Source organism: Pseudorca crassidens, chromosome 10 (genome assembly GCF_039906515.1).
Source record: "Pseudorca crassidens isolate mPseCra1 chromosome 10, mPseCra1.hap1, whole genome shotgun sequence".
Lineage (NCBI taxonomy): Eukaryota > Metazoa > Chordata > Mammalia > Artiodactyla > Delphinidae > Pseudorca > Pseudorca crassidens.
The window spans coordinates 18,637,089-18,709,177 of NC_090305.1; the positions used below are offsets into that span (position 1 = coordinate 18,637,089).

General features: G+C 38.2%; 1 long non-coding RNA gene across 1 annotated transcript; it reads right to left on the bottom strand.

The window, feature by feature from the left end:
* Nucleotides 1–9,895: 9,895 nt before the first annotated feature.
* On the bottom strand, nucleotides 9,896–57,787 carry LOC137232978 (uncharacterized). Its single transcript, XR_010947260.1, has 3 exons — nucleotides 57,688–57,787; nucleotides 55,482–55,521; nucleotides 9,896–10,093 (listed from the first exon to the last, which is right to left on the bottom strand). It is a non-coding gene; the product is annotated as an uncharacterized lncRNA (long non-coding RNA).
* Nucleotides 57,788–72,089: the final 14,302 nt, after the last annotated feature.

A 72,089-nucleotide genomic window follows, 5' to 3' on the forward strand; every position in this document is an offset into this window, starting at 1 on the left:
GGAAATTGTTTTCATTCTCATCTATTTATTTATGTGAACAAAGTTTCTTAGCTCTTAGATCTATAAAAATGAAAAAGAAAAAAACCCACATAGGAATAGAATTGATGCTAAGCCCTGGCTTAATGAGAACACCTGCTCTTGTTTGCCAATGTCTTCTCATATCTGTCTGAGAATTTGTTTCTCGATTTCCTTTGTTTCCTCAAAGTTATTTCCTCAGTCTTTTTCTCTACTTATAGTTAAAAGTGAGGCACTAGAAGAAGACCGGAAGCTTTGTGTATGTTCATGGATCGCGGAGATTTTATTGGTGTAATGAGTTGTATCATGTTTACTCCAGCATAGGTATGTTGTAGCCTTAAATTAACCTCCAGTACTTCACAATATGACCTCACTTGGAAATAGGATCTTTACAGAGGTAATCAAGTTAAAATGAGGTCATTAGGGTAGGACCAGATCCAATATGATTGATTTCCTTATAAAACAGGAAAATATGGACACAGAGACATACACAGAAGCTGTGCAAAGACACAGGGCCATCCATAAGCCATGGAGAAAGGCCTGGAATAGAGTCTTCTCTCACAGACCTCAGAAGAAGCCAACCCTGCCAACACCTTGAGTTCAGACTCCTAGACTACAGAAATGTGAAACAATAAATCTCTTCTGTTTAAACCACCCAGTTTGTGGTACTTTGTGGTCCTCCTGCCTACTGCCAAAGCATGGGAAGAAGTTTGGGGCTTCTGTTTCTCATGCAAATTTCAATAGCTCTCTATATATTTATTCCCAAATTTATCCCAGTTACTAGGTACCTGGTACTGTTAAGTCCTGAGCCTTTTGGGGGCAGGATTCTGTGGTATAAATAAAGTGATTTCTTGGCTTTCCCCACTGCCAGCTTAGAATTCAGCTTTTTTAGAGCTGCTAATTCCATTATCACAAGTGTGACGCTTCCTGGCTTTCAAAATGTTAATGCTATTTTTCCCTCTCCCATTTTCCTCATCCTAGTAGGTTTATGCCTTCTTTCAAAACACACTTTTCATTAGAAGTATCAAGTCCCATTATTTCATAGGACCTCAGCTACACATTAGATAAGATATTTGATATATTTTGGTGGATGTTTTGAGTCAGGAGACATTTTGAGGATGACTACTCAGGCGTATGGCTGGAAAAGGCATATTGTAACCATAATACTTGCTTATGTTGATTAGAAGATATTAAATCATCTCTGTTCCAGAATCTGTTCTTTTTTAAGGGGCTAAGGTTGACCTAATGATAATTACATTAAGCAGGGTTTGCAATCAGATGTGCTTATCTTACTCCAATACAGGTTGAATTACTAGATAGTAACGTATCTAGACATCCACATGGAGTTACACTGATTTTGTAGAATAGTTTATACTTATATCTTTAGCAATAGATGGAAACTGAGTGTTGAAATGTGACTTCTATTGCAGGTTCTGCCGTTTACTAGATGTGTGCTGTTATTACATGCACTTTATCTAAAGTTCGTTTCTTCTTCCATAAGCTATATGTATATTAGTTACCAAAATAATTCTATAATTCTGTACTTTTAATTGAAACAACAGCCACCCTTCTTCATGCCTAGTGTCTAAAATAGAAATAGGTGTATCTACATCAGTTAGAAAGTAGCTTCCTATATAATTCTGGTTACTTTATTTCATTTTAGAAAAAATAGAACACTAACTCAAGATCCCTTCTCTAACAAAGAAATCTTTTCAAGTTTCTTTTTCTTTTGCAAAGAACTCTTTTATTGTGGAAGCATACAGATAAAAACTGGTGACTTTTACAATTTTAAAGTGTATAATTCAGTGATTTGAAGCACATTCACAATGTTGTGCAACAATCATAGAATGGGCCCATACGCTGGGAACCTAAATCAGACAGAACTGCCAATCAGTTCTTTGGCCAGACAGGGTTACCAGCTGCAATCTGCAGAGAGACAGAGCTGCTGGCTAGGGTCTCTGCTTTGGTGCAGCTGCAAGCAGAAAGGCAGTCTGGCAAGATCTGAGCCCTGGTTGCAAGAAGCCCTGCCCTGCTTCTCCACCTCTGTCTGATCGCCAGTGTTGAGTGTGGCAGATTCCCTCAGTGTGAACACCATGAATCTTGACAGAGTGGGTCTTCCAAGAAGCATCCTGCAATGATGGGAAAGCTTATGTCCATCTTGGACCATCTTTCCCACTGGAGAAATCACAGATCTAGGGGTGGGGCTCTTAGTGTGGGGTTGTGCCAGCCTGGGGGAGGGGACATGCAAGCAAAGTGAAACAGCTTCTCTCACCCTCAAGTCCCTCTCAGTCTCTGTGGTCCAGGGAGGTGCGTCAGGCTCACCCCCAGGGTCCCGGGATTTTCTCAGTAGTGTCTTATCTATGGATAGCTGCTAATGGTCTTGTGAGGGATACTGAAGTCAGGAACAATCCATGTCATCTCCACCTTAATTCTCACCACCCTTGCATAGCTATATACTTTTTCTGCCACAATGACTCCCCTCCCTCCACTGTGTCTATGCTTTTACTTGGCTCCACTGACGTTATGTTTAAAAAGATCATGTCACCTTTCTGCTAAAAATCCTGAATGGCCTCACATATTACCCTGAGAAAAAACCATGACCCTTGTTACAGCTTGTAGGACCATATGTGATCTGACCCACACGGTTTCTCTGACCTCACTTCCTATCACTTTGCTCCTTGATCACTGTACTCCAGGCACACTTGCCTTCTTGATTTTTCCTAAACACTCCGGCCCAGGCTCTGTCTTCGTAGTGCATGACCTCCAGATATCCACATGATTTACTGCTGTAGTTCCTTCATATATCAACCTAGATATCACCACACAGAGGACTTTACTGACCAAGTTATGTAAGATAGCACTCTCTTCATTCTCTGTTCCCTGCTTTCATCTTCTCCATAGTACTTATTATCTTACACAATGTTCCTTTGTTATCCACCTCCCTCTATGAGATGGGACTAATCCATGAGCGTAATGCTCTAAATATATTCTTGGAAATAATTAATATAAGAATAGAAAATTTGAAAAGGAATGACAGGTTTAGTTTCAATCATTTGAACTGGGCATGAGCACTGCATACATTTTTTCTTTTCTGGAGCTCAGGAGAAGACCAGCTGGATACAGATTTAGAAGATATTAACATAGGTGACAGTGAAACCATAAATGTGGATATAGAGTACATAGTGTGTCATGGATAGAACCATTAGATCAAAGTTAAGCAACTGTAGACCTTGGCATTGACCCTAAGCAGTACGACTCCTCTGATGGACATGCCCAATTAACTTGGCAATTGAGAACACAGAGGCTACAGGACCCGTAGTCAAGAGCGCTTGGGGTCATCTAGACTGAACCTCACAAAATGTGTATCTTGTTAATGTCTGCTAGCAGTGACAGGACACAGAGAAATTGAGAATTCTCACGAACGCCACACCAATTGTCTCTTATCTTGGTCCACCTTCCAAATAGGGGAAAAAAAAAGAATTGGATCTTATATGTAGGAGATTTTGATCTGTACAATTGGGACAGAATGCTGAGTTCTGTTTCCTGTTGCCCCAGAATTAGTGAACAGGGTCTAAGGATGAATACAAAGAGATGATGATTGCTTCTACATTCTAAAAGCAGTCAACATTAAAAGGTTCAGATAGTTCCCTACGACTTAAACACAGTCCGTCAAAATTATTCTGCCTTTGCAGTCATTTCCCCATTAATCTCTTCTAACAAAAGTTCTAAAATAGGAGGAAATTCAAGGATATATAAGGAGTGGTGAGATATTGGCTTAGAGGGACAGTCCTGCAGCTTTTCTCTCTTTTCCTGCGTGGCTGTAGGATGGAGACGTATTTTTATCCTCTCCTTACAGCCAAGTAAGAAGGCTTAAAAGAAAGACTAGCATCTCATTCCTGATTGTTCATTCACTTAGGAGGAGACTTCTGATCTGTCTTCTGTCCTTTTGAATGGAGGAAGAGGTAAGGAGTGAGGATGAATGGCTGAGCAGAGAAAGGAGGCCACAGTGAAATAACCTGCAATTTTACAAGTTTTGAGTAGTCAGGTAGAGATTCTTTGTGGCTTAAATAGACATAGATGAAAGAAGACAGTCTTGAGCAGCCCAGCCAAGTCTAGACATGTTCAGTCCTATATTTTATAAAACCTGGGCAAAGAGTGTTTCCTAGAAGTATGCAGCTATAGAACACCTGGCTAGAAAAGGTAGGCAAGGAGGTATTGCTGAACGTCAAAAATGAAGAGTTTTCTTAAACGCCCATCACAGACCCAGTCCATGAGGTGCACCACGAGATGGCTCAAAGGTCCCAGGAAATGGTCAGGCTCTGGATACGCAGAGTCTGCATACCTGTGTCAGGAGCAACCAAGAAAGACAATCGAAAAAAGAAAAAGAAAGACAATCGCAGCACTTGCTAGTAAAAAGATATCTATGCTTTTATTTAATTTTCTACCTTTCCTTCGCAACATAAGAAGAAGGGACACGAAACAGAAAGAAGAGAAGTGATAGAACAGGCCACACATCTATCCACTCCTAGTCGTCTGCTAAAATTTTACCAGCAGGAGTGGAAGGGGAAGAGTGAGTGTTAACTAGATATGAGATTAAGTCAAGTAGATTGAAAGAACTTTTTTAACTGTGAAAGAGTGGCTGAGATGTCTTAGGGTCAATAGGATAGATTTTTTTCAAGCACAGTTGAAAACAGTGATGGAGAAAAAAATTAAAACATTTAATTTTTGTATCTGGTTGTATAGATTTTTCAAATATTGCATTATTGTGGGTTTTAAAAACATTTTGGGGGCTCTTTATTCCTTCCTGAAAATCAGAGTTTCCATCTGGCATACTTTTTCTTAAATCTGAAAAACTTCCTTTAGAAGGTCATGTAGTGCAAATCTTTTGGCAACAAATTCTTGTGGTTTTCTTTTATATGAAAGTGTCTTTATATTTGCCTTCATTCTTTAGAGATGTTTTCACCCTAAAGGTGGCATTCCGCTAGCTTCAGGACTCCATTTTCTTGAGGATAAATCAGAGATCATTTGAATCATTGCTTCCTTTTATGTAATGTTTTGTTTTTCTCTGGAATCTTTTAAGACTTTTTCTCTACCTTTAGTTTTTAGCAGTTGACTGAGATTGCCTGGGTATTGTTTGCTTTGTGTTTATCCTACTTGGGCTTTGCTGAACTCCTTGAATGTTTAAATTTATGTCTTTCATCATACCAGTACCAACAATACCAATACACTTTCCTGTCAAGCACTGCCCAATATTGAGTTTTAAATATTTACTCTTTAGATTACTATTTAAAAATATCTGTGAGAGAACTGGACTAAAAAAAGCTGTCTGGCCACTTCCTAAAGAAGGAAACTTTATTGATTTTTACATGCTGTCAATATTGTGATATAATACCAAAGAACAAATATTTCAAACTTAATACTGGACAATGCTGGGTAAGGAAGTGTATTGTTATTGTACCTAATAAAGATTATTTCAAAGCTCTCCTTACAAAATAATAATAATGATAATTATAATGATCATAATAGTAGTTAATTCCCACTGGATACTTTGATTTGCCAAGTAGTGCTCTAAATGCTTTATATGTATCAATTTGTTGAATACACAAAAATATCACAAACAGGCATATACTATTATTGACTCAACTTTGGAAATGAGAAAACTAAAGTATAGAGAGCCCAGGCCCAAGACCACCAGGCAGTAGAAGAGCAGAAATTTACCCTCAGGTAGTCTATATTTACGGGGTCTGTATTTAACCAAGAGCTTACTTTGCCCTGATATTTTCCTAGCAAGTGATTAAACATCTAATCTCAGTAAGAGGAAGTTTAGCTCATATTGTTTCCAGCATAATTTGACAGTTTTAAAGATTCTCCCCCTCGAGTTCCCACTGAGAACACTAATCTGAGACAAAGAGAAGTGGGGAAATAGAGGCTGTGTGCATGTGTATATTTTCCGAATGGTGGGATAAATGGCTTGTCAAGAGTTAAAAAGAAAATCAGAACGTTCTTACTTTAAAGATCACCCCCATCATCAGATCTTACTTTATATGAACATCAGTTCACTGGTCTATGCCCTTAAACCAAAAGAATCGCTTAGACCTCAACAGATATTGTTGTATAAGAGCTGTTATAGACAGTGTGCTCCTGGATGGGGAGCCAGTGATAGTGATTTTAAATGGTGATGTGATTTTGGTGACTAATCTTGAAGTGTGTGTGGTGGTGACAAAGAAACAGGTTAGTAGAACTCTAACTAAATAGAAACACCACCTTGTGCACTATGTTTTACAAATAAGAAATTCAGTCCAGAAGGCAACTTAAATCTGAGGACTCTGATTTGATTTAGATTCAACCCTTTTCCAACCTGAGACTTATGGCAAAATAGTTTTTAGAGAAAATGCCTTTATCATTAAGAATGTGGAGAATACAAGTCATGTATAAGCCCTCATTTCTCCAAAGATGAATAGCCACTGATGAACGGTGAATATACACCTTAAATAATAACAAAAAAGTAGCCCACTTTGCTCTACTCTGAAATACTTTGAGATTTATATTTGTAGCAACTTGGGGAAGGGCTTATTTTAGAATCACAGAGCGAGAAAGGAACTTGACCATCACTATATTTAATTTAGAGATGAGGAAATCTTGGTCAAAGTCACCTTAAGCATGAATTAATCTATTCAACAAACGCTGGCTAAGCTTCAGTTATGTGCCAGATGCATATAATCATATACGTTAGACTGTGAATACATGAAAAAAGTAAACAATGAAATCACAGAATAACACAGAGATAGGCTGAGAATTCAGATCTCTGGGTGCCTAGTCCAGTGCTTCATCCAGAATAAAAGTGGCTAAGATAAACAAATGGGTATCCAGAGCTTTCCATAGAAAGCTCTCTGGTAGGACTTGATTTTCTTTTACTATCTCAGTTAAACGTCAGCATTACCTTTTGAAAGCAGCACAGAAAAAGGCAACCATTTGACTTTTAGGGAATACATCTAGGGTTTCAAATATCCTTGGTTCAGAAAAAGCAGTTACTTCCTACCACGTAATCATGTCTTATCACTTCCATTAATTCTGGGGGCTTGTATTATTAGGTTTCAGAAAACTGTTTAACATGCTAATCGTTGTATTTAAAATGTTGGATAAATGGCAAACATTCTATATATTCTATGCAATAAGAAATAACATTTTTCCACAGAGAAAATGAGAGGTATTATCTGAATTAAATGATCAAACCACAAAAGGCAATAGAGGTTAACTTTGCACAGTGTGTTTCCAATACCATTTGAAAGCTAACACAAGTTCAAAGGACCAACTTCAACCTGAAAATGTTCCCAAATACTCCATTCCCCAAATATATACACAAAGTTATTGAAATCAAAATAATTATTAATGCTGAAACTTTTTAAATGTAAGGATATTGATTCCTTAATAAATTAATAAGTACATAATAAAACATATTTAATAATGTTTGTTCAATAGAACCTAAGATTATTTAATTATTCTGTTATAGTTGAACAAGTAATAAAACTAACACTTTTCTCAAAGTTGGCAGAATGATGAGACCAACACGGAGTAAAGTTTTACTATAGAAAGAATCTACAGAAAGTCACACTGTACTCTCTACTCTCTAAAGTTATGAATATGAGTTTTACTTCATTCCATCAGTAACTTAACCCATATTTATTTACCTCTATCTCTAAAATATAGTGGAAGGTGCTGTGGAGGGTAAATGGATGACTCAAATACAAATATTTCCTTCAAGATACTTAGAGATTAATAGTAAAGATAGAAAATATATGTAAATTAAAATACCAGTATACTCGGGGAGGGGGGAGGCACTGCTATGTAAACAGCAACAAATCAATGGTAACAACTATGTTAGAATTCTGCCAGGACCTATCAGTTACTGAGTACAGAATGGGCTTCCTAATTGCTACTGAAGGGAAGAGGAAGTTTTTAGGGGAGAGGAAACTGTTACCTTTTTTTTTTTTTTTTTTTTAAAGAAACCTTTGTAGGGGAATAAAATTGAGAGCGAATGCAATAAAACTTACTTGACAGCAATACATTCAGGTAAGTAAGAGGGTGTCTGACAGCCCTGCCGAGGACTGGTAACTCTTGAGAATAACCATGGGTCAACTCTAATACAGGTCTGAGGGAAGACACCAGCGGTCTTTATTAAAACCCAGCATGTGATAATGGAAAAGGACTCTCTTCAATGAGGGTCTCACTCAATGCTCAAGAACTATTTGGAGCTCTTGGTTAAGAATTATCTAGAAGGATTTCTTTTCTAGTACCCAAATATTCTTGACTGGACTGAGTATTCTGTCTTTTCAATGATTCTTCTACTTGGTAAAGGTATGTATGTGACTGAGGTAAGAACAGGGAGTAGACTCTTGATTGAACAAGGATTCCACAGTACCTCAAAGCAAGTCCAATATGGGTTGCTCTCGATTAGCAGCTTACTTGAGTTTGAGAAAGACCATCATCTTCACTGCCCTAAAGAGAAAACAGAAAGAAAAACAAACAAACAAGAACACACATGCCTCTTGGCATTCTAGGAACTGACCAAATGAATGACTGAAACCAGAAGTTTCAACAGACTGCTCTATTCTATCCGCCGTTCTTGGTCTAGACTCTCCCCTCAGGACCAAACTCTCTGGAAAGCCCTTCAGAGCAGATCAGAAACAGAATCAGGAATTCATTCATTACTTTAACTCTCTTTTTACCCCTTCATTTATTCTACAAGCATTTACTTGGCAGCAATTCCCAGAGAAAGTGGCCCTTCAGCTGACTTGTAAAGAATGTGTGAAAGGCAGCTGGATTTTGTAGTGAAGAATTTCATACAGGGTATGGTCATGTGAAATGCATGATAAGTTTAAGAGACCACAGGTAATCTGATATGTTCTGAACCACAGCCATGTTGTATGTATCGGGAGTTATGTATCAGGTTGCAGCAACAACCTGCATACGTACATACATAACATAACAGCTTGGGGCTTTACTGTTAGGGGCTTTACTGCTGTGTTACAGCGTGGGCTTTCTCTTGAAACTTAGAGACTCATTGAAAGATGTTAACAAGAGAGAGGCAGGAACAATCTTCCTTTTTTGAAAGAATTCCTCTAGAAAAGCCTGAACAATAACTAGTCCTCAATAAATAATTCTTGAATAAATTAATGAATGATGAGGGTCATAACTAATTCAATGACAAAGAGATAAAAAGACAATTATAAAGATAACAAAACAACACATTCTTTGAAACTTGAAAAAAGACTGAAGTGTGGCTTGAAAAAATGAATGAGAGAAATCAAATACAGTAAGTCCCCTACATATGAACGAGTTCCATTCCAAGAGCACGTTTGTAAGTCCAATTTGTTCGTATGTCCGACAAAGTTAGCCTAGGTACCCAACTAACACAATCGGCTACATGGTACTGTACTGTAGTAGGTTTATAATACTTTTCACACAAGTAATACATTAAAAACAAACAAAAAATAAAGAAAACATTTTTAATCTTACAGTACAGTACCTTGAAAAGTACAGTAGCACAGTCCAACAGCTGGCATACAGGGGCTGGCACTGAGTGAACAGGCAAGAAGAGTTACTGACTGGAGGGGGGAGAGGAGGTGGGAGATGATAGAGCTGAAGGATCGTCAGCAATAGGAGACAGAGGGGAAGGTGCAATTTCACTCATGCCTGATGTTGATGGAACAGGTTCTGGTTCCTTGCTGGATTCAATTCTATCTACCCTCTTGAAAAAACGATCCAGTGATGTCTGGGTAGTAGCTCTTTTTTTCTCATCATAGATGACACGTAACACTGGATTGCATTCTGAACAGCTGCTGCAACCTTCTTGTGCAGTTCTACATTCGGGTCCTGTGCCTCAAAAACTAACAGTGCCTCCTCAAAGAAAATCCCCTTGCCATTTCCTGCATCATGAATCTCTTTGGTTCTTCAGTTACTTCTTCTTCCTCTTTTCTCTCTTCGTCCTTTCCCTGGGCCTCCAGTTTCATCAGGTCTTCATTAGTAAACTCCTCGTGTTGCACAGCAAAAAGTTCAATGAAGTCGTCCTCTTGCAGATCTAGCTTGAAATAAAGATACTGTACTACTGTACTCTATACAGTACTGTAAAGTACACAAAAGCACAACCACTTGTAGAGGATGCACGCACGTAACAATGTATGCCAGACACGTGAACTAACTTATGTGATATGGACTTATGGACATATGAACACACGTTCATATGTGTTCATATGGACTTATATAGACATATGAACTTATGGACATATGAACACACGTTCGCATCTTTGAAAGTTCGCAACTTGAAGGTTCGTATTTAGGGGACTTACTGTAAGTCTATGTGAAAAAAAAAAAGAAACAAACCGTGGACTTACTGTTTAGGGCTTTTTAACCATACTCACCCATATGGACACATATGTGTGTAGTTTGGACACACAAATGCTGATGCTATGCATTTTTTGAAGCTACAGGGGGATCTTGGGTACTATAGGACCTATTTAATTTAGCCTAGATAGCCTTTCTACAACACCTTAGATGGATTTGACATTTAAATCATGTCCCCAAAATTTCTAGCAAAATTGGCATATTGTCCAAGCAAAAACAGCTGCTTTGACTCAAACAGTTCATATAAAAAGCAGCAACACAAACTTAGTAATAGCAGTTAAAAAAAAAAAAAGCCACAAACAACCCACAAATGGTAAGCAAGGCTCTATTTTTAACATTTGTTTTAATATCAATGGCAACACATTTTTAAACAAATAATATTCTTTTTTTTCCTAAATTATTTTCAAATGCAAATCTCTATAAACACTCTGAGGCAAGCCTTTGGGATCTTTCAACTTATAAACTCCAGCCGCCTTAAAAAAAAGTGATTTAATCTTACACTATTTGCCTGAACCTCTTCTGATTTCAAGATGTAATTATATTGGTCCAGAGTCATATTACAAAAGAAAAACTCTAAGAGGATTTTGGGAAAGGGAGATGAAATGTTTAAAATTATTTTTTTTAGTTCATTTGGAGGATGACTATATAGACTGAAACTGTCATAACATTAAACTCTGAACAAGTAATCTCACAGAAAAAAAAATCCTACCGTAAATAATTTTTAGTTTTGGAGGAGATGGGAATGGAATATCTTCAGTTATTTATTAAACTGTTTTTTAAACATTTTACCTAGATATCAAATGTTGCATTCCTATATTTTATACGGCCAGGTTTTATCTAGTGTAGTAGAGAATGCTAAGCATGTATATAGAGAAATTTCAACCAACATTTGGTTAGATAGAAATTTATTACTTACTGATAGATTATCAGACTCCTCAATCACCTTCCTTGTAATATTTTGCATTGTTTAAAACTTTTTATTGTGAAATAATTTCAGAATTACAGAAAAATTGCAGACATAGTACAAGAAGATCTTTTATACCCTTCAACCTGTTTCACCTTATGCTAAAATCTTATATAACCATATCACAATTATTAAGAAAAGGAAATTAATGTTAATACAAATCTTATTCAAATTTCACTAATTTTCCACTGATGTTCCTTTACTGTTCCAGTATCCCATACTGTGTTTAGCTGTAAACATCATCAATAATATCAGTATACATCATGTATCCCTTGATATGCTGTACTGCAAAGGACACCGTATCATTTTTGTGCTTTTTTTTTCTTTTGAGAAAAATGCATAAGCTCAATCCAGTCAGAAGAATACATCATTCTTACCCAAATTGAGGGACATTTGAAAAAAATAACTCTTCAGTGCTCTTCAGAAGCAACAACGTCATGAAATACAGACTTTTATGCCAGTTGCTTTATAATATTATCTCTCCTAACTTCCCTAAAAGTCTGAGAGTTATAACTATCTCTGTGTTGCAGTTTGAAAAACTGAGGTCAAAAGAGGTTAACTTCATTCCTGAAGTACAAAGCTAATAAGAGGTAAAGCCACAATTAGCAACCAGGTCTATAAGATTCCTAAACCACTGACTTTTAAATTATATCAAGCTATTCTTTGAGACAATATTTTATTGAAATTCTATTTAAATAATAATAAAACAATACCCCACACTTTATATTATAAAAATTTTATTTTTCAGTGATTCTAGTAAATTTGGGGAAGTTGTCTATTTGCCTGGTAGCTGTGAATAAAACAAATGTATTTCAACAGCCAGCCTTGAAGGAAACTGACCAGTTTTCATAGTTATAAATTTTCCAGCTTCCTCATCTGCAATGGTGATACAATCCTTTATTATCTAAATTCTTCTGTTGTACAAATTCTATTGATGTAACTACTTGAGATCAGCTACTAAATCTGCTTGGGGACAGGCTGACCAATTGCCAATACCACTGAAGCCCTGGTCATTCTTTTGTCTAAGAAGTGCTGTGTTCCTGAATTCAAATAAACTCTTCTACTGCATCATTATGAAGTTTTATTTACAGTGAATTGCCTTAAAAATTTACATTCTAAAAAATAACCTAAATTTTGAAAAAAAATCAATGAGAGGGTAGACGCACAGAAAGAGAAACTAGAAATAAGAGTATTTACAATCAATTCTTATTCCTGAAGCAAATTATTATTCATTTACCCTAATCCAGTGTTAGACCCATGATCATATTTATTTAATTAATAAACTTTATTTTTAGAGTAGTTTTAGGTTCATAGCAAAATTAAGTGGAATGTATACAGATTTCCCCCACACATGCAAACCTACCCAACTATGATGGTATATTTCTTACAATCAGTGAACCTACATCAATACATCATTATTACCTAAAGTCCATACCTTATAGTAGGGTTCATTCTTGGTGTCATACATCCTATATGTTTGAACCAATGCTTAATGAAATGTATCCACCACTGTAGTACAGGACAGAATAGTTTCACCATCCTAAAACTTCTGTGCTATGCCTGTTCGTTCTTCCCCCAACCACTAATAACCACGAATTTTTACTATCTTTGCTGTTTTGCCCTTCAGAATGTAATATAGTTGGAATTATACAGTACGTAGCTTTTTAAGATTGGCTTCTTTCACTTAGTAATATGCATTCCAGGTTTCTCCATGTCTTTTCATGACTTGATAGCTCATTTCTTTTTAGCACTGAAAAATATTCTATTGTCTGGAGGTACCACAGTTTATTTATCCACTCTCCTACTGTAGGACATCTTGGTTACTTCTAAGTTTTGGCAATTATGAATAAAGCTGCTATAAATGTCTGTGTGCAGGCTTTTGTGTGGACATAAGTTTTCAATTCATTTTGGGTAAATACCAGGGAGCAGTATTCCTGAGTCATACGGTAAGAGCATGTTTAATTTTGTAAGAAATTGCCATAGTGTCTTCCAAGGTGACTGTACCACCCATGATCATATTTTAAAATAACAAAAGCTCTCTATGATAATTATTTTCTCATTTTTAAGATAATCCAAAAACTCACGATAAATGTATGGGTTGTTTTCATTTAAAACATATAAACACCCAGCTCCACTCAAAATCAATTGGATCAGAATCTTTAAAGGATGACATCTAGGCACTGATGTATATTTTAGAAGTTCCTTGATTCTATTAGGCAGCCAGGATTGAGAATCCTCGATGTTTATTATCTGGGCAGCCACCTAATCATCCCACAGCACTACATGAATGCAGTGCTGTCATTGCATTTGTATTTATACTTATATTTGTGACAAATGATCTATTAACATGATGATATTTAACTTTCCATGCATTGGTAAGTATAACTGGCTATCATTAAGCTGCTCTATTCTATTATAAAAATGACAATTGCATAAAGGCAGCCATTTACTCACGTTGAATTATTTTTCCAGTTGTAAAAACAAAACTTCTTTTGCGCTAGTCATTCACAACTAAAAAATATTTTCATGGAAACTACACTGTAGTTTAACAAGTTACTTTTTAAAAAAATTAGACTTGTAATCACAAGAACAGCACAAAGTAAATATATTGCTCTTTAATTGTTCCTGGCAACTGAGAAAGAAACAGAGAAAGTTTTAATGTGAAAATGAAGAAATTTTGGCAAGTGAAGTCCAAATGACCTTTTGAACATGCTGTATCAACAATATTTCACAATATATGAAAGTGAAGGAGAACTAAATCATCGAACATCTCATGGTTATACAGGCATCTCCATCTAAAAAGATCTTGTTTGTTAGCAGTTAGTACTATCTAACTTGAATGTAACCTATCTATATACTAATTTGTAATAATCTGTTACTAGTGAGTGCAAGAGTACACAACAAAGATACTAGCAGGGATACTACAGCACGTTCCTTCCTGTGCCATCAGGAATTCTCTGATGACCACCGTTAGCTCAGACTCCCCAGTGGCCTCGAAAACACTTCCTTAAGCTCCCAGCAGTCTAGAATGCCCAACCAAACTTCCTTCTGTCCTTCCTTCACAAAGGGTCAGACTTCTATCACACTTCCTGGCTCTCTCCCCATTCCTTCTCACAGGTGTTTCTCTTAAAATTCTTTCATGTTCATCTTGGCTTCTGCTCCTGAGAGGACCCAGACTAACACATGAGCGAAAAAAAAACACAAAAACACAAAACACAGCTTGATGGTTGAAAATGAAGATTTTTTTTCCTTCAGCAGACATCATTTATCATATTAATTTGATGACAATTTTAATAGCAGGCTGTTGATTTTCTTTATTTATAAGTAAAAATGTTTTTAAACTCTCTTATGTCACTACTAAAAATAAGGAAGGGTTTTGTTTTTCCTTTAAAACTGGTGTGTATGCCATTCAAGTCTGCAAAGCTGCCCTAATGGAACATTAACTTGCTACAATTCTCTGTAGCTGAGGGGGCTAGAGGGAATAAACTTCCGTAAGTTTATCAAACTGACTTCAAGCAAATTGTTTTCCAGTTCAGCTACGTTACCTCTAGAGACAAAGCCATGGATCGTGCTGAATTCTCTCTCTGAGCATTATTCTGAGCTGTGCACGCTCATCACTACTAGGAAACAAAATCACTATCAACTGCTAATGTGCGGTTTTATTAAATGCATCAACTCCACCCAGTCTTTCTCATTCACCACAACCCAGTTTTTAAACACTGCTCAGATTCCTGCCTCAACCATTTGTGCCCATTTTGGCTGCCTTCTCCAACAATTTAGGAGAGCCTAGAGGCCAATAAACAAGTAAACTTGGACAGCCACAAACCACAGCGCCTCAGATCTAAACTACTGAGTTTGCTTACTTCGCATACCTCAAGCTGGGGCAAATCCATTTGCTAGTGTAGCTGGAGGCCTCCCAGTAACCTCCTGAGAATGCTGGGGAGGGACCACATAAGCATACGTAAAAATCATAGCCTCCCTTATTCAAGGATCCTGCAGTGGACATTAGGCAAAGTTTCTCTTATTGCTCCAGAGCTCTATTATCATTGCTACCATCCTTAAAATTTCTGCAATACCTTTGGGATCTAACCCACTTTTCATTTTCTAGGACAACTGGGGGTGGGGAGATGGATAAAAGGAAACACACAAGATTCTTGGCATTTCTCTCCCTGTTACTTACTTTTAAAGCAAGGCTTTCAACAAACAAGTGAATAGAAGCAGAAATGCAGACATGGTTTCAGTCTTCTCCATCACTGAATAACTCTGATCATTGTGGAATGTGCCATTAGGGGACCAGGCGCTTTCAATCTTTACATGCTACAGAATCACCTGGGGAGCAGAGGGTGACGATTTGCACAACTAGAGAGCAGTATCACAACCAGGAGATTGGCATTGGTTCAACCCACATCCCAGACCAATTTAAAGAGAATCTCTGGGGGGTAGTATCCAAGCATCTGTCACCCCAGGTGACTCAAATTTTCATCCACCTTTAAGGTCCATTACCCTAGGTCGAAGACATTTGTTCTCAAACTTTATCAAGCATCAAAATCATCTGGACACTTTTAATACAAAGATTGCTGGGACTTATCCCCCATTTCTGAGTAACAATCTAGGTAAAGAATTTCGCATTTCTAACATGCACGCAGGATATACTGATGCTGCTGAAACCCTACACTCTAGGAAATTGTTTCCCAGAAGGTCCACTTAAGCACACTTCTGCTTACATTTTATTGGCAATGACTGTCACCTGAACATCACTAGCAGCCACCAGAATATTAAATATTTTCATTGAGCACAGTACTTCCCCAAACAACATCAGAGTTATCTTAAAAAAGAAGGGAAGAATAGATATCTGGGAGGTGAGCACTTCCTAAAAAAATTAATGTCAGATGAACATAAAAATGATATTGTTTTGTGTATTTTGTGGCACACTGGAATAACTGAACATTTATGGAGCCTGGATGGCGGCCAGCATCTACTGGTACAGGCTCTTCAGCCATCCAGGCTCTGTCCATCCACAAGGGGATCTGAGTTCTGTCCATGCAGATAGATGATGAAGCTCTGGATTGACAACTGGAAATGTCTGCTACAAAAATGTACCAAGGTGAACCACTATACCCTAAATTTGTATGACCAGTCCATCCTTTAAAAGAAAAAAAGGTTCATATTCAGCAACTTTAGCAAATGTCAATTTATGTGAGAGCCGGTATGAAAAAGAGTTAACTCCTAATGGCTGAGCTGCCTCTTCTCTCAGCAAACTTCATTTCAGAGGGTCACTAGTAAATTGTCTACAAACATATTGGCTATGTTAGCACTTTAATCTGACCTGACTTCAATCATTCTTTCCTATATACCATTTCCTTCAGATTTTTTTTTCTGTGAAGAGATCTCACACAATTCCCAGCTCACACATGTGGCATTAGAGTTTTAGAATCACTGCCCGTAGATTAGCTGAGTGACTGACCAAGGGAACACATACCAGTATAAAACATTCTAATACCCCTAATTCTCCTCTTCCCTTCTGCACACCGTGCCCATTTGGAATGACTGCAATGTTTCCCATTTTTGTAATGGTTGAATCTGAAAGGGAAGTGGGCCCTGAAATACCTTAGCGCAGAGCAATTTTAAAAGATTTGAAAGCTTTCCCCTTCAAGCCACAAAATGTCTGAAAGCTTCTGATCACTTGACTCTATCCTATCCCACATAGATCTGACCAAGCTGCCATTCCATCAGCCCCCATATACACTGAAGAATATCTGTCTTTAATCATTAAGACGTTCCCTATTGCTTCAAATGACTCTACTGCTCCTGTAAAAGCTTAAATTATTTTCACTTGAGAAGGTCCAGGCCTGTGAGTTCCTTTGCCAAAAGAATGGGGTCTATCAGTAAAAATTACATAAAAGCAATGGTTTGCATTCAAAATATGTCTGATTGTATATAAATAAAATATAAAGACCTCCTATGTATATTGGTCTCCTTTGTTGGGAAAAAAAAGAGCCATAGTAGTTGCCATAATCTTTATGACATTATTGCTGTTACTCGCTCAGTGACAGTAGAAGGCTCATTGCTGGGATGACAGAATCACAAAGCCACACACTCAACACCCTTTGGTCTGTGGCTATTGCTGCAATTTCCAAGGTCTATCATAGGGTGAAGTGCTATGTCTTTGTTTCTCAGGCTGCTTAAATCTTTGCCCAAAATTGGCCACCCTGGCTCTAACTGCCATCTACTGAGAGGGCTCCTCCAACTTCTCTGGGCTTTTATAGGGTAACAGGAGCTTTTTAGTAAATGTACTCATAATCAAGGATTAGCAGATTCTGTATTAGCTAGGATTGTTAGATCTCCATGACCACACAAAGTTTAAAAGCATATACTCATGTCATCATTCTCTTCCTAATTTCATAAAAGTGAAGTTATAATGTTTTGTTGTTCATGAATCAGCCTAATTCCTTTCACACACACTGGCATATCAGTTCTTTTACGTAATAATTGATAAAGAAAACATCACACTACTTCAATTAGAATTAGTGCGAGTTCATCCAATAGCCACTCAGCAAGTATTTATTGCGTGTCCACTGCATGTAGACTCTGCCTCATGTAGCGGGTACAGCAGTGAATAAAAGAGTCACAGTTCCAGTACTCAACAAGCTCACATTTATCTAGTAAATTGATTTATAAAGTGCATATTTAATCATCTATGTTTCTCACTGAGGCTCTTGCTATTATGGAATGAATTTATTTCTGGCAGTTTTCTAACTGTGGTGGGGAAAAGCAAGCAAGTGAAAAGAATCCTAGCATTCTGAGGGTCAAAAGACTCTTGTTTTGAGTCTTCTTTACTTTAGCCTCATTACTCTCCTTTAATTTCTGATCCTTGGTCCTCAATTCAACAACAGGAAGTTAGTCAATTCATCCCCTATTTCTGTCTATCCCCTCACTAGATGGTGAGCTCCGTTCTTAAGCACAGAGAAATGATGTCTCATGCATTGTCCCTTCCCATCCCTGACACTCTTCTCTTCTCACACAGCACATACAGGAGTCCCCATCACTGTGAGTGTCTAAGACATGCTGGATGTATAGACAGATAGATGGATGAGTGGGTGGGTGCCCAGCTGTGCCCCGGGAGGGGGTCTAGTGGACCTGGTACTTTATTGAAGTGACTACCACAGCTTACTTAGTCCACATGGCTTCCTCATAAGTCCAAACTTATTTCTTCAGGTTTTGAAGGATTCTGTCAAAGCAGAGTACTCAGGCTCTGTGCCAGGTTACAGGGAAGGGAGGTCATATTTTGCCATGAAAAAGAAACTCTTTACAGAATCTGGAAGGCAACTCAGAGAACATCCAGTTCAATCCCATGATTTATAGATGAGGAAAGGAACCATGAAAGGTGAAATGTTCTACCTGAGATTATGTTGCTGGTTAGACACAAAGCAATGACTAGAACCCAGGCTTCTTCACTTGAAGCCCAAGGATCTTCCTAGTGCACAGTATGGACCACATCTGTAAACAAGACAAAGTGAGGCAACCTCACAATTGTCTTCAACAACTCGCTATAGACATGAATGCACAGATGGTTCACCATGACTCCTGGATGCCAGCCAAAGGTCTGGGCGGAAGGACAGGGCACCTTGAGTTTATATTTGCTTAAAAGGCTACAGTATGTTTACCCAGAATGTGTGGCACAGGGTGCATCTTTCTATCAGCCTTGGTTATGCAGCTGAGACTGAAATTCTGTGTGGCCATGTCCTCGGTAGTTGTGTTTAGTGCCCACCCATAGAAAATTTTTAAAAACAGAACAAAATAACAACCCTGAGAAAAACTTGAGGTTTGGGAGAATCAAGATGTTCCTGAAACCATGCCAGATATTCCTTAATTAAAAAATAAGCACAAGTTTTAACACAGTGGGGCACTTGAAATAAAGAGAGCAATGGTACAGATTATTGCTTATGTTAATGAATGGCATTCCTTTTATTATCTAAATTGATAGTGAGGTTGTATTTTTTGTTGTTGTTGTTCACTCAACATGTATCACCCACAGATGGAGTAGTTTGTATGATTTGAGAGACAAATAGGAAACTCTGCCGGCCTACAAACTAACTTACTGCAGCATAAGAAAATAACTCCCTTGTGCTTAACAGGCTGACCTTAAAAGTGCAAATAATTTGGAAGAGTTATGTCATAAAATTGCATAATTATACCATCAGAGTTTATAGCTTAGTGAACACACCTTTAGTGAGATGACACAAAACAAAATTGCCAATTCTCCCATTGGTAGAGTGGGCTTCTTCTTGTTCTGGGCCTGCCTGACATCCCCAGATCAGCGAGTTCCATATTGTGTATGCAATATGTTACAACACACTCTTTCTTTTCCCAGATAACTCTTAAAATGCTTCCAGTTATAAGTAAAAGGATGATATCTAACTCAAACTGGCTTCTTGCCTCTGTATTCATCTCAGAATATGGTCTTTGTAACTGAAAGGTGAAAAGGGCAACCAAGCGTCTTGCTCCCTATTCTATCCCTGAACAAAGTCATAAGTGGACTCTTATTGGACCAAATTCCAATACATGACCTTCCCTAAACCAATTACTGTGGGTCCGGAGGATGGACTGTTCTGATCGGCTAGAACCGATTGTGGCCAGCAACTAGAACTGAGGTGATATAACAGCATGGAGGCAGAGATGGATGTCTGCTGCCATGAGCACCACAGAGTGCACTATACTCTATGCTGTAAAGAGACAGGAGTTATCATGGTGGATAAGATAATCAGTTCAGAACATGGGGCAGTGCCTGAAGAGGATGGATACAGTTGGATCCAAAATGGGGGTTCTGGGGACTTGCCTGGTGGTCCGGTGGCTAAGACTTCATGCTCCCAATGAGAGGGCCCAGGTTCGATCCCTGGTCAGGGAACTAGATCCCACATGTGGCAACCAAGAGTTTGCATGCCGCAACTAAAGATCCCGCATGCTGCTGCTAAAGATCCCACACAAGCAACGAAGATCCCGTGTGTCACAACTAAGACCCAGCATAGCCAAATAAATAAATATATAAATAAATATTTTTTTAAATAAGTAAAATGGGAGTTCTGTAGTGCCACATTAATGTATCTCTCAGTGGCAGAAGAAGGGTAAATAGTTGCTTTTAGTTGAGAGAGTTTCAGAAAGAGGGTTGACAAGGGCATGCATTTTCTTAGGGCACAAATGCAGTAATTTACAGATATGTTCTGCAAATTTCTTGCTCGAAGTTATCAATAGTGGATGACAAGTAGCAAAACATTCACATTCTCCTTCCTGCTTTCTTTCCATATGACCACAGCTCAAACTGAACAGGAATAGGATTCTACAGGGTATTCACAATATTCTGGGTGGGCAAAAAACATACAGAAAAAGAATTAAGTTCTTTTCAACCTATTGACTTTAATGCCTATTTTACTCTTCAAATATAACCCTTTAAGATCATAGTCATAATTTTCTTTAAAATTAGATGATCACTTGTTTGTTTTGTATCCAAAATCTTTAGAGGTTGAGCTTAAAAATTATTGCTTCTTTTCTTTCTTTTTGTCTTGTAAGGTGATCGTGTATCCTCCCTTCCCAAGTCTCTCTACAGTGGATCTCAATATACCATAACGTGATAGCATTTTTATGAGGCTAATTCAGTGTAATAAATGCTGCAGATGGAAATTAGCAGCACAAAATAGTAACAAGTGCACTGCATTTGGAAAATGTAAAAGCTAGAATTCCACCATTAACCCTGAACTTTGGTCAAGTCATTCATTTCTCAGGGCTTCAGCAGTGGTTTCTTTCTAAGATGAGGTAAGAATAATATCTTACCTGTCTAAAAGAGAAGTAGTAGACAAGATGATCTCTTGATTCCCCCTTAGAATGAAAATATCTATTATTCTTCGGAAAAGTCAACAAATGACACTTGCGAATGATATGGTAATAATCCTATGATATTTCGAAATGTTAGTATTAACATAAGTGGGCTATTGGTGTATTCATTGACGGTAAACAAATACGACAGCCACGTAAGCTAGCAAAAGGGCAGCTTTCATTTTGAGATTTTGTGTTCTGTGTCTCAATCAATCATTCTTCAGTTTGGAGATCAGTTTTAGTTGTAACTTTTTTGTGATATGTCAGTATATAAGATAAAAAATGTAGTTGTTACCAGGACCAAAAACTTACACCAAACTGATAACTTCTCCACTACTCTATAAATGCACTGAATATTTAAAATTAATATATTAGAGGGCATTGCTATTAGCTTGATTACTCTTCCTAGAAAACTGCTTTTATATTTAACTGTTTCCTTCGTAGTCCTAAAACATGTTTTCAGTGTTAGGACCTATTGTAGTAACCACAGTTTCAAGCAGATTTTTAAAAAACTAATTGAATGGAAAGCCATTTATTGGAGAAGCGTTGAGGGCAAGGGAACTAAACAAGTGTGTTTCATAAAGTTGCAGGGATTCAGCTAGTGAGACTTGTGGATTGCATTACATGGCTACCACTAATTAAATCAGTGCCTGCACTAAAAGCTAATTTATAACACATGTATATGTAGATAAACATTCATTCATATATGAGTGCATTATTTCTATACACTGAATACTCATTATGTGCCAGGCACTGTGCTAGGAACTGGTTACAAAAGAATGCGTGAACAGAGCTTCACGGAGCTATGAGCAAATGTCAATGACAGTACAAAGAAGGATGTGAGTACGCTACCTAGAGAAGCCTGAAAGACTTCACAGACTTGGGTGGGCATCTTCCATACATCTATGCTAGCTAAGTGCGTGACATTTCCCAGGAAACAGTGCAGAGCTGGAGGATAAGAAAACAGAGTGCAGAATACAGGGGATAACCTACTTTTAAGTAGCTAGTGGAAGAAAAGTGTTAGGAAAAAATTAGTGAAAAAAATACATTCAGAGAGGTACAAAAAGAATCAGGAGGCAGCACTGCTCAGTGCCCAGGATGGACAGAATTTCAGGAAACTGGTCAACTTGTAGGAAAGTCCAGTAGGATAATGTCATAGAACAGTCCTCAGGGATTAGCACTCAGGTGGGCATTGGTGACGTCTGGGGACAGCTTCCACAGCACAGCTATTTCACTGAATGCCATTCTGGGAAGCTCTCAGGAAGAGCTCACATTGAGGTCATCAAAATATTTTCAAAAATTGTAGTACTCAATGTCCCACCACCAGCTGACCCTATCTGTCTCTCTGTGTCATAGGGTCTTGACTGTTTGCACTAGTCAGTGGAACAACATCTATGATACACAGTATCTTCCTTTTCACCTTTCAACTCAATTTTCTCCTTTTCTTATAAGATACTGAAGGACACTTCTGTTCCCTGACAAGGCCTCCCGAGACTGCTCTTCATCTTCAGAGGAAGGAAACAGATTGTACTGATATATGTGTCTATTTCTTCATAGGCTTGCGTGGTTGGTAGTTTGTACCCTCTCTTCTCTCATTTTCATCAACCTGTGAAAAGACAACTAAAACTACTGCTCACAATGAGAACAAAGATAGCTTTGCTCCCCGTTCCCTGCCAAGGAATGGGCTTTGGTGGAGGCTGAAAGAAAATCACTGGCTGCGTCAGCCACATCTTCAGCTGCTCTAACTAAGAGACTCCACATTAAATCAACAGCTTGAAGAAGGCAGAAGTTTATTTTTCTCACAATAACCAAAGGAAAAAGTTCTAGGTGGAGAGTAGGTCTGTTCTGCACAGTCAGTTAGGGACCCAGGTCTGTTCCTCTTTGCATGAGCAAGAATGTTTGGTAAAGCTGAGTCTCAAGCATGTCCAGATTCCAATTCATGGGGAGGGGGATGGGCATGCAAGGTATTAGAGAGCAGGTCTGTAAAATGAAACATCATACTGAATCTGAATCAATTACCTAAAACTTAGTCATATGACAGACAGCAGCAAGGAATATCCCAAGCTGGGCTACTACATTCCAGCTACAATTCCATCAAACATGGAAGAGGAGAAGAATGGATTTGTGGAGGTAGCAATCAACTGCTAAGAAACAAGGGCAGAATAGATTCTAGTGGGCAATTATCAACCTCTGCCAAAGTATGTTGCTTTCCCTTTATAGTTTACATTCTTATTGGAGAAGCACGCAAGGTTAATAGGTAGTTATAAACAGTCTGTTAAAGGCTATGACAGCTGTAAACACAACATGGATGTTAAGAACAAAGTAATGAATCCAACTTGGCCTTTGGGGATCTGGAAGGCTTCTAAGATGAGGCATTTATATATAAAAAAGAGAATCCTGAAGGATAAGTAATAGTTATTCTAATTGGGGGGTGGGGCATTGTCAAGGGTTTTAGGAAAACAACTCAGCCTGAAGACAAGTCATGGTGAGCACTATGGGAAAAACACAAAGAGCATCACATGACTAATATATAACATTTTATTTAAAGAAGGAATTGCTGGACTATAGACAGCACGGGGGAGATGGTGTCAGATGAGATTGAGAAGCTAGATTACAACGGATGTTATAGTACCTGTAACCTTATAACCAGGCAATCAAGATTTCACTTGAAACACTATGGGGAGACATAATATAGGCCAGACAGCCTCAATCCCTGAAGGAAGGGAACACAATTTCTTTCTTTTACCTCCAAACTATGCTATCATTCTTCAGGTCTCCTACCCTCAATAGCCTCAGGTCACACTGCACACAGGTAAATCATCTTATGCTCATTTGGCCCATAAGAGAGGAAATCTTCATATTTTCTCATTTATAGCTCTACACTTATCCCTGTTGAAGAAGAACCCATATAATTTGATTCGAAGTAGGGGAAGAAATAAATCCAGTTCTGCTGGACTTCACTTTGAATGATAATAATCACATAATATCTCAGTAAAGTGTATTCTTTTTGTTACATCCATATGAAGTTGATATTCATAATCTGAGTAGTAAGCATCCTTTGTATATACCCTTGCTTCTGGCTGCATTCTCATAAAACCTATTTTAATGTGTTTCCTCAGGGCTATAGGCAAACAATACAACCCCTGCTTTTGATAGGACTATCAAAGCGGGAAGAAATTATGCTGTATAAAAGCAGAGGGCAAAGTGAAAAGCAGTAAAATGAAAATAAATACTCGGTTGTATAACCATCAAGGTGTTTTTGCTTTGTTGCGTTATCTTTTAATCTTTGACTTATCTATTTAAAGAAGAGGGCTGCCGTATTAGATTGGCTTATTCTCTCATTATTTTTATTAAAGCACAATATATTTTCCATTTTTATCCTTCTTTACACCTACTGCTATAGGGAATGTTGAAGGTAACCTTGAATTCTGTTTTGTCCTTTAAGGAGAGATAGTTAACTTCCTGTGGAGGTTTTGTAAGGGAGAATAACAAAGTTTGCTTTGGTTGCTTGAGCAGTCGTAACAAATGCACACGTAGGTGACACTACACCTCGCTATACCTAACTCACATAAGCCCCTTACACATCCCGTCCTCTGGAACACCCCTCCCTTCCCTCTGCTTGTTGCCTGGGCTTCCGTCTCATCAGGTAGCAGCCTTTTGAGCCGTAAGTCACTCCTTTGAGCTTCCTGACCTTGTGCCATTCTCAGTCACACCTGGACCTAGTTCAGGTCCAGAGTGAGGTGTTACACTTGGGTCTCCCTAGGTACCCTAAACTCAACATCTTCAGAATGGACCACATCCTTCCATCCACCACTTCCACCAAACAACCAATTCTGCTTCTCATTGGCTACCATATTCATTAAGTCTAAGATATCCAACCGTCTCATTTAAAAAATTTTGTAGTCAGAATCTGCCTGACAATGGATGGCATCTTAAAAATACTGCTGCAGGGCAGAAGTCTTAATAAAGTTAACCTTTGAATAGAAGAATTTAGTCCTAAATGGTCATATTGTTGAAGAATCTTAACTGGCATAATATCTCTGTATATGAAGTAGATACATTCCTCAAAAACTGACCCTAGGGCTTCCCTGGTGGCGCAGTGGTTGAGAGTCTGCCTGCCAATGCAGGGGACACGGGTTCGTGCCCAGGTCCAGGAAGATCCCACATGCCGCGGAGCAGCTGGGCCCGTGAGCCATGGCCGCTGAGCCTGCGCGTCCAGAGCCTGTGCTCTGAGGCGGGAGGGGCCGCAGCGGTGAGAGGCCCGGTACTGCAAAAAAAAAAAAAAAAACAAATAAAAAAAACTGACTCTAAACTAAACTTTAGGATAATATACTCCTGTTACCTGCTAATTTATCTGACAAAAATAAAGTCACATTCAATAATAAGTCAAAGTCATTCTAAGTATATTTCTAATGCAAAACCAATTTTAAAATTAAATGTTAACATCCCAGGAAAAGTCAGAAGATAAAAATACTAAAACTAAAAATATGATGATCAGCAGACGAGGAGGTGGAAGTAACACATCATAATCTTTCGTGATTTGACTTCAGTTTTCCACCTGCTTACAAACCTCATTTACACTTCCAATTTTAGTAATTATTTTGCATTCTTATTTTTCACTGTCTGCTATCATTGCCATTTGGCTTTCCTCAGACTAGTTTGACCTCAGTCAATCAATCAATCATTCAATGTCTTTTAAAAAATCTCAACAGCTAAACAGGGCATTACACAAGAGGCCCAAATAGATCCGAGAAACTCTAATTACTCCTACGCTCAAGATGTATTTTAGAGTCTTTGAGAGATAAGTTATAAACACATTCACATTTAGCATCCCAGCCCACACATGCAAATGCTCAATAAATGTCTATTTCATAATAGAAATTTTATTAGTAGATAATGACAGCAATAAATTAATACTAACAATAAAATACATCATATGATAATGTCTCATGAGCAGTGCAGATCTCAAGAACTGTTGGCTTTCGTAAGAGGGAGAGATGTCTGTAGGCTGACCTTATCTGCGGTTACCTGGGCTTGAAGGTGAAATGCTATGATAGCCTAAATGGTGTCTCTTTGCTCATTTGGAAAAGGCAACCCTTCCGGTAGGCAGATGCAATCCTAGACTGTCTGGCTTGCCAAACAAAGCATAGGCTGGATTTTAGCTCCTTTCCCACACACTGGTACAGATGATCTTGTTCAGTAAGCATCCTGAACAACTATAAATGGCAGCTCTGGGAAGAGGGGAATGTGTGCCTGAGAAGACACTTAATACTGTTCCTTGATTAAAAATTTGCCTTTCCAAATTCCTCTTCCGTTTCTGCAATGGGGCATAATCCTTATGTGTTTAAAATGTTAGTCTCTTCATGCTTGGATCTATCTCATTCATGACCCAGAAAAATGCTTTATATGTTATTTCCACTTGGAAGTCATGTTTTGCCCCCCACTTTCTGCCTATTTAACTTACAAAGTCATTGTTGTCTCTCCAGGGAGAATATAAAATTAGAGTAAGATATGTCTTAAAGCATGCACTTCATATCCAATAATTCACTATCTGCACAGGTATTCATTATTATCTCCTTTAATCTTTTCAGCCACCTGTGAGGTAAGTGTGACCAGGTGCTCCATTTTACAAAAGAGGAAGTTGAGAACCTGGGAGTTTCTGTGACTGTTCAGACTCCTGTAGGAGGAAAAGGGGACTGGACATGAGCCCTAAGGTTCTGAATCCAAATTCCTGAAGGTTAAGTCCATGAGAATAGACCCTTCGTCTGTGTGCTTTACTTTTGAATTCGTATGTCTTGAAATATTTATCAAATTCATATTTAATAAAAATGCAATGCATTCAACACCTAGCTTTTAGTCCCTACTATCTGGCAGTTATCATTTTAGACACTAGGGATATAGCTGTAAGCAACACCAATAAAAATCCTTAACCCTCCAGTAGGGAAGATAATAAATAAATTAGCAAGTAACTTGTCTGGCATGCCGGACATTGACAGATGTTAAGGTGATAAATCAGAAAAGAGGGAAAGTGAATGTGGCTGCGTTGGGTCTTTGTTGCTCCGCGCAGGCTTTCTCTATTTGTGGCCAGCGGGGGCTACTTTTCGTTGCGGTGCGTGGGCTTCTCATTGTGGTGGCTTCTCTTGTTGTGGAGCATGGGCTTCAGGCATGTGGGCTTCAGTAGTTGTGGCACGTGGGCTCAGTTGTTGTGGCTCACGGGCTGTAGAGCACAGGCTCAGTAGTTGTGGCACACGGGCTTAGCTGCTCTGCGGCACGTGGGATCTTCCCGGACGAGGGCTCGGACCCATATCCCCTGCACTGGCAGGCGGATTCTTAAGCACTGTGCCACCAGGGAAGTCCATTTGTATTATAAGCCTTTAATGCTCTAAATTTCCCTTTCACTACTACTTTAGCTGCATCTTACAAAATTGTAGTATTTTCATTTTAATTCAGTTTGCAATATTTTATAATTTCCCTTGAGTTTTTTTTCACCCTTGGATTATTCTGAAGTGTATTATTTAATTTTCATGTGTTTGGAGATTTCCCTGGTAACTTTGTTATTGTTTTAATTCCATTAGAATCTGAGAACATAGTTGGTATGATTTAAATTTCTTTTACATTTCTTAAGTTTTATTTTGTGACATAAGTTATGTTCTATGTTGGTGTATGCTCCACATATGCACTTAAAGAATATGTATTCTGATATTTTTGAGTAGGGTCTGTAAATGTCAATTATATACAGTAGGTTGATGGTGTTGTTCAATTCTTCTCTATTCTTGCTGATTTTTTTGTCTACTGGTTCTATTACTGAGAAAGGAGTGTTGAAACCTCCAACCATAGTTGTGGGTTTGTCTATTCCTCCTTTCAGTTTTGTCAGTTTTTGCTTCATGCATTTTGAGGGTCTCAGGTGCAAACACATTTGGAATTGTTTTGTCTCCCTAGAGAATTGATTCTTTAAGTATTACATAATATCTCCCTTTGTCTGGAGGACACGGTGAGAGTACAAATGTAACCAGTGACAACCTCACCAGTGCTCTTAAAGCCATAGCTCTACCCAGCAAAGAGGAAAATTCACTTTTCTTGGAGTTTTGGTTCTTGGGGTTTCCTGTAACTATCACTGCCATTTCTGACACACATAATGGAAGAAAGGAAAAAAAAGAAGTGGGTTTCTTCACTATGAGAGGAATCTTCTTTTCCATTTCTTAAGCCACAGCTAAAGGGATTTCCTAGCTCTCTCTGCACCACTGTTAACTTCTGGTTTTCCAGTTCATTTATCTTTAGGGCAGAAGATACCAGAGTAACAAAAACTGGTAAATTCACCAATTTGGTGGTCCTTCAAATTCTGGCATTCTTCCCCATCTGCCTGCCGCTACTTACTTTTCACAGTGCTCAGATAACTCTTCCATGCATTTTGTCTATGTTTTATAGTTGTACTCAGTAGGTTGACAGGAAAAAGTGTGCTTACTCCATCTTACCTGGAACAGAGCCCTATGTGTTTCCTTTACAATTATATAATTAGTCCTGGAAGGCAAGACCAATGTGTTATTCCCTTTTTATTCCCCTGGTATCTAGACTAGCTCCTGACACACAGTAGTGTTCCCTGTAATATGTGTTGAATAAAAAATATATATTTCATTAATGGTAAATGAGGTATAGTCTAGAATATCAGGCAAATGCCAACTCAAATTAAATTTTCTTTGTAAAATTATGATTTCTTTGAAAACTCTCCAAACCAGCCAACAAATGCATTTATTTATTCAAAATGTAAAATAACTCCTCTTACCTAATGAAAAGGAGAATGGGCAGACTTCCCACAATCTTGGAAGATTATATGGGAGTCTAAATATGTAAGGTTGAATCTAAGAACTAACTAACATGGTTTTGAATGCATAGAGCAGTGGTTTTGTCAGAAAGGGGGAAAAAGTATTATACCAGAAAAGAAAGAGATAGCTGGTATCACTGGTTAGGAGGGCAGAGTCATATTAAATCAGCTTACCATAAGGTTGAAAATACATTCTTACTAAGTGTTGTAGAAGAGCATGTCATCTTAAATGTGGGTTAACTGTTGCCTAACCAAGTCAATGAGGCTGGAATCTTTCTGATTGTAAAAGTTACATCATGAACAGCAGACCAATTCTCTATGGTTATTTCTATTATGGTATAGTTCAGGAAGAGTTTTTATGGTGACTCATTTAGAATTAAACTAAAGTTCACTAAATATGATGATCATATGGGACATATATTTTATTTTATTTATTTATTTTTGGCTGTGTTGGGTTTTTGTTGCTGCGCACAGGCTTTCTCTAGTTGCGGTGAGCTGGGGCTACGCTTCGTTGTGGTGCACGGGCTTCTCATTGCAGTGGCTTCTCTTGTTGCAGAGCACGGCCTCTAGGTGCATGGGCTTTTAGTAGTTGTGATGCGTGGGCTCAGTAGTTGTGGCTCACGGGCTTAGTAGCTCTGCAGCATGTAGGATCTTCCCAGACCAGGGCTCGAACCTGTGCCCCCTGCATTGGCGGGTGGATTCTTAACCACTGCGCTGCCAGGGAAGCCCCAGGACATATATTTTAAAATGTCTAAAACTAAAGTCCTGACATAACTTCATAAATTCCTATTTACCTGGTACACACTATTTATTTGTGTCTCTGATGACACTGTTATTTATCTGACTATAAATACTGAGCTTACAGAATAATTCAGAGTGCTTTTTCTAAAATTAATAATAAAATTCAATAATTATTCATTTGTGGGCTCACTGGAAGTTCCAGAACACACTATGAAAAACCGCTAATAATAAAATAAATTAAACATACTATCCCTGAAATTGTCTATTCACTTATTCATATATTCAATAATTTTAAGTACCACACATGTACCAAGAAAAGCATGAGGTATAGTTCCTTTTAGGATAAGAATAAACAAAACCAACCTATGTTCTTGAAGCTCTCTGTAGGAGTGTATGTCACCTTCCCACAAGTGAGATACACAGAACGCAAAACACTCTCCACCCCTCTCCTCCAGGATGGTCATCTTGTAAAAGAGGCTGGAATAACAGAGGCATCAACCCAACCAACAAGGTTTTGCTCTTCACTCTCCCTCAGATTAAATAGAAAAGTAAGATTATACATGTATGTGTGTGCATGTGTGTGTGCATGAGTGTCAGGCATGCACATCGCCCAACCCTTCCATTGAGTAATAGGCACCACATCAAAGATTCAACTTTGTTATATAGCTCTCATTACCAGTCACTTTCATATTTTTTTGGTCAAACCGAATGCAAGGAAGATTACATGGGAGGGAAGTAAGATTAGGGGCGAGGTTTGGTGGTTTGGAGAGCCAGAATCATTATTTTTTCATGTTTGCTGCATAAGAGATTTAACTGCAATTTCAAGTTTAAAGTACAGTGGCATAAATTACATAACAGAAATTTGATGTGTTAAATGAAACCCATAGAGAAAGATACTGTTATTGCTCAAACTCCTTGATTATCTTGTAAGTGTCCAAAAAAAAACCACCCTCACCTCATCTAGAGATTGGGAAATTAAAATAACCTTAAAATAACCTAACAAAATTAACTCTAGAAAAAAAATGTGCTGAATCTAAGTGGATTTGTTGAGTAATGGAAGAACAGCATTAGAATCAAGTTGGGTTTAAATTCCTACTTTGCTACCTCACCAGCATCTATCTCTTCAGCTTCTTCATAGAGAAATTCAGGATAATTACACCTCCATCAGCTGTCCTTAGGTCCTTTCAAGGTTTAAATGAGATAATGCAAATAAAGCTATTTTCACCTTATATGTCACATAAAAGCATTCAGTAATGCTAATTGCCAAGACAGTGTCTAAGAAAAGAAAGGAAAGAAAAGAAAGATATTGGTTAAAAAAAAAAAAAAAAAAACAGAATTAAAACATCCCCATTTACAAGACGGTGGAGTGTTAAGCACCCTCATCTCTGATATGTAAGGTGCCTTAATCCCTTCTGTTTATAATAAATATGGGTTCAGACTCTATGAAATGCATTGGTAAGCTCAAAAAGAAGTTCTGACCACAAAAATAAATTTTTTTTTTCCTTAAAGTTGGGAAATAAGTGGGCTGGCACTGGTAAACACACATATTTTTAGAGTCAGCTTTAAGGTTTAGCTGTGGGATTAGCATTCCTATTTGGTGGCAGATGCAAGTAAGAAAATAATGGCACAAACCTCTGGAGTTGGGATGGGTGACAGTTTTAGTTCCATTTTTCAATCTATAAGCAGAAGTATGAAAGGCATCTAAATTATTCCACTTTAAATCACTAATTTCGAAGTGCAAGTCGTCAAACTAAGATTTGAACTAAATCTACACACCCCTCAAGAGAGAGATTTCCATTTCAGAAGTGAATACACAACGCGGCACTGCCCTAGGACGTTTCCCTTCCCTGAAACGTCTAGTATTCATCTTCCACAACCACAAAGTACCAAAGAAGTTGCTAGCTTATTCTCTGCAAGATTTTTGGAAGAATTTGCTGGCACATCGTGTCGTATCTTGAGGTTTGCAGAAGGGAAAGGACAGTTTGACAAAGCCATGTCAGGGAAATGTCATTTCACCAGCAAGCCAAAGGTCAGATTGTAATTTAAGCAGCAGTTGGCTTGTCAAGGGTTAGAACACTCCCTGGCTTCATCTCATAAGCAGGGAGAAAATCAATCCGTTAGCAATATTCAAATAGAAAGTTTAAGTCAAGACAAAAAAAGTCAACTTGTTTTGCTTTTTTTTTTTTTCTGATTGGTCAGCAGACAGCTTTGTAAATGTTCTGTTGATGACATAAGATTTTTTTAATGTTAGTTTTTTTTCATGTTAGTAACATTAGACATCTGATTTTTTTTAATGTCGTTTTTTCTCTCTCTGATTTCAAAATATATGGAAATCTGGGAAACTGAATGTACACCTGGACCCCAGGAAACTCCCTAGCAATGACTATCCAGATGTTGATTTTAATGACTCCAAAGTTCAAAAACAACCCAAATGATTTGCATACAAAAACAAAGCCCATAATTGCTTACATAAAGATAACTTTATAGTTGACTGCTTGATTGGATTAAGAATCCATGGTTCTTGATGCTAGTGCTCTGAGACCCACCTCTGGTTCCCAGAATCTGAGCTGACCTAACTTTCAACTTTAACCCCGCTGAAGAGAGCTGCAACTTTGCCTATCAGTTTATTATTAGAATTCTCTTTTGGCCTAAGTGTTTTTGTTGTTGTTACTGCTGTTATTTCATATGCTATTAACCTGACTTCGCTAGTCAGCTTAGTATTTAGCAACATTAAAATATTGCTCAGGTTTGCTGACCTAAATTATAAGAAGAATACATTCCTATTGCAAAGAAAAGAATCTAACCATCCAGAAGAGTTAAATCCCCAGACAGCAAATCTTAGTTACACTGGATTCTATCTCATTTTAACCCCTCGACCACTAGTGCCACATCTCCCATGGACTGCTTCACAGCTTCCTACCTATGTCCCTGGGGCCTTGGGGAGCCTAGGCTTTTTGTTTTCCACACAGCAGCCAGAGTGATCTGTTCAAATCTAAGTCAGATCGTGTTACTGTCGTGCTCAAACACTCCCATAGCTTCCTACTGCGTTGAGATGGAATCTAAACAATCCTTAGAGAACCAGCCCCCTCCTACTCTCTCTTTGCTCACTTGACTCCAATCACACTCACCTTCTTGCATTTCCTTGAGCTCGCCCACACTTTCCTGGCCCAGGGTCACCACCCTCACTAACCTCTCGCCTGGGACACCTTCCCATTCAGGTCCCTGCTCAAAGAGGCCTGCTTATCCAAAATGCCAATCCCCGTCACCCTATCTTCTCTTATCTTGCTTAACATTTTCCTAACAGCATTCATTATGGAGACCGTGTTTCATATTTGTTTGTTATTTGCCTCCTTCCTGAATATGAATTCTACAAGAGCCGAGACTTGTTTATAATTATATCCCCGGCACTGGGCTACGCAGCACCTTACAGGAGGAGGCATTAAATACTGACTGAATGAAACTCACTCCACAAAATAACCACTATTAACACTTTCGTGTAGATCCTTCCAGATGTTTTCTACATACACGCAAACTGTTTTTCAGAAACAAATGCTTTCAATGCCACTGCTTTCAGAATGTCTGTGTATATGCATGTGTATTTTCACACACACTCTTTACATAGATTTCCAGAAGCAGAAGTCCCCAAGTTCCCCTCTGGCCACTTCAGACTAAGTCTTCTATCTCTGCCCATGTTCCAACCTTTCACCTGCCATATTCCTTCAGACCCGCTCCATCTCCTTTTGATGTTCAATTTCGTCAATATTCATTGTCTCTTTTCTATTTCCTGTTGATATGCTTTGATCTTAGTTTTTTTTTTAAGAAAAAACAGTACATTTTTCCTCAGATCTCTTCTCCTCTCTGCTATTTTATTACTTTTCGTCCTGTAACTATAAGCACTTGAGACAGTGTATCGGTCTCCTGTTTCCCATAGCTCAATTGCTCCATAGGTCCCCCTAAACTCTGCCTTCTGCCCATAGGAGTCTAATAAAACTGTTTTCCAAGCTCACCAATTACTTTCTAATCGCTAAACCCAAAAGCTTTCCCCAGTATAATTTCCTAGATCTCTGATGAGCACCTAAAAATAATTACTATGACAATTCTTTTCTGGCCTCATGGCAGGCTTTGCACTCTAGGATGGCCATGATTGAATGAGCCTCACCACACCCCACTTCTTCAAAATGAGTATTCAATCGCCTGCAAGTTTGTTCACCCTTTTCCTGGAAAGGTAGCAGAATTTAGCTGATCAAATATCAAAACCATTTGACCCACAATTCTCTGGAATTTGGAAATAGTTCTAGTCTGTCTTATACCCAAAAAGACAAGTATCAGGTACTTGAACAAAACTATATAAGCAGTAACTTTCCCATTTCTAATTAAATAGTCTTGTGATAAAAACTGATCTAATTGATCCCTCTAGTTCAAGTCTTTAGGGTTTTGGAGTTTCTCTGTCCCCATCCCATAAATTGATGTCTAGTAGTAAGCCCTAACTTGTATCCTAGCTACTTGGGCCCAGCTTCCTGTTTTGTTTCTATTGGCCCCTGTTTGCTGTGGAACTGGGTTCTATTCCCCTTCTGGCTTTTTCATTTAAGTGGATTCCACTATTACACACAGTATGCTACTGACTGTTAACACTAATTCTGAACTGTGTCCGCTTAGTATTTCCCCAGATTGAATCTCTTTGATCTAGATGCCTATACACATTTGAAACTCCAACTACATGTTTCTTGAGTGCATAGAACTTGACTATCTTATTCATGACTGTATCCTCTTTGTATCACTGCTATCTGGCCTTTAATAGATGCTAAATTGACAGTTCTAAATGAGTAAATAAATGAACGCTCTAAAGTGAATTTGCCATATTTCTGTTTGAATTTTGTTTCTGTTTTTCAGCTCACTCTTAGAAAGCAACACCTCATTCTCAGCTTCACTAAGCTTCTGCTCACGTCTGGCTTATTTTCCTTCCCTTGTTTCATTTCTGCTTTTGTTCCCCATGTTCAGCTTGGACAGCTTCATCTCGTGAGGTCCTCTAACTCCCCTTCAATGCTGCTTCTCTGTCAATAAGACTGGAAACAATTAGAAAGAGTCACACCTATCGCTACTAGGAACATCAGGAAAGGGATGATTTCTTGCATTACTGGTGGAAATATGTAGTGTTACTGCTATGGAAAACAATCCGATCAGACAGCATCAATTAAAATTAAAAAACATACTCTCAAACCAGGAGTTCCAACGTGGGAATCTCTGCCACAGCAATAAAACTAGCAATACATAAGATGTCCGTATAAAGGGGCATTTATCGCAGCACTGTTTATAACGGTTTAGAAAACTGGAAATAAATGCCCATCATAGGACAAATGACTTAATACATGATCCTATGTCCATATCACGGTATGACCAGGAATTCATGCTATTGCACATTACCTGAAAGGACTGCTGAATGAGAGAAGCAAGCTGTAGAGAAACTTGCATAGGATGATATCACTTCTGTAAAATGAAACAATTACCAACTCTTCCCTATATATATATGCACATATATATGCATGTGCATATATATGCATATTTTTATTGAATTATATGAGTACAGAGAAAAATACAGATAAACTCCTATAAGATGTGAACACTGAAGCATGGGTTACCTGGGTATGAATGGGCTTGAGGACGGTGGCATTGATGTGAGTGGAGGAGGAAAGTGAGATAAAGAAAGGAACAAAGTCCTCCCCACAAAAAAGACTGCTTTTTAAAAAAACAGATAAATGTTCACATTCATCCATTTCTATAAAAATAATAGCAAATATTTTGATAGTTTCTACTCTATACTAGGCATTGTCTTAGTGCAAAATATATTACATTTATTTAATCTTCCACCAACTCCATGAGGGAGATACTATTATACTCATTTTTACAGGTGATGAAACTGGAGCACAGGAAAATTAAGAGACAAGCTAAAGTCACACAGTGAGAAAGTGGTGGTTTGAATTTGAATCCAGACAGTCTGACTCCACAGACCATATTCTTAACCATATGTGATGATGCCTCTTAGGATATGTGCAGTGTATAAAGAAAAGAAATTAAAAGTAGTTCTTAAAGATGCACACACAAAGTGGTAACTAAAGGACTAATATTGCTTTTAAATTGTGCATTTCACTAAACCAGACTAATCTTTTCCTTTATTTGGAACTGACTGCATTTTTTTAAGTTTTATATTTAGCTTTTTTAATTTTTTAATTTAATTTTATTTTTTATACAGCAGGTTCTTATTAGTTCTCCATTTTAACTATCTTTAATATGAGCTAATATTACTTTGCAGCTCGTGACTTCTGTTCTGAAAGGACTACCTCCTCCTGGATTGCATCAGTTACACCTAAAATGATCTTGGTCCCGATACTCATCAAAAAAACTAAGTATCGAGGATCTCATTTCAAGAGCTGTCAAGGGAAGAGATTAAGTACTTGTTACAAGTGCTTTTTAGATATGATTCTCTTCTGCAGTGAAATATGGATTATCTAAATGGTCTTTTTGGTTGGAATGAAAGAAACTTCTTGTGATTAATGCAAGTGTCTATAATATGTTACCCTCCATTTGATGGGGAGGGACCCAGGTGAAGGAAATATTACTCTCTGAAATTGAAATTAGTAAAAATCAACATACATAACCATCACAAGAAATGACTTACTACAAGAAAAGAGTTGGGGGCTTGAGGTCTAGGTGCAAACTTGACTCTAGTTTACTATGCAGAGTCTGAGTCCTTCCCATGCAGGACCTGCCTACAAAGCGATACTCCTCAAGTTCTCATTCAGCCAAGCAAGCTTCAGAGCTCTGTTTGTTTTCGTCCCACTGAACTTATTTAAGCAGCAGTTTCTTCTTGACCAGAGGAAACTACTGATTTGCCTCATATTGTGAGACCCATCTTCCACTTCAAATTTATACTTTGACATTCTGGTTTCCAAATCATTTTTCGTGCGTGTGAGTTTGTTTGGCCTGAATTCGTGCTCCAAAGTTTAGTCACCTCTGAGTAAGCTGACTAATGGAGATTCTGGACTTGCAGAGAGGGGAAAACATCATTCCTGTGTCACCTCCCACGCCTTGTCCTGTATCCAGCCTTCTTCCCACAATTTGACATCTGTGAGCTGCAATGCCTCACAGAGAAAGGCCTCTGACCATGGAACTGTCTGTCTTTAAAGATACATCTTGATCTTGACATGCATCAAAATGCATATTCAGGCTTTAGAAGAGTGATGCCTAAGGTGATTCTAAGTGATGGAATGGAAGAGGGACAAAATGAAAGATTCTTTCATTCTTAAATAGATTGAGTATGCATCTGAATGCCTGGAGGTGAACTCTGATTGACAGAGAAGATATATATTGGGACAGAGGTCAAAGGTGGACACAGAGGTTTCAGAATTGTCAATGTAGTCATTGTCACTAAAGCATTCAGCCAAAAGAGGCCACTAAGATGTGTGGAGACAGGGAAGGAAGCTAGTGGGTCAAGGACAGACTTTTCTGAAAGAAGAAGAAAGATTTGGTAAAAGAAAGAAAGATGAATAGAAAGAAGTAGAATCTATAATGAATGCTATTGCTAAATAGGAAAGAGTGGGATTTGCAGGATAATTGGAAGAATGGGAGGATTGATATTAGGTGAAAATCAATGGTTCTTAATTAACACCACCCTAAAGAGTAAGGATGATGGGGGCAGAGAAACAGATGATTTATACAAAATAAGGTAAATCCCGTTAAAATAAATTATAGACCTTGTAGATGGTCAGGCATATTGTGCTAGTTTGTTATTTTTTTTTAATTTCTAAGTATTGAGTTTATGTGTAGAGGAGCATATGCGCACAGAACAGGAGCTATTTACATCCAACCAATAGTCTGCCTTCATAAACAAAGCAAGCTGTCATTACTAAAACATGAAACCTTGGATAGGTGGCCTTATGCCCACGATCCAGAGGTCAGCTCACTGAAAGGCTCTTCACATTACAGACACTTACTGTAGCCTGACCCTGTTCCATCTGTCATGACTTTACTCTGCACACTGGGTTTTCTCCTACAAGTGGAAATAACAAACCTGAAAATCTAAGTTTATAAATCCATGGATAAAAACAGATTAAAAACATAAAGAAGAGAAAGGTTTAGCCTATTTAAGAAGAGAATTATCATAGATGTTAAAAAAAACTTCACATATGCAATGGGAAGAATATGAATCAGCTCTTTATGAAAAGGCAGAATAGTGAGAGGTATAAGAAATAGAAAAAGAAAGTGGAGTTTGCACCACTACATTATGCTAGCAATTTAGGCACTCAGATAGCAGGATGGAGACAGGATGATGAGGTCATCTGAGGGACTACTGCCTGACAGAACCAAGAAAGAGGGAAGAAAAAAAATGAGATTGTCTGCAGAATATATAGTGTTTTCCTCTTCTGATCATCAAAAAAGGATAAAGAGATGCTGAACACTGAACTTCCTAGGAAAGACAGTATAAGGTAGAAAAGACCCAATCTCAATGTATTTAATAACTTTTGAGTGTTTTGTTAGTTTCAAGGCAAAGTATTGAAGACACTTAGAAAGGTTAAAATTTAAAATCACAGAACTACTAAGCTGACTTATGTGAATTGTCTTAACTATTAAAGCTTAGAAATATTTAGGTATGAAAATGAAAATCAGAATTAGACTAACTTACATGGTAATTGATGACAAAGGAATTGGTATTTATTTTGTGCCTTGTTAGTATATTATTTTATAGCTCACTCTTCATTAGCAGTGAGCTAATCAATATTTTCTCCAGTGCAATAAACAGCTCAAAGAAGCATTCTGTTATTTCTATTAGCATTTTGGCAGCATAATATTGGATAAGAAAGGACTTTGATGTGTAGAAAGAGGTTGGGTTTTTTTCCATAATTTTTCTGGTTTGGGTTTTGTTTTTTTATCTCCATGATCTCAGTATCTACTTCTGGGTTAAGTTCCCTCTTTACTCAAGCACCCTGCTATCACTCCACCCCTACCACCAATACTACCTAGTGATAGTTTCCAAATTTTAGGCACAGATTTTAAGCAAGAAGGAGCCAAGTAACGAGAACTACACCTAGGAATTCGTATTTCAAGAGTTATACACTAGCACACAACCAAAAAATAGAAATTAATGTTAGAAATATTTACTGGAAAGGGCCTTGAAAAAACAATGGTGCCTTTATCCATCCAGAGCAAATTCTTGTTGCAGGAAAGCCACAGTATAAGATTAAGAAAGCCACCATATAACATTAAAAAGGCAATTAGAATAAATAAATCATCAGTGGCCAATGTAGAGCCAGAATTTCTTTAAAGTTGGTTTCCTCAAGAAATAGACTTGGAGATGGGATAATAGGCTTGTTAGGGCAAGCACTCAGGAATAACACCTACAAGGGAGTGAGAAGAGAAGAATGAGGAAGAAAGAAAGGATAACAATGATGCAGTTGAATCAGAGTCTTCACTTTATCCCATGGGAACATTAAACCTGAGACAGCCCTTTAACGATGGTCTGAATTGAGAGGGTAGGAACACTGAATGCCTGCACTGAGCAGTCATTGGATGTAAAGTGTTCCTGGGCAGGACAAGGCAGCTCTTTTTGGACCTAAGGTAATTCCTGCAACGGACTCAGATGTGAACGGTCTGCAGAAGACACTCCCAGAAGCTAAGGAAATGTGTGCTTCGTCATACATTCATTGGCAGACAGCAATGTTTAATTAGTCCACCCCTGTGCCTCTCCAATCAACCTGCTTTGTATAAGTTCAATTCATCTTGAAATCACTCCTCCCGGATTTATGTCAGTCTCTCTTCCTGGAGATTCTCACAAGGGGGAATTTAGTAGAAGTAAGTCAAGTCCTTGCTGCTGCACCTGATCTCGGCGCCATAATTAATACACATCATCTCCCTCTTCTACCACCCATTCTACAGTCTCTTCACCCTTAACCAACACCTCTGTTGGCCTAAGGTTGCTTGATGCTCCAGACTGTCATCCCTGCGAGGTCTACGACTGGTCACAATGTCCTTCTCAGTGTGGCTGCTGCACTGTCCATTCACTTTCAGAATTGGTCAGGGGGATACGCTGAAGATGCTCCTGTAGATTACTTTGATGACAAGCATTTCTTCTTACCCCAGTTGTGTTGCAGCAACCCTGACTCTTCCCAATAAATGGAGTCAACCACCCCTACTAGGGTGGTAACTCATTCTCTCACTTGCTGGCCTCTCAGCACAAGGGCTCTGAGGGACAGGTGGCAGCCTAGTCTATAGCTGATGCATTTCCTGGTAGAAGTTTCCTATCTGGGAGCAAGGACTTTTCCCTCGAAGCACAGCTGCAGGGAAGGGAAGCACAAACTACCCAGGTGGCTCACGGAGACTGATGGCAAGTGAGGCCACTTCTACCTCCAACTCTTGGTTCCTGGACCCATATATACTACCTAGTGGGGACATGGCACCATATAATTGTTGTTGATTTAACTTGTATACTGTGTCCAGATGGCCTTCCATTTTTTTAGGGTATCATCTCATCTGAACTGCACATTCAGATAGCTGTTACTTCACCCCATCAGGCTAATGGCTTCTAGTTGGTGTGGTATGTCATGGAACCAGCGCCCCACCTCCTTTTCTGAAAAGTGAGTTCCTTGGTCCCAATATAATGCTGGGAACCCATGTTAGTGGAAGGAACACTCAGTAAGCCCTTGAACAGTGGTGCTGAGACCCTATGAGTAGTCAATGAAAACCCATATTTAGAATATATGTCAATTCCAGTCAAGATGAAACACTATCCCTTCCACCCTGGAAGAGGTCTAGGTAATCAACTTGCCACCCAGTGGCTGGTTGGTCACCTTAATAGACGATGCCATATTAGGGGTTCAAAATTACTGAACTGTTGAACATTCAGAAATAGGATTAACAGATCAGCCTTAATGAGTGGACTCCCATGCCGTAGGGCTCATGCACAGCCTTACTCTCTATTGGCCTGAAGTACTCTGGCCATGCATTCATGTCCCAGCATTCCCCAGTATGGAAGCTTTTACCCCAAAGACCAAGAAATCAACACGATGGTTCTGCCACACCCAAACATGAACATGCCATTTATAAATGTGGGTGCTGGGAAAATGAACACTGGGTGTTTCTAGGAATCCAGTGAACTTCCTATGACCTGAACCTGAGCCAGGACTCCACTTATTACCCAGCCCCCACGCCCTCATAGTCAACCATTTCTCAAAATGTTTTCCCCAGTTACTTGAGTATATGACCATAGGTACCTTTGGGGAAGATCTGGTACTGTATTTACAAGCTGAGATTTTGCAGGTCCCCCCTCCTGGGAATCTGGCCTCTCTTTCAGTCAATGGGCTCTGGATTTAAGAACTGGATAGTTACAGGAGGCAAGGGATCTTGACTTTTTATTGGAATGATCACCCTTCCTTTACCTCTTTTGATTGTATACACTGAACAGTACTTATGCTGGCTAACCATCTATTTTACCCTCAGAAAAGCTATGTTTCACTAACCATCTCTCTAGCTTTCTGCAGGTCGTTTCTTTATGGCTGCCACTCCAACCTCACTGCTGTTTATGATAAATGTACCCACCTCACTTATAACAGATAAACACTGCTACCTGGCCCCTCATTTTGGGATCCTATCATCGTCATTGCTATCAGGGAGCCCAGTTCTTTAACAGTATCTCCTATCATATCATCCCTATGGACAGTCACCACTGGGCTTCTCAGTGATGCTGATGCTTCTCTCAGGAGCTCATTCCTTGTTGCTTTGGAAAATGGAGTATACTGTGGGCCCTTCCATAGAACATTATCAGCTGATGAGTTATCTGCTCTTACATAGTATGCACATTCTGGAATGCCCACTACTGTGTGCCTTTTAATCCCTTCTTTTGCTGTCTGCCACAGCAATACTGGAACTTTTATTTTACTTCCTTAGGCCATCACCTTCTTAAAATATCCAAAAGCCATTCTAGCAGCATATCAGCACTGTCTCCTGGTACCCCTGTCTTAAAAGAAGTGCTCACTTTGCAACCCCATATGCACTCTCTTGACACATCCTGGTATATGCTAGCTCCATCCTGCAGGTCCTTCAGAGCATGGACCACTTAGCAGATCAGCATTGCCTCAGTTAGATAATTTTTGACTTAATCCTAGTCAATGGTCTGGTGGCCATGAGGAACTGTGTGGGCAGATCCTGAGGGGGCATACCTTGGCTTAAAAGGCAGAAGTCACTGCATCGTCTTCAAGAGAAGAGGGAGAGGCACCAGTCTTAAAAAACACGAAATGGGCCATTTCTGCAGGCCTAAAAGATTCAGAAGTTTGAGTGCACTGACCCATACATTCCCATCTCAAGTCTCAGGTTGCTGCCCCTGCACAGTCAGGACCCTCACTTGGCATAGCAGACTTCTTGGGATTTAGAATTCAACTTTCTCTAAGACAAAGTTACTCTTATATGCATCCTGGATCTGATCTTCAGTTTTCCCCACCCCTTTCTACAGAATATGAGAATCTTTTTATATATTGCCAAGGAGCTCCCCTAGCTATCACTCTGCTTTAAGCTGATTTATCTCCCTCATCCTTGTTTCTTCAATGCATTCATAGTCTCCAGAAACAGCCATCTAACCTTATAATTCCTGATTCCCTGGAATCTCTCAAATGCCTGGGATATTTTACATGCCCATGCATCTCTTCCACTAGTCTCCCATCCGAGTTCACCAGTTCGGCACTGGTGAAAGTTTGTAGAATACATCACTACTTTCTAGGAGTGGCCAATATTCTATTTACCCGGAGTAAGAGAGTCCCTGTTATCAGCAGGCTGGCAGACAACTAAGCTCCAAAATCTCCTTTAGATTCTGCTTCCTAGGACCACTCCTGGCACTATGTGTCTTAAGTCGGTTTCTGGAGAAACACACACTGAGATGCAGATTTGCATTCAGATGGTGTATTGGGTGGGGTGTGCTTTCCGAAACACTTGTAACAGGAGGAGGGAAGCAGGATTGCCCAGAGAAAGGACTTGCACTTAGATGTAATTGCAACATCGGATTCAGGTGATCTCACAAGAGGCTCTGAGGCTGGATGGTCCTACTGAGATGTTTCTAATAGAGGCAATGAGTCCCAGAATTATAGTCCTACACTGACCAGTTATTGAATGGGGCCTGCTCTTGAGTGAAGGTGCACTATTAGGCAAAAGTGCTTCTTTTGGCTGAGGGCAATTCCCGGGGTAGGAGTCAGCTGTGAACTGACTGCAGCAGGGGTGTCAGCAGTACCATTCTTCAGCCACAGGGGAAATGAGTGCCTCACACCTCAAGAATGGGCCTCGGAAACACAGCAGATTATCCACTGTAGCATCAAAGCCACAGGTGACATCCTGCAATAAAGAAAACCAGGTAATCTGTGCAAACTGTGCCCCAGACTGATGGCTGTAGCCTGAAAGAATTTTCCCATTCAAATCCGATTTGACATCCCTCTTAGTCAAACAGTCAGGCAGAGCTGCCTTGACTGACACCTTTTCATAGAAGAAAGCTGCCAATAACTGGCCAGAACAGGGTATATTTTCTTCTGTAGCAAGGTTTTTCCACCATAATTAGAGTCAGCATGGCATAAATCACAGCTGAACAATGGTTCTGAACACATCTTTATACGTTATGAGCAACTACCCGGTATATTTCAGGACTAGTTAACGTCCTTGCTTCCTCTGATCTGGGAGATTTAATGAATTCCAGGGGGTTCTGGTAGAGTTGTAAGCCTTTAGCAAGCCAAATGCTCCACATAATTAAATGTAGATTGAGGAGAGTTCTGCCTGAAAATCAGAGTGAAACAGCGTAACATATGGCCTGCGTGTCAAATTTAAAAGGATATTTGTAGAAAGAAGTGTGCCTATCTGGAGGCAAATGGCCATAAAGCCTGTGAAAAGAAAATTCTGGAATAGTTTCAAGGTTAAAACTCAATGCTGCAAAGGTGATCCAGAGTATTAATGCTGAAATTTCTCTCTTCCTTTTCGATCACTTTTGCGAATCTACATAAGCTTCATATGTCGATTCCGTGAGTTTAAAATTTGGAATGAGTACCCCATAAGGAAAGGGGAAGAAGAGCCAAGTTTTCAACTCAAGGTTAAGTATGTGCTTATTTGCAATGCAAACTAACTGATAACAGAAGACAGAGAAGGGAAGAGAAAAAAGTATCTCACTTAGATTTAATGCAGACATTTTCACTCATGTAAAAGTGTACTTATCACACATCTCTGATTAAGGAACATGCAAACAAACAAACCAAACAAAAACGTTCAAAGCTTTAAGTAAAAATTCTCAAGTACAAGTGTTTTTTTTCTCATCATTGCAAGCAGGGTTAACCCCCTTGTGTGATGTAAAACGGAAGGCCACTGTCTATCCACTCCTGAAGCTCCTTAACCCAGTGCTTCCTTACTCACTCTCAGAAGATGATGTCAAGCTTATACAGCACTTTTAAGGGAAAAAAACCAAAACTGCTGACTGGAATTTCCTCAACTTCTTGCTGCTAAACCTCTTTCCCACCTGTTATGATAAAGGAGAGTTCCTTCAGCTGTACACCGCCAATCTTCCAGCCTGCGGTCCTATCCCACCCCCTACAAAATTCTCAGAAAGTTTCTGTAGTGATTGTGCCTTTTCTTTCCTGTGCTTTTGTTTTTCTCCTCTTTCTCCACTGGAACATTTCAATCAGCAAGGTAGCATGTGTTACTCGCACTATGCTAGCTGCTTCTATACTTTCATCTTAAATAAGACTCTCCAGCTTAACTCACAGTTTGCATTCTCACCACTGAAAATGCTCTTGTTGATATTACCAATAATTTCAATGTTGCTAAATTATCTTTTCTGAATTTGCAGTAGATTTTTTTCCCCTGTTGACTAATCCCTACTATATGGCCAGGCCACCCAAGATGGCTGTTCTCTTGCTCTCTGTACATCCCCTACTTGACCAGTCCCTGCTTCATCTACCTCCTACTCACATAATTGACTTTCCCTCTTAATCACAGAGCCTAGCCCAGGCTAGTGATTGTTCTAATCTTTAGATCAGAACTATCTCTACTATGATAGTTTTTCAAAGGGACATGCCCCCCCCACCCCGATTATCCTGGTAACCAATGAGCCAACCTGACACCAATTCCCTCTATAATTCGTTATCTCCCTCCCCCCACCCCACCCCTGTGAAGACTGCTGCCATGCCCTGCCCACCATCTGATGCATATGGTGGGGTGTCACTCCAGGACCTGGCTTCAGACTTGTAAGATCCCCAATATCCATTAAACCATTAATGTCTCTGTCACTGACTCCTGGCTCTTTTTTCGGTTTCCAGGATGGGCAAGTACAGGGCTTGCAGGCCTGCAGGATGCAGCCCAACATCTATTTCTTTGACTATCATGTCTCTCCAAGCTCTTGATCCCTTTCTTCTCTGGCCACTCCTCGTCTACTCAATCTTTAAGTGTTGGCATTCCCCAAGATTTGTCACTAGTCACTTTTCCTGTCTTACTTTTTATCATCTCCTTAAGTGAGTTTATTGTTTTAGATAGCTATTTCTGCATAATATATAATGAAATATTAGTGGCATACATCTTGCCAATGAATCTGTAAATCAGTTGGATTCCAGATAATCTGGACTGGATTTGACTTGCTTTGTCTTCAAGGGGCAAGTTAGGTCCAGGTCTGCTCACATCTTTCACACTCCTTGTACCAGCAGCTCACCAAGGCTGGTGAAAGGCTATCGCACAACAGGGCAAGCCCAACTGCCTAAGCACATGTGACTGGGTCACATTTGTTAACATGCCATTGGCCAAAGCAAGTCACATGGCAAGCCCTAAGTCTGGGAACAAGGAAGTAAATTCTTTTCATGGTGGTGGGGAGGGGAGGAAGTAGCTGAATAGTGATTTAATCTCCTATATTAATCATGTATTTATGACTAATGAATCTCAATATATATATCTTCAGCTCAGAATTTCCTCTTAACTTTTGACCTGTATATGGGGTTGTCTACTTGACATCTTCAACTGGTTTTTCACAGATACTTCAACATTAACATATTCAAAATTCATTATCTCCCTTGTCAAATTTTATCTTCCTTCATGATTCCCTAACTTAATAGCACCATCATTCACCAAGTTGTATGATCCAGGCAACCAGGAGTATCTTTAACACCTTCTTCTTAACTACGCCCAAGAAAACAGAATTAATCAACAACTGACATTTATTTTCAACCCAAAATATATATATATTTTTTAAATCTCCAGGCCCACATACAACTTAAGGATACTATCTCTTGCCTAGACTATAGCAATAGCTTCCTGACTATTCAACCCCACATCAAATTTGTTCTACCAAACTCAAATCCATTCTCAACAATGTACCCTGATATTTTTTCAAACAGGACTTATTTTCACTGATCTTGCCCACTGACCATATACACACACACACTTAAATACCTTCAATAACTTCAACAGCCTTCTCTTGTCCCTCTTCCTTTGTTTTACTTTGTGCTCCAGCCATACTAATCTTTCTTCTATTTGTCAAAAAGTTCATGTTTCTTCTCCCTCAGGCCCATCATCCATATCATTTCATCTTTTAGAATGACTGTTCTTTGCTGTTTTTCCCAGCTATTTGTTCATCCTTCACACGTCATCTCAGAAGTCATTCTACTTACTGTATAATCGCAGCATTCTGCACTTCTTCAGACTCTTAAGAAAATTATGACTAAATTACCAATTGTGGTGTTTATTCCACCCCTACCCATCTGCAGCCTTCTCCCAGAAATAGAATCTAAGCTTCATGTGAGCAAAGACCATGTCTTACTTGTTCGTTTCCGTAACCTTAACACCCAGTTCCTGGTACTTAATACATAATTAATAAATAAGTATTTGTTGATTTATTGACTAAGTAAATAAATCCTAGATTATCACTGAACATTAGTGTTAAAATGATTCTTAAGACGACCTTAAAATAATCTCCTTTAACCCTCAGGCTTATGCCTGAATTCTCTGTGAATTCTTCCTCTTCATAATTCCGAGATTGAAGAAAGTTTCCAGTATCCTTGAATCAGTTAGTTTTTGCACATTTAGAGTCATGAAACACTTTTTTTTAATGTTTTTTGTCCATACTATCTACAGAAAATTGAAACCCATACTTCCTTAGAATGTAAAAGTTAAAATCAGTGTTATAAGCATAAGTCCTTATGTCTGTGATATTCTTAGAGTAGCAGTGCTACATAAATTAAATGAAAAAGTAATATCACTAATAGAATCAGAAGACAAGCCACAGACTGGGAGAAAAATATTTGCAAAACACATAACTGATAAAGGACTGGTATTCACAATATACAAGGAACACTTAAAACTCAATAATGAAGAAATTCCCTGGTGGTCCAGTGGTTAGGACAGGGCGCTTTCACTTCGGTGGCTCAGGTTCAATTCCTGGTCAGGGAACTAAGAACTCGCAAGCCATGCCATGGGGCCAAAAAAAACAAGAAACAAAAAAACCTCAATAATAAGAAAATAACCCAATTAAAAAATGGGTAAAAGACCTGAGCAGACACCCCACCAAAGAAGATAAACAGATGGAAAATAAGCATATAAAAAGAGGCTCAACAGAATATGTGATCAGGGGATTCCTAATTAAAACAACAATGAGATACCACTACATACATATTAGAATGGCCAAAATTCAAAACACTGACAGTAGTAAATGTAGGCAAGTATGTGGAGCAACAAGAACTCCCATTTATTGTTGTTGGGAATGTAAACTGACACAGCCACTATGGAAGACAGTGACATTTTTTTAATGAAGCAAAACATATATTAACCATACACTCCAACAATCATGCTACTTAGTATTTGCCCGAATGAGTTGAAAACTTCTCGAATGACAAAAACCTGCACACAAATGTTTATAGCAGCTTTACTCAGAATTGCCAGAACGTGGAAGCCTTCAGTCAACAAATCAATAAACAAACTGTGGTACATCCATAAAATGAAATATTATTCAGTGACAAAAACAAATGTGCTATCAAGCCACAGAAAGAAATGGATAAAACTTAAATGCGTATAGGTATGTAAAAGAAGCCAGTCTGAAAAAGCTGCATCCTATATGATTCCAACTATATGACATCTGGAAAAGGCAAAACTATGAAAACAGTCAAAAGATCAGTGGTTGCCAGGGGTTTTCTGGAAGGGGGAAAGGAAAGATTAGGTGAAACATAGATGATTTTCAGGGTGGTGAGTTTATTATGTATAATAGTGTAATGGTGAATATATACCATTATACATTTGCCCGAACCTGCAGAATGTACAACACTGAGTGAACCCTTATGTAAATTATGAACTTTAGTTAAAAATAATGTATCTGTGTTGGCTCATCAATTGTAATAAATATACCACATTAGATGTTAATAATGGAGAAAACTGTGTGAAGATGGCAGTTGAGAGGGTATATGGGAATTCTCTACTGTCAGCTCAATTTTTCTGTAAACCTAAAGCTGTTCTAAAAAATTTCCTATTAATTCTTAAAAGAAAAAGGATACAGGAAACACTCATATTGTAAATAATCTGTAGTTAACACAGAAAAAAAAAAAGATATTCTTTAGCTCCTAGCACCATGATTGTTGTGTTCCAAATGGACTTTATAATTTGTAGTGTATTGGGCATGAACAGTGGATGTGGGAAAACACAGTGTTTATTGAAGTTGGTTAAAAATAAAAGTAATACAATCTTCATTCTCTACTGTTGACAAATAAATTAAGGATAGGATGCTGAGAATTTGGTCGTTAATTTACTTTTCAGATGACTGTTTAGTTTCCTAGTAGCAGTCTTCACCCAATTTTTTCTTGCTCCCACTGAATTCTTCCATAAGAGAGTGGACAGATGCTTAGCAGCTGTTGCTGCATGTCAGGAAGCAGCTTTATAACTCTATCTCTCAGTGAAATAAATACAAAGTGTAGGTTACAGAAGTTCCAGTTCTCACATCAGTGGTATGTACTGGGAATGCTATAATGGCTACCACCTGATACATGCAGAGGAAAGCAAGTACAAAAAATGTTCCATGCACCTCATGCCTTTCTGAAAAATGATAGCTTTCCCCCAAGACATACGGAAACAACTGCTTTCCTGAATGTGTAATGTCTCAGGGTACAGACGAAGCCAGTAGGCTTGACAGATAACAGCAAGGAGAGAAATATATGAACATTTCTCTGTGGGTCATAATGTGTCTTACTAGAGTTACTGCCTCTATTAAAATGAGATACAATATATTAATTGTATGACTACAGGAGATAGAAACAAGGCCTGGAGCAAAGCTCCAAAACAGCATGGAAACTGTCACTTCCCCAGTTCAGCCTTCTCTAATTAAGCCCCAGTGGGGTCACCTGTTCATTTCAGTAATGGGCACTTCTCAGGATAAATGATATTTAAACACACAGAAAAATTCCTGTGTCCAAATTGGTTATCAATTCAGATTCTTCCGATGGCAGTGACTGCAAATTGGTACACACTCCTCCAATGTCTGTTTACCAGCAAGCAATTGTGAGTTAATGAGCAATTGTGAGTTAATGCCTCTTCAGAGCAGACCATGGCTGTAGTTAAGACCCAAGTCATCAAAGGGCAAGAGAAACCCAAGCACCAACAATATGGAGCAATATAGACAATTCAGTTTGGCAGGAACTAATACCACAACCAGAATGGCAGCTCTCTGTTTGCCATTTTTGTAGTTTTCAATTCAGCTGATTTAGGGAGTTCTCTTTTCCTAGAAAACCTGCAGCCATGTCTAATATCTTTTCTGTGAGGACTCATAGAATGTTGAGAGAGAATATGCATGCGCACATCGTACTGGCTCCCGTGTGGCCGTACCTCTTTGCTCATCCACATCTACATTTGTCTCCTGTCCTTGCATTTCTCTACCTGCTTCCAGGGCGAATCTAGTCTTCTTCCTCAACACCAGTGCTCAAACACCTTTTAGTGCTCATTTCTCTTTTCCTTTCTATGACCTTATTAAATTTCCAAAGACATGAAACAAACAAAACTGTGTCTCAAATTGAAAACCACAAAAACTGGCAAAGCAGTTCATAATGGATACTTACTTTGTCCCATTTTTTTCAAATCTTGAATTCTTAAAGGTAGAATTTATTTTTTCCAAATGAAAAGTCCATGAACATAGATACAGAGTTAAAACTAGCTAATTAGATGATAAAGAAAGGCCACCAGTTCCAGCAGAAAACAATCTATGAGGATTGATTCAATAACTGTGATGTACAACTGGGGCCATATCTGACTTGAGCCAGAGGTGAGCTGCTGATCTAGAAGAAAAACCCACACACCCCATTCACCTGGTCATTTTCACTCCCCAGAGCTTTGCATACTTCCCTGCTGCATTATTAATAAAACAAGTGAGCCCTAGGAGGACATCTATTTTACTACGCTATTATTCCATAGGGTGGTGTCCTAGGTTAATAAAGCCTCATTAACAGTTGCTAGCAGAGCCCCTCAAGCTTTTCAAGAATTCATTTTACAATAATGGAAAGAACATCACAATTTCCCCCCATATCCAATTTCAAATGCCCTAAAGCAAAGAGTAAGAAGTTAGAAACACAAAAAGGTGTATGCTATCTTTTGCAATGTCAAAAACAATCATTCTAGGGGTCACTGTTAGTTACTGAACAACCAGTATAGGCTTAAAAGTGCTGCCATTTTAAAAGTGCATATTATTTTTTTCTTTGTCCTGCACAGCACAGCACTATATCAGACAGCTTATGGGAAGAATCCACTGCTTTTGCCTTGGATTTTCTAAATTTCCCACAAAGGTAACAAGACATTTTTTCTTGAAGCCTCCTAACATACGCACAGTGGGGTTGTGTGCTATATAATACTGTTGTCATTTTTTTAATGCCGGTACCATATTTGTTAGGGTGAATAAAATGCATATTTGCATATGTTTGAAACTTTCATCAAGAGAGACTGATGATTATTAACACATGTTGTCTCAGTAATTAAGAGGTAACTAGGTCATTAAGAACTCATTAATCTTCAGTTTTTTTTATCCCACAGGATCATGTGAGAGGGTGGAACAGGCAAAAAATATGCTTTGCCTTTCCATTGGAAATGAAATAAAAGCCACTATGATAAAGAGTCTGAAATGTGTGGTACTGGCACAAAAACAGAAATATCGATCAATGGAACAGGATAGAAAGCCCAGAGATAAATCCACACACGTGTGGTCACCTTATCTTTGATCAAGGAGGCAAGAATATACAATGGAGAAAAGACAGCCTCTTCAATAAGTGGTGCTGGGAAAACTGGACAGCTACATGTAAAACAATTAAATTAGAACACTTCCTAACACCATACACAAAAATAAACTCAAGGGACTTTCCTGGTGGCACAGTGGTTAAGAATCTGCCTGCTAATTCAGGGGATATGTGTTGGATCCCTGGTCCAGGAAGATCTCACATGCTGCAGAGCAACTAAGCCTGTGAGTCACAACTACTGAGCCTGTGCTCTAGAGCTCGCGAGCCACAACTACTGAAGCCTGAGCGCCTAGAGCCCATGCTCCACTACAAGAGAAGCCACCGCAATGAGAAGCCCGCACATCGCAACGAAGAGTAGCCCCTGCTTGCCGCAACTAGAGAAAGCCCGCATGCAGCAACGAAGACCCAACGCACCCAAAAATAAATAAAAATTAAAAAAAAAAAAAGAATAAAACCTCAAAGTGGATTAAAGACCTAAATGTAAGGCCAGACACTATAAAACTCTTAGAGGAAAACAGAGGCAGAACACCCTATGACATAAATCACAGCAAGATCCTTTTAGACCCACCTCCTAGAGAAATGGAAATAAAAACAAAAATAAACAAATGGGACATAATGAAAAGCTTTTGCACAGCAAAGGAAACCATAAACAAGATGAAAAGACAACCCTCAGAATGGGAGAAAATATTTGCAAACGAAGCAACTGGCAAAGGATTAATCCCCAAAATACACAAGCAGCTCATGCAGCTCAATATCAAAAAAACAAACAACCCAATCCAAAAATGGGCATACGACATAAATGGACATTTCTCCAAAGAAGATATACAGATTGCCAACAAACACATGAAAGAATGCTCAACATCACTAATCATTAGAGAAATCCAAATCAAAACTACAATGAGGTATCACCTCACACCAGTCAGAATGGCCATCATCAAAAACCTACAAACAATAAATGCTGGAGAGGGTGTGGAGAAAAGGGAACCCTCTTGCACTGGTGGTGGGAATGTAAATTGATACAGCCACTATGGAGAACAGTATGGAGGTTCCTTAAAAAATTAAAAATAGAACTACCATATGACCCAGCAATCCCACTACTGGGCATATACCCTGAGAAAACCATAATTCAAAGAGTCATGTACCACAATGTTCATTCTGATGAACCTAGGGGCAGAACAGGAATAAAGACGCAGGCCTAGAGAATGGACTTGAGGACACGGGGAGGGGGAAGGGTAGGCTGGGACGAAGTGAGAGAGTAGCATGGACATATATACACTACCAAATGTAAAACAGATAGCTAGTGGGAAGCAGCCATATAGCACAGGGAGATCAGCTCGGTGCTTTATGACCACCTAGCAGTGGGGTGGGATAGGGAGGGTGGGAGGGAGACGCAAGAGGGAGGGGATATGGGGATATATGTATACATATAGCTGATTCACTTTGTTATACAGCAGAAACTAACACAACGTTGCAAAGCAATTATATTCCAATAAAGATGGTTAAAAAAAAAGAGTCTGGAATGTGGATCTCTGTTTCGTTCAGTTTATATTTCAACTGCAGAACTACTTATTACTTTAGACTATGTACTTTCATTTTGTTTAAAAAGATATATCTTCTAACAGTGGTCCAGATATAAATGTTTTGTTAAATATGTTTTTTCCCAGACTTGGCAAAAAAGTTATAATTTTTATTGGTTTCATCCGTACTTGAGTAATAAAAACACTCTATTTTTTGTCAACTCCTTGTCATTCTTCGAATGCTCTTCACCCTTGCATGCTTTTTGCCTCCTTTCCCATTTTATGGAATTCCTTTCCTTCCTATCTCTCTCTCTCTCTCTCTTTTTTTTTTAAATTCCTGACTACCTCCAACTTCTCACCCAAAATGTAAGGTCATTGTATTGCTTTAATGTATAAAATCTTATTTCCTGGAGCGTTGCACAACTAAGTCAGAGATTTCTTAGTGTCAAGAACAAAGACTTTCATTTGTAAAATAGTCCTGAGTGATCCTCTTTCTTAAAGGAGAGTTTCAGCATTTTTCTGAAGGCTCAAAGCCATTTAAGCCAGACAGTGCAGTAGAAAGAAAAACTCCCGGTATTTTCCTGTAGAATGTTTTTTAATGAAATAATGATTTTGGAAGATGTGAGCCTGACAGCTCACGAGACAGAGATATTCTGATTAGCCAAAGGGTGAGCATCACATGGGTCAGCGGCAGGACACCAGGCTTACTTCTCTGGCTTGAGGCAAATCGGCCCGAGTGAAAGTGCAGTCTGTCTCTTCACCCAGCTGCTGAGCCCAGGCTGCCCAGCCACGATTAGTACCAGCTGTGAGGGCGAGCTTTCTGATGGAGAGATGGCTCGAGTCAAAGCTGCACCGATTCCCCAGCCTGCTGCCACAAAGCACCATTCGCCTATAAAATCTCTGTGTTCCTACCGTCCTAATCAAGCCCCAATCAAAGATACACCCAGCAGCACATTACTTACTTCTTTGTCATCTCTTTTGCCCAGCATCAATAATGAAACCACGAATCAAGTCTGCCCAATGTGCTATTTTGATCAAGCCAAAAAAAAAAAAATTCATTGTGTTTTTACTTCATAGTTCAAATTTGATTTCTGATGGAGACAATGTTCTCTAATAAACAGACATGATTTTACAAAGATTATTAAGAAATCAATGCCTAGTCGTTTCTTAGTTCACACATTAGACAGCAGTCTATGGAAAAAATTAATTTTTACAGAAAATTTATCAAAAGCTCCTGTATCTCCCATCTCCACCTGAACTTCCATGAAACGCCAATGAAAAGACACACAAGGACAGTCAAATACAAGGTCTTCGTTCTACTACAATGTGGATCACGCCACCTGCAAAATCATATACAGCAGCAGCCACTTTTCCGAAACAAGACCAAATTTGGTATCACCACTGTTTCCTTAGGGTGAGAAGTACTGGTATTAGCGTTAAATAACCAACGAGTACATCTCATTTGGAAGAAAATCTGAGGCTGTGTCAGGATGGCAAGCAGTAACTTCGGTGTACATGAAAGTGACTATAAACCACATAAATACATCCCAAGAAATCCACCACAAATGTATTCCTAAATTAATTCCTCCTTAGCTAGATCTTCACAATATGTTTACACGTACCCCAACACCAGCCAACATGATGGGAAATGTGATGGAAGGAGATTCAGAATAGAATATCACCATTTTTCAAATTTTATGTGATTATGTGACCATGTAAAATTTCCAGGGCCCTTCTCAAGGCTATAGAAAGTCTGGTGTAAGAGAAGGCCCTAAAGATTAAGCTTCTTAATTTTACAGCAGATTTCCTTCCAGTTCCATGATATGCTGGGAAGTTCTATACTGAGGTCATTCAAGAAATTTCAACCCAAATGTGACATACCTGTTGACCATTCAGTTGTACCAGAAATGCTTGTTATGCCCGGCTCTGTTCTAGTTATAAAATCTCTAACACTTATATTTTATAATCTAGTGAAAAAGCATACAAAGATGAATAAACAAATCATTTCAGATGGTGTTAAGTGCTGTGAAGAAAACAACAGCAAGAGCATGAGGCACATTCTCAGTGGGGGGATTGCTTTCTCCAGGATGATGATCAGGAAAGATGTCTGTGAGTAGAAAAGTGCAGAGAAGGAGGTGTGGCATCACATTACCTAGAACTTTAGAGGCCATGTTCAGAAATAGGCACTTCATTTTAACTGCCTAGGAAATTGTATATTTTAAAGCAGGACGGTGATGCAAACTGATTGCTCTAACTTCAGCATGAAAAACATCAATATACCTCTATTTCTTATGTCTGGGTGTTTCCCCTTGATTTCTATTATAATCCTTCTAGATAACCTCCTGCAACCGAAAGAGCCCACTCAGCCCTTTGAGTCCAGCTGTCTCTAGTTTGGATTTTAGTCCTATTGCAAACCAGGCCCAGTTCTGACACTGCTGAGAAATTCCTGGGTGGCCAGAGAACCAGTAGATGAAGAAGGACATGGCAGGGTACAGTGCTGGCTGGCATCTGTTCCCCATCAAGAATTTTGGCAAACCCAAATTTGTTTGGAGGGAAAAAGCAGTAATTGCTGTTCAGACTTCCAGACAAATGTGACATACCCAGAGATCCTTACCTAACGCCAGAGGAGGGGTCAGTGGCTTCCATATATAAATTTTCCGTTAAAAAATCAAAATGTAACAAAATCTACAGAACAATACAACTACAATACACAACATTTTGTATTCTTCATTTCAAAAGATGTCTCAGAATCTTGCAACAGCACATAGTTATCATTATAAACATTAGTGTCAACTAAAAGAACGCTGCGTTCATGGAAATGCATAGGTGTAGAGTTCACAGTCTCAGTGATAACTGTAATGACAACCAACGAAACAACTCCTAGACATTTGTATAAATAAACTTACATTTCTGGGATTCATGGGAAATCAAAAATTCTGCTGGTAACTGCAAGGGAGAGAAAATGAAATGTTTTAATCTGCAAATTTCATATGGAAATAAAATAGATTCTGAAACCTTAAAATATCTGGATTTTGGGAGTGGTGGTGGTGGAGCATGATTTAGTCTTAACAAATTGCACCCTTAATAATACAACAGGAAAGATCACACTGAGTATATATTAACGAGATGTAAAATTTGTTCAGGGATAGAATATTCAGCTCCAGCCAACAAAAACCCAAAGCCAGATTAGAGCTGAAGGCCAAAAAGGCAAAATGCAGGCACCCTAAAGCCAGAGTGGAGAATTGGGCTGAACAATATGTATAAAGAATTGATGTTTTATACTCTCTGTACGGCAAGTTAATCCTATCAGGAGTAAGTATTGATTTACATTTCACATCTAACTTTCCTAGCTTCTGTCAAATTTAATGAATGTTGATGCAGATATTGATTTCTCTAGAAAAAGGAAATTAACAGGACAATGTCCAATTTTGACCTTTACTTAATGAGCCATGTATACATCAAAAGCCTTTTAGAACATGTTGCTGATCAGCCACAGACCTGCAAAAGCAGTCTTATGTACCAAGAAAAAGAAAAAATTCAGACTTTTTAATGATCCCTCAAACTCATAATTACTGTAGAGACAGGGCTCAACAGAAATACAAAAGGGGGCAGTTCCCTTGCCACAATCTCGGCAATGAGAAATCTTCAGTGGCTTGCAGAACGTGGAAAATGGGATATGTCTACTTATAATTCAAATACCATCTTTTACAAGGCCCTGAGGGGAGTTTATTTAATGGCAATCCTGAATAAAACCTCTGGCTGTGTACCTTGATGTCTAAAAATAAGTCCCAGTGCATGTTTGTTTAAATCAGTGCTACTGGAAAAGCTTGACTTCAGTTTTGATGTTCTTTTGGGCAAAAATTCAATTCCAGATCACTGAAAAGAAATCACATATATTCTGTTGATCTGCTGCCTTTAATTATTTCATTTCTTTTCTCTCCAGTGTGGGCTTTGTCTAGAGGATTGGGATGCATGGAAATAATCAAATAAATGTCTAGATCCTCTGAATAAACGTCCTTAACTAGGTATAGAAAGTAGAGTTTTGATCAAATGTTCCATTTAAGGTCATATCTTGTTAATGTGAACTTTAAGAAATGTCCATACTATGTAGTATATTGTAGCATTGTAGTTTTTTTTGTATCAAACTGCTCAAAAGCAATAGCTATTACTAAATCTTGAATATAGTTTGCTAGGTAAATATGTGTGATAATAGTGCTTGTTGTAAAAAGATTCTGATAGCCCAAAGTGTAAGTTATTGGTATAGGGCTGTAAGGAGGTCTATACTTTTTGTTGAATTAATAAATTTTGAAGCTCTTTGCAACTGTCTGCTTGACAACTCTCTTTGTTTAAATTATGGATTTCTCAAACTCAGCAGGTTCAAGGAAGGGCAAATGGAGCTCAGAGACATGATGAAACTGGCCAAAGAGAAAAGAAATAGGAAGTAGAAAGGAGACCAGATCCAAGTGAACCAGTCACACATAATGCAGGGACACACCCAGCATCTTATGAAAGGAGGGCCCCTGTTACTTGCTTTGCGGAAGTGTTCAAATGAATTCCTTGACTACTGAACAACTCTAATTTCTTTAAAAGTTAGAAGAAAAATATTCAAATTGTATATGGTTTACAGATATATATTACCTGAAATAATACATACTTGTAAATTAAACTGTGCATAAACATGTCCTTTCTTTAAATAAATCCATTTGGTCAGTGTATATATATATTATTCTGAATCCCAAGCTACAGTAGAAAGTGGCCTAGTGAGCCTTTTATAAATATTTCTGATTATACTGTAAACCTGATTATATTAAGGAAACTATTGAGAAAATGCCTGCTTTATTAGGTTCTCTCAAGTATTTTTTTTCCTAATATTTTAGCTGAAGCCCAATCATAACATTTTAAATCTGATTTTTGGACTATAATCCATTTAATACACGTAGATACAACGGAAAACAGAATGGAAGAGAAGGACATTTTTTGCAACTTCATGTAGCAAATAGATTTTTTAAATGTTATAAGAAATTTCTCTTAAATAAAAGATTTATAATCAAGACATTGACCTGATTTCAGGGCCAAATCCCATCTCTGCCCTCTCTCATATCCAATACTTACTTTAGCTGTGTAAAATAGTTGAGGTCAGTGATTCTTGACTAAGAAATTCCAGTCTGTATCTTGAATCATATTCTCTTCAATTAGATTCTGTTACATTTCCTAAAACGGAGATTAGAACAATATTTCTGTGTGAGTGAGAGATATTAAGCAAATTATCAAATGAAGTTGTGGAATGTTTCTCTTTAGTCATATTAAAAACAGGTTAGGAAGTCATAGGCGATGGTAGAATTGGTCTCTCCTGAATCAGGGAGTGGGCCACATGACTTCTTGAGATTCTTTCCAGTTCAGTGAGTCCATAATTTTATTTCTTAAAAGCACTAGCGATGTGTAAAGACCCTTCTAGAGCTATGGGATTGGGAATGATTTTATTTTTATACTAATGATATATTGTAGTCACATGATGGTCTTCCCTCTAAGGATCTGGGAGAGCTTTCTTGACATTTTCTAATTAACTTTTTTTGCATTTCTCAGAAGCATGCATAAGGCATATGTTATTATCCACTTTGTAGGCACAGCAAAGTTGAGTGCCTAGGGATAAAAAAAAAAAAAAAGAGTGAATCTATACTTGTAAAACTTGAATACTCAAATTAACAAAAGACTTGCTGTATTTCTACTAAGACAGAATTTACAGAGAAGGTAGCTGCTCATAATCCTATTTTTTTAACAGGAAAATAAAAAACTCACGTTTTTGAAGAGAGTATCTAGAATCGTATGCATGATACTGGCTCACTATATGTAGCACAAGGATTTGAGAGTGGTTCTGAAAGCAGCTTTCAGGAGAAAAACCCAAATCAAAACCAATGGATGATCCAAGTTATATGTAGTAAGGATTCCACTTATTTCAACTAGTCATTTTGTTATAACTATAAAGCTATATTTTTTTAAGTTCTATCAAAATGTATTAAGGAGAAATGAAAGCATGGAAAAATGAATGACAACATAAGGCTGAATTCTGGTGAACAAGGTCTATTTTTACTTGGATGTGCCACACATTGTAACTCAAATGATGTATTGGGTTGGCCAAAAAGTTCATTTGGTTTTAAGTAAAAAACACAGTTTTCATTTTCACAAAGAACTTTATTGAACAATGTATTCACTAAATGAACTTTTTGGCCAACCTAATAACTCATCCTCACAAATAACCCTAATGGATGTAGAAACTGAAGTTCAAACAGTCAAATAATTCTTCAAAAATCATGAGCGTTTATAGACAGAGACGGTTTTTGCCTAATTTTCTTTCTGTCTTCCAAATCAAACATAAAATTTTCAATTTTTTTTTTCAGTGGGGTAGCATGTAGCCATTAAGAAATATGTGTGTTTTTAGTTATATTCCATAAAATTTGAGGTGAAAATGCTACAAAAATATAAGACAAAAAGGAAATTCTCCCATTTTTCCATCTCATTTTCTCTACTTGTTTTATGTATTTTGTCTTAAAGAATGGAGCAAACTTCTGATTGAAGAAGTATATAATAAGCAACTAAGAATTATCTGGGCTTGAATCCAACAGAATCATAAATCTTCTATCCAAAATCATAAGGGCCTAGATTTTGTATTTTTGTTGTGGTGAAAGAGGGAAAGACACACACATGCACACAGAGCAACTGAGACAGAAAGGAGATAGATAGATAGATAGATAATTGTTAGATAGATAGATAAATAGATAGATAGATATGGACAGGGTGGGGGGCATAGCAGTAAGGAAGGAAAGTTCCACTACAAGTATGGTTTAATAGCTTCTATAAAACCAACCCTGCTAGAGATAACAATTATACATTCTGGAAAAAACAGAAATCAACTGCTTGAAGTTACCAGAGAGTGAACAAAAAGAGACAAAGAATGGGAGTGGAATATTTGAAAGAAGGGAATTATAGTCAGTAGAAATGTGTCCCCCCCAAAAAAATATATGTTCAAGTTCTAATCTCCATACCTATGAATGTGACCTTATTTAGAATTAGGGTCTTTGGAGATGCAGTCAAGTTAGAATGAGGTCATACAGCAATGACTGATTTCCTTGAAAGAAGAGGGAAATTTGAACATGAAGACACACAGGGAGAATGGCATGTGATGATGGAGGCAGCACCTACAAGCCGAGGAACATCAAGGTTTGCTGGCAACCACCAGAAGCTAGGAAAAGGTAAAGAGGGATCCTCCCCTAGAACCTTCAGAGAAAGCAAGGCCCTACTCACACCTAGATTTCTGACTTCTGGCTTCCAAAGTAAGTTTATTTTTTAAGATACCATGTTTAAGGTAATTTATGTGACAATAAAAGGAAACTAAGACAGGCATGATACTGTCTGAATTTCTTATTTTACATCTTTCATCCTGAGAGTAGTCTCCAGTACTCAATGTTGGATAGCTCTAATTCCAGTAGAAAAACCTCAACATTGCTGGACTGCAAATCAGAAGAGTGCTTGAGGCAACCACATCCCTTGAAAGTGAAGGCATTAATTCTAGAAAAGAAAAAGTCAGAGAAGGGGAGCCTCAAATTATATATATACACATACATATATATATATATATATACACATATATATATATATATATATACACACACACACACACTAAGTCTCTGACTGACCCTTGTATGATTCAAATACATGCATTGTGCAAGCAACAAGCAGCCCTGGCAAGACTAAAAAAAACAACTGCAAGGAAAACAAAACAAAATTTTCAGTTTGAGTTAAGCCAAGTTAACAGTCTGCAAAAACAAATACAGACTTCTTTAGAGGAACATATAATAGGCCCAGAGTTTCAATGACATGTCATTCATAATGTACAGCATACAATCCAAAATGACTCAACCTAAGAAGAAATAGGAAAACATAAGCCATTCTGTACAGAAAAGACAATGAATAGAGACCAACTCTATTCGTAGATGTTGGAATAGCACATAAGTAGCTATTATTAGTATGCTTAAGACTACAGTATAAAAGAAAATCTGCTCATATTGACAGAGAATCTCAGCAGAGATATAGAAAGTATAAAGAAAGAATCTAATGGAAATTACAGAACTGAGATATATAATATTTAAAATTAAAATGTCAACAAATTAACAGCAAAATGGAGATTACATAGGAAAGATTTCCATTTGAAGTCAGTACAATAGAAATGAAGAACATAAAGGGGGGGAAAAAAGACCAAAAATGAGCAGCACTTAAGTGACTTATGAGATGATTCAAAAGAAAAGAAGAGAGAAATAATGGAGTAAAAAAAGGTTAGAAGAAATAATGGCTGAAAATTTACAAAATTCAATGAAAGACATAAAATTACAGATTCAAAAAGCTTAGCAAACACCAAGCAGAATCAACACAAGGAAAATCTCATTTAAACACATCCTAGTCAAACTGCTGTATTTATTTTCATATAAATTTAAAATAAATATTTCAATTTCTATAAAAATATCTGCCTGGATTTTGATTGTGTACTTTGAATTTTTAGAGATAATTGAGAAGAAATTAAATTATAACAATTTTGAGACTCAACACATGAACATAGTACACAATTTCATTTATTTAGATTTTCTTTAATTTCTCTCAGCAATATTTTGGAGTTTTCAGTTTATAGGTCTTTCATGTGTTTTGTTAAATTTAGTCTTAAATACTTTATATTTTGATATATTTCAAAGTTTTTATTTGCACTTCAATTTCCAGGACATTGGACATTGCAGGCATATTGAAATGTGATTGATACTTGTGTGAACTGGTGTCCTGTCACCTTGCTAAAATCACATATTACCTCCAGAGAGCTTTTTGTAGCTATTTTATGATTTTTCTAATTAGAGAATAATATTGCTGCAAATAAAATGTTTTCCAAATTGGGTGCCTAATTTTTTCTTGCTTTACAGAACTAGATAGGACTTCCAAGACAATGTTGAATACAAGTGGTGAGTGAGATATCTTTGCTTTGTTCCTGATATTAGGGTAAAAGCATTCTGTCTTTCACCATTATATATGATGTTAGCTCTAGGTTTTCATACGTGCACTCTATCAGGTTGAGGAAGTTCACTTCTATTGTTTGTCTGCTGAGAGTTATTACTTTTTTTATCACAAATGTATATTGAATTTTGTCAAATATTTTTGCTGTCTCTACTGATATAAGTATTTTTTTCTTTTTTAGTCTCTGAATGTGATGAATTAAATTGATTAATTTTCACATGTTGAACTAACTTTGCATTTCTAGGATAAATCCTATTTGGACATAAAGAGTTATCACTTTTATATATGGCTGATTATGATTTGATAATTTTTAAATAATTTTTAAAATCTTTAAAAAGATGGGAAATAGGTCTGTAGTTTTCTTTTCTAGTAATATCTTGGTCTCATTTTGTTTTCTGGGTAATTCTAAACTCATAAAATGAGTTGGAAAATTTGCCATTATCTTTTATATCCAGGAAAACTTAGTATAGAATTATAATTTTTTATTTTAAAATATTAGGTAGAATTCAACAGTGAAATTATATAGGCCTGAAATTTTCTTTTTGAAAAGGTTTTAAATTACTAATTCAGTTTACTTAATTGATACAGAGCTATTTCTTTTTTTTTTAATTTATGTTATCTATTTCTTCTTGAGTAAACTCTTTTGGTTTGTGTCTTTCAATTAATTCATCTTTTCATCTTAATTGTGGAATTTATTGGCAAAAGATTGCTTACAATACTCCAGTTTCACCCTTTTAATATTTGTGTTTTCTATAATTATTCCTTTCATTCCTCATATTGGTTATGTTTCTCCCTTTTTTTTCCTTCATTAATTCAGGTAAAGTTTTCCAATTGTATTGATGTTTACTCAGAACAAATTTGGCTCGCTTTGATTTTTCTCTATTGTCTTTCTGTACCATTCCACTGTGTTTTGTTTGTTGATTGCTTTTACCTTTATTACCTTCCTTCTGCTTAATTTGAATTTAAGCAATTTGCAAATTTCTAAAGGTATTACCTTAATTAACGAATTTCTGGACCAGTAAATGTCACCTTATATGACAAAGACTTTATTATTACCTTCCTTCTGCTTAATTTGAATTTAAGCAATTTGCAAATTTCTAAAGGTATTACCTTAATTAACGAATTCCTGGACCAGTAAATGTCACCTTATATGGCAAAGACTTTGCAGATGTAATTAAGAATCTTTAGAGAGAGGGAGATTATCCTGGATTATCTGTATGAGTCCTAACGCAATCACAATTGTCCTTATGAGAGAGAGACAGAGGGAAATTTTACAGACAGAAGAGGTGAATGTAATATGACCTGGAGGCAGTGATTAGAGTGATGCAGCCACAAATCTATGAATGCTGGAAGTCACCATAAGCTGAAAAAGGCAAGAAGCAGATTCTCCCCTAGAGCCTCTGGAGGGACTACACTGATGCTGACATTGATTCTTGGTTCAGTGATATGATACTGATTTCAGACTTTTGGTCTCCAAAACTGTGAGAAAATTAATTGCTATTGTTTTAAGCCACCAAGTTTGCAGTAATTTGCCGTAGCAGCCACAAGGAGCTAATACACATGGTATATCTTCTTTCATTTTACTTGTAATCTATCTAAGTCTCTTTTTTTAAAAAAAACCTGGGTTTCCACTAGGTAGCATAGAGTCAGGTCTTTATCATTCATCTATTCTTGCTTTTTAATTGTGCTGTTTACAACATTTATATTTAATGTAATTACAAATATAGTTGGGTTAAATCTACCACATGCTGTGTTCTATTTGTTCCATTTATTCTGTATACTAGTTTTGCTCTTCCATGCCATAGAATAATTTTATGATCTACTTTTTCTTCTTCTTGCTTGTAAACTATATCCTTTTGTTTCATTCCCTTCAGTAGTTGCTCTAAACATGTGCAACCTATCATTTTAATTTTTTACAGTTTACTTTCAGATAATGTTATTTTACATTATTTCACATAAGATGTCAGAACCATTACTGACTTCCATTCTTTGTGAGATTATTGTCACATTTCATTTCTATATAGCTTATAAAATTCCACTGTTATTAATTTTACATTGTATTATTATTAATAGTCTGTTTTAAAAGATTAAAAATAATTTCTTTATATTTACTTGCATTTTTTAATATTTCTAGTGTACTTTAATTTATTGTGTACACTCAAATTTTCATTTGGATATCATTTTTCTTCTACTGAACAACTTTCCTTAACATTTTTTGTAGGTTAAGCCTACTGGCAGTAACTCTTCTCAGCTTGTGTTTTCCAAAAATATTTTCTTTTATTCTAATTTATGGAACATATTTTAAGTGGACATAGATTTTTTCATTTTTTTCTTTTAGTAATTTCATTATATTGTTCTGTTTTCTTCTGGATTAGGAAGACTTGTGGTTCTTATCTTTTAAATTGTGTCTGTAATGTCTCTTTTTTTCCTTGGCCACTTTCATGATTTTCTCCTTACCTTTTGTTTTCTTCTTCCCCATTCTCTTTATTGTCTTTTGCAACTTCAAGTCTCTAAATCTGTCCACTATTCTACAGCTCTTTGAAGCTCTGCTCTATTTTTTTTCCTGACATTCCTGTGTGTGTGTGCGTGTGTGTGTTATAGTCGTTAAAATTCCTATAACCATTTTCAAGTTGACTGATTTGTTTTGCTGTGCTGTGTTCAGTCTAGTTGTAAGCTAATTGAGGAAATTATTCATCTCTAATGTTGTTTTTCATTTCTAGCATTTCCATTTGACTCCTTTGTATAATTGTAATCTCTCTGCTGAAATTCCTCACCTGTTATGCATATCGTTTAACTTTTCTACTATATTATATAACATATTATTATGTTTTAAATCAGTGTTCCAACAACTTGGTCATTTCTAAATATGTTCCTGTTGATTGTTTTTGCATTTTGAAAATGAGGGGGTTTTGCTTGCCTTTTTTGTTTTGTGTTTCTCCTAAGTTTTTACTGGATGCTAGACTTGATGTGTGGAACAAGCACACCAGCAGAGACTGAGAAAAATAGTATTTATTCTTGAAAATAAGCATGCCTCTTCTTTTGTCAAGTCATTAGTGTACTTGATTGAGTCATTCTAGTCTGTAGTTGGGAATATGTACAGTTTTATTGTTGCCCTAGTTACTTTTAGTCTTCCACAGACTTTAATTCCTGTAGTGGTAGACTACTGTTACTTTTGCTTACCATGAGGCCTGGAGTGTTAAAGAATTTTCTTTGTATTCCTTCTCCACCCTCAGATTTCAGCAAGGTCTTGTCTCCACACTCTTGCCCTTTCCTCGGGATATATTTCTGTTGATTTTTACTTGGTGTAGGGCTGTGGTAGGAGTAGGGTATTTCTCCATTCTTCTGTTCTACCTTCAGCCTTCAGCATGCCATATACACCTGAACATCAAAAGGAGAGCTTTCTCAGCATTTCTGTTCCTTCCCTACTGGCAAACAACCTCTTCCTCAAATGCAGGGTCTAGAGAGTAGACATTCTACCCACATCCCATGTCAGTCAAACTCTGCTCTGTACTGGTGGGAATCTTTAATGAGAGTGATTTTCCTGCCCTCTCCTAGCAACAGAAGATCTCTGCCTTGTACCAATGCAGGATCCTGGGTACCAGGTGTTTTCCTGTTACTCCAGAGTAGCAGATGTTTTTGCATCACATCAGCACACTGTGGAGATTGGTTTCCTACATTTCCCTCAATGATAGCGTACCTTACCTATGCCTAAAACCAAGGTAGAAACTGGGAAGGTAAGAGGATATCTTTCCCATCCTCCGACAGCAGTTAGTTTTTTTTCTCATGTCCAAGCAGGGTCCAGGGATGGGTAGCAGCAGCTGATCATCATCCTGTAATCATGTAAGCATAGAAAGCTTCTCCAGGTAGTACTTTTACATCCTTAAACCTAGACAGAACCTGCACATTTGTACTATAAAAGATGTTCCTCTCAAGTCTCCTGACTGTATCCCAATTATCTTACATGATCACTCAGTGGAAGCCTGTGGTTAACGGCCGGCAGTGGGTGCAGACTCCCCTTTTGAGTGGTGTTTCTGGTGATTTTAAAGTAACATTTTAACCTATACTCAGTCTTTAATAATTAATTGACATTTTATTTGTAGTTTCCTTGCCCACTTTTATTCCAGTTCCCCCAACTCCCCATGCTTGCCAAAGGTAAGATATTCATGTGACCCATCTCTCCTTGGAGGGTCTTAACACCTTTCAGAATTTAGTCTAGGGCTTCCCTGGTGGCGCAGTGGTTGAGAGTCCGCCTGCCGATGCAGGGGACACGGGTTCGTGCCCTGGTCCGGGAAGATCCCACATGCCGCGGAGCGGCTGGGCCCGTGAGCCACAGCCGCTGGGCCTGCGCATCTGGAGCCTGTGTTCCGCAACGGGAGAGGCCACAACAGTGACAGGCCCGTGTACCGCAAAAAAAAAAAAAAAGAACTTAGTCTACCTGGTTGTCTTGTGGTTTGAGCTCTATGATGAGCTAAACAATATGAATGTTCAAGATTAGATAGGTTTTTCTTGTCATTAAGGTAAGAGTAATGCTCTCATGGGGCTTTCTACACCCTTAGTGTAAGTGGGAATCTGTGTAATTATTAAACATACACATTTAGGCTTATATTTTTTTTCTGTTTGCATTGAAAGTAATCCATAACTGTATCAGCAAGAACGGGCTGTATCCCCAAAATTTCAATATAAAGACTATTGTCTTTAAACAACAGTAACAATACATGTCCATTTTAGGAAGGCAACAGATACGCTCAAATTTATTTTCACACTGGGATTCAGGCTGTCAGAGCAGTCTCTATCTGGAATTTTTAAAATTTATTGTGACAGAGAAACTTGATTTGAATATGAATAGTAAAGTGAACATAATTTTCATGACTAGAGAATGGACTCAATCATTTTTTCATAAATCCTGTTATAATCTTCATAAATCTCCAAGTTCTTCTGAAACTGTAGCTAAAAATTTTAGTCAAGGTTCTGGTACTTAGAAGGGATTAAACTAGATTAACATCACTTCTTACAGAATTTGGTCTAAAATCAAGACTCATTTATGTCTGGGTGTGTGTTACAAACCTAACTATATTATTGAGTTTACTAAGGGGAGTACAGTCTCTAGTTCTAATTAGACGATGTTTTAACTGGATACTTAGTTGGGTGTATATTAGGTTCGGTTCTTTTCTCTGAGGATAAAGTTGATTAGGGAAATCATAAGAACCAAGAAGATTCTCAGGATGTAAAATAGCCCTTTGGGGGAAAAAAATTAAACTTCATTATTTTACTTAGAAAAGAAAAAACTGAGGAAAAATTTAGTGAAAGTCACTTTAGGATCAGAAGGGTCTTTACTCATCTATTCTCCCATTTCCAGTGAGGAGACTTTACTTTGTGAAAAGATGAAATGGGCTCCTAAGAAAAGATCAGAAATTTAGGTTAGAAGTGAAAAAAATCTGTCAGTAAGAGGTTTTAATCCTTGCAGTGAATTTCCCATTTCTGGACTTTTTAATACTAAGATATTATCTCATCTGATTCTTTTAAGTATTGTCTGGAAGGGTGGATTCTAGCTTTATAAGATCCTCTTTTATTCAAATATTTTATTTTCTTATTGGAAATAATAATGCACAGCTTGCTTTTTAATAATGCTTTAAGAATTTTAAAAAATTTTAAACATTCATGTTCTAATTTGATTATTACAAACTTTAGACAATGGGTTTAAAAGATACTTCTCCCCTTTTGCAGATAAGGAAACATAAAACAGAGTTTATACAGCCAGTAAGTGACATAAACGGGAGCAGAATATGCTCTCTTTGAGAACAACGACCTTAACTCAGTCCCTTACTGTAGTACATTTACAGTCTAATGTTAAATCTTGGAGGAAAGATGAGAAGATGGCGAAAGAGTAAGACGCGGATATCACCTTCCTCCCCACAGGTACACCAGAAATACATCTACACGTGGAACAACTCCTACAGAACACCTAGTGAACGCTGGCAAAAGACCTCAGACCTCCCAAAAGGCAAGAAACTCCCCACGTACCTGGGTAGGGCAAAAGAAAAAAGAATACACAGAGACAAAAGAATAGGGATGGGACCTGCACCAGTGGGAAGGAGCTGTGAAGGAGGAAAGATTTCTACACACTAGGAAGCCCCTTCGCGGGCGGAGACTGCGGGTGGCGGAGGGGGAAAGCTTCGGAGCCGCGGAGGAGAGCACAGCAACAGGGGTGCGGAGGGCAAAGCGGGGAGATTCCCGCACAGAGGATCAGGGCTGACCGGCACTCACCAGCCCGAGAGGCTTGTCTGCTCACACGCTGGGTCGGGCGAGCCGGGAGCTGAGGCTCGGCTTCGGTTGGAGCGCCAGGAAAGGACTGGGGTTGGCAGCGTGAAAAAAGCCTGCAAGGGATTAGTGCGCCACGGCTAGCCGGGAGGGAGTCCGGGGAAATGTCTAGACCTGCCGAAGAGGCAAGAGACTTTTTCTTACCTCTTTGTTTCCTGCTGCGCGAGGAGAGGGGATTCAGAGTGCTGCTTAAAGGAGCTCCAGAGACGGGCGCGAGCCGCGGCTAAAAGCACAGACCCCAGAGACGGGCATGAGACGCTAAGGCTGCTGCTGCCGCCACCAAGAAGTCTGTGTGTGAGCACAGGTCACTAACCACACCCCGCTTCCGGGGAGGCTGTGCATCCCGCCACTGCCAGGGTCCCGGGATCCACGGACAACTTCCCCGGGAGAACGCACGGCGCGCCTCACGCTGGTGCAACGTCACGCCGGCCTCTGCCGCCGCAGGCCCGCCCCGCACTCCGTGCCCCTCCCCCCCCCCACCCGGCCTGAGAGAGCCAGAGTCCCGGAAGCAGCTGCTCCTTTAACCCCGTCCTGTCTGAGCAAAGAACAGACGCCTTCCAGCGACCTACACGCAGAGGAGGGGCAAAATCCAAAGCTGAGCCCCGGGAGCTGTGAAAACAAAGAAGAGAAAGGGAAATCTCTCCCAGCAGCCTCAGAAGCAGCGGATTAAAGCTCCACAATCAACTAGATGTACCCTGCATCTGTGGAATACCTGAATAGACAACGAATCATCCCAAATTGAGGAGGTGGACTTGAGAGCAAGATTTATGATTTTTTCCCCTTTTCCTCTTTTTGCAAGTGTGTATGTTTATGCTTCTGTGTGAGATTTTGTATAGCTTTGCTTCCACTGCTTGTCCTAGGGTTCCATCCGTCCTTTTTTTTTGTTTGCTTGTTTTTTGTTTTTTTAATTTTTTTCTTAATAATTATTTTTCATTTTAATAACTTTATTTTATCTTTATTTTATTTTATCTTTTCTTTCTTTTTTTCCTTCCTTCCCTCCTTCCTTCCTTCCTCCCTCCCTCCCTCCTTTCTTCCTTCCTTCCTTTCTTCTACTAATTCTTTCCTTCTACTTTTTCTCCCTTTTATTCTGAGCCGTGTGGATGAAAGGCTCTTGGTGCTACAGCCAGGAGTCAGTGCTGTGCCTCTGATGGGGAAGAGCCAACTTCAGGACACTGGTCCACAAGAGACCTCCCAGCTCCACATAATATCAAATGGCGAAAATCTCCCAGAGATCTCCATCTGAACACCAGCAGCCAGCTTCACTCAACGACCAGAAAGCTACAGTGCTGGACACCCTATGACAAACAACTAGCAAGACAGGAACACAACCTCATCCATTAGCAGGGAGGCTGCCTAAAATCATAATAAGTCCACAGACACCCCAAAACACACCAACAGACGTGGACTTGCCCAACAGAAAGACAAGATCCAGCCTTATCCACCAGAACACAGGCATTAGTCTCCTCCACCAGGAAGCCTACACAACCCACTGAACCAACCTTAGCCACTGGGGACAGACGCCAAAAACAACGGGAACTACGAACCTGCAGCCTGCAAAAGGGAGACCCCAAACATGGTAAGATAAGCAAAATGAGAAGACAGAAAAACACAGAGCAGTTGAAGGAGCAAGATAAAAACCCACCAGACCTAACAAATGAAGAGGAAATAGGCAGTCCATCTGAAAAAGAATTCAGAATAATGATAGAAAGATGATCCAAAATCTTGAAAATAGAATAGACAAAATGCAAGAAACATTTAACAAGGACCTAGAAGAACTAAACATGAAACAAGCAACAATGAACAACACAATAAATGAAATGAAAAATACTCTAGATGGGATCAATAGCAGAATAACTGAGGCAGAAGAACGGATAAGTGACCTGGAAGATAAAATAGTGGAAATAACTACTGCAGAGCAGAATAAAGAAAAAAGAATGAAAAGAACTGAGGACAGTCTCAGAGACCTCTGGGACAACATCAAATGCACCAACATTCGAATTACAGGGGTTCCTGAAGAAGAGAAAAAGAAAGGGACTGAAAAATATTTGAAGAGATTATAGTTGAAACTTCCCTAATATGGGAAAGGAAATAGTTAATCAAGTCCAGGAAGCACAGAGAGTGTCATACAGGATAAATCCAAGGAGAAATACGCCAAGACACATATTAATCAAACTGTCAAAAATTAAATATAAAGAAAACATATTAAAAGCAGCAAGGGAAAAACAAGCCAGAAGGGACTGGCAGGACATATTTAAAGTGATGAAGGAGAAAAACCTGCAACCAAGATTACTCTACCCAGCAAGGATCTCATTCAGATTTGATAGAGAAATTAATACCTTTACAGACAAGCAAAAGCTAAGAGAGTTCAGCATCACCAAACCAGCTTTACAACAAATGCTAAAGGAACTTCTCTAGGCAAGAAACACAAGAGAAGGAAAAGACCTACAATACCGAACGCAAAACAATTAAGAAAATGGGAATAGGAACATACATATCTATAACTACCTTAAATGTAAATGGACTAAATGCTCCCATCAAAAGACACAGACTGGCTGAATGGATACAAAAACAAGACCCATATATATGCTTTCTACAAGAGACCCACTTCAGACCTAGAGACACATACAGACTGAAAGTAAGGGGATGGAAAAAGACATTTCATGCAAATGGAAACCAAAAGAAAGCTGGAGTAGCAATTCTCATATCAGACAAAATAGACTTTAAAATAAAGACTATTAGTAGAGACAAAGAAGGACACTACATAATGATCAAGGGATCGATCCAAGAAGATATAACAATTGTAAATATTTATGCACCCAATATAGGAGCACCTCAATACATAAGGCAAATACTAACAGCCATAAAAGGGGAAATCGACAGTAACACATACATAGTAGGGGACTTTAACAGCTCACTTTCACCAATGAACAGATCATCCGAAATGAAAATAAATAAGGAAACACAAGCTTTAAATGATACATTAAACAAGATGGACTTAATTGATATTTATAGGCCACTCCATCCAAAAACAACAGAATACACATTTTTCTCAAGTGCTCATGGAACATTCTCCAGAAGAGATCATATCTTGGGTCACAAATCAAGCCTTGGTAAATTTAAGAAAATTTAAATTCTATCAACTATCTTTTCCAACCACAACGCTATGAGACTAGGTATCAATTACAGGAAAAGATCTGTAAAAATTACAAACACATGGAGGCTAAACAATACACTACTTAATAACGAAGTGATGACTGAAAAAATCAAAGAGGAAATCAAAAAAATACCTAGAAACAAATGACAATGGAGACACGACGACCCAAAACCTATGGGATGCAGCAAGAGCAGTTCTAACAGGGAAGTTTACAGCAATACAATACTACCTTAAGAAACAGGAAACATCTCGAATAAACAACCTAACCTTGCACCTAAAGCAACTAGAGAAAGAAGAACCAAAAAACCCCAAAGTTAGCAGAAAGAAAGAAATCATAAAAATCAGATCAGAAATAAATGAAAAAGAAATGAAGGAAACGACAGCAAAGATCAATAAAACTAAAAGCTGGTTCTTTGAGAAGATAAACAAAATTGATAAACCATTAGCCAGACTCATCAAGAAAAAAAGGGAGAAGACTCAAATCAATAGAATTAGAAATGAAAAAGGAGAAGTAACAACTGACACTGCAGAAATACAAAAGATCATGAGAGATTACTACAAGCAACTCTATGCCAATAAAATGGACAACCTGGATGAAATGGACAAATTCTTAGAAATGCACAGCCTGCCAAGACTGAATCAGGAAGAAATAGAAAATATGAACAGACCAATCACAAGCACTGAACTTGAAACTGTGATTAAAACTCTTCCAACAAACAAAAGCCCAGGACCAGATGGCCTCACAGGAGAATTCTATCAAACATTTAGAGAAGAGCTAACACCTATCCTTCTCAAACTCTTCCAAAATATAGCAGAGGGAGGAACACTCCCAAACTCCTTCTACGAGGCCACCACCACCTTGATACCAAAACCAGACAAGGATGTCACAAAGGAAGAAAACTACAGGCCAATATCACTGATGAACACAGATGCAAAAATCCTCACCAAAATACTAGCAAACAGAATCCAACAGCACATTAAAAGGAGCATACAC